This window comes from Cetorhinus maximus, chromosome 21, assembly GCF_964194155.1.
Source record: "Cetorhinus maximus chromosome 21, sCetMax3.hap1.1, whole genome shotgun sequence".
NCBI classification, from domain to species: domain Eukaryota; kingdom Metazoa; phylum Chordata; class Chondrichthyes; order Lamniformes; family Cetorhinidae; genus Cetorhinus; species Cetorhinus maximus.
In genome coordinates this window covers 19,302,649-19,370,425 of record NC_135899.1, presented here as the reverse complement: position 1 = coordinate 19,370,425, position 67,777 = coordinate 19,302,649, and the positions used below count along the sequence as shown (strand labels likewise).

General features: G+C 44.1%; 1 protein-coding gene and 1 non-coding gene across 2 annotated transcripts; one reads left to right on the top strand and one right to left on the bottom strand.

Annotated features, from left to right (window-relative positions):
* The first annotated feature begins 9,960 nt into the window (after nt 1-9,960).
* LOC144695725 (zinc-binding protein A33-like) lies at nt 9,961-30,978 on the top strand. The gene is made up of 6 exons (XM_078566682.1): nt 9,961-10,419; nt 10,510-10,605; nt 12,211-12,444; nt 13,527-13,549; nt 14,578-14,696; nt 30,069-30,978. The coding sequence occupies exons 1-6, from the start codon at nt 10,009-10,011 to the stop codon at nt 30,617-30,619; spliced, it is 1,434 nt and encodes a 477-aa protein (XP_078422808.1). The 5' UTR covers nt 9,961-10,008; the 3' UTR covers nt 30,620-30,978.
* A 9,644-nt stretch (nt 30,979-40,622) lies between these two features.
* On the bottom strand, nt 40,623-40,784 carry LOC144696209 (U1 spliceosomal RNA). Its single transcript, XR_013580121.1, has one exon. It is a non-coding gene; the product is annotated as a U1 spliceosomal RNA (small nuclear RNA).
* Between the last annotated feature and the right edge of the window lie 26,993 nt (nt 40,785-67,777).

Here is a 67,777-nt window from a genome sequence, read left to right as displayed (position 1 = left end):
AGAATACTGAAAGGCCTGGATAGAGTGTACATGGGGAAGATGTTTCCATTAGTTGGTGAGACTAGGGCCCGAGGGCACAGCCTCATAGTAAAGGGAAGACCTTTTAGAACAGAGATGAGGAGAAACTTCTTTAGCCAGAGAGTGGTAAATCTATGGAATTCATTGCCACAGAAGGCTGTGGAGGCCAGGTCGTTGAGTGTATTTAAGACCGAGATAGATAGATTCTTGATTGGTAAGGGGATCAAAGGGGAGAAGGCGGGAGAATGGGTTTGAGAAACGTATCAGTCATGAGTGAATGGTGCAGCAGACCCGATGGGCCAAATGGCCTAATTTCTGCTCCTATGTCTTATGGTATTATGGTCTTATGGATATGCGCACTTATTACCTAGCCTGACATAGTTCAAATTAATAATGTTGCCTTATCTCTTCATTCATTATCTCCCATTGAACCAGTCTCAAAACTTGAACAAAATCCAAAAGTGTCCTAACCTCAAGAACATTTCCCTTGCATGAAAACAGGTTTTGTAACTTATGGCGTAAAGAAACATCTTCACTTGGAAGCATATACTTACGCAAAGATGTGTGGCAGGTCAGAAGATTGGAAACAATATAAAGAACAGCAAAGAATGACAAAAGATTAATAAGGAGGGAAAAATTAGAGTATGATGGAGAGCTAGCTAGTAATACAAAGACAGATAGTTAGAATTTCTATTGATATTTAAATAAAAGTGTTAACAACGTCTGGTCCTGTAGAGAATGAGTCTGGGGAACTGATAATGGAAAGTAGTATGATGGCAGTGAATTAAACAGCTATTTTGCTTCAGTCTTCACTATACAGGAAACAATTAAAATCCTGGAAATAGCTGTAAATCAGGAAATGGAAGGGAGGGAGGGACTTGGGAAAATTACAATCACCAGGAGCTAAGGTGAGTAAATGGAGTTGAGGTACTGATCAGTCATGATTGGATCATGAAGTCCCAGAGTAAATTCAATCCTGTTTCAAAGCAACTGAATTCCTTCTATTATCGCATTGATATTTCTACCACAGCACCTGTCACTCAGAGTGAGGGAGACGCTCTGGGTTTCCAGAGATTGGGGAAACAGATTGGCTGGTTCAGCTGTCAATCAGAGTGAGGGAGGCGAGAGAAGAAGGTGAAGGCTGTGACCAACACCAGTCCAGAGAACCCTGGATGTGGAGGAATGTACAGGATTGGATAAGGACAAGAAGGGAAGCTTATGGTTGATACCTTGGGCTCAAAATGGCAGAAGCCCTAGAGGAGTATAGAAAGTGCAGGGGTTTTCTTAAAAGAGGAATTAAGAGAGAGAAGCAGGGGCATGAAAAAAACACTGGCACAAAAATAAAGGAAAATGCAAAGGGAGTTTATAAGTATATTAGGGGCAAGCGGATAACCAGGTAAAGAGTTGGGCCCATTGGGGACCAAACTGGCAATCTGTGTGAAGAGCCGGAAGACGTAGCTGAGGTTTTAAATGAGTGCTTTGCATCTGTATTCACTATAGAGAAGGATGATGTAGGTACAAAAATCAGAGAGGGGGACTGTGATATACTTGAACAATAATAACATTCAGAGGGAGCAGGTATTGGCGGTTTTAGCGGGCTTAAAAGTGGATAAAGCCTCAAGCCCAGTTGAGATGTATCCCAGGCTGCTGTGGGAGGCAAGGAAGGAGATTGCAGGAGCCCTGACATTAGTTTGTAAATCCTCTCTGGAGGTCAATTAATGTGGCACCATTGTTCATGAAGGGTCGTAGGGATAAACCAGGGCACTATAGGCCAGTGAGTCTAACATCAGTGGCAAGGAAAATTTTGAAAAAAGCTCTGAGAGACAGAATTAATCTCCACTTGGAGAGGCAAGGATCAATCAGGATAGTCTAATGGCTTTATCAGGGGGAGATCATGTCTCACAAATTTGATTGAATTTTTCGAGGAGGTGACTTGGTGTGTAGATGATGGTCATGCAGTTGATGTAGTCTACATGGACTTTAGTAAGGTTATTGACAAGGCTTCGCATGGGAGACTGGTCAAGAAGGTTACAGCCCATGGGATGCAGGGCAAATTGGATCCAAAATTGGCTTAGTGGCAGGGGGAGACAGAGGGTCATTGTCAAAGGTTGTTTTTGTGACTGGAAACCTTTGTCTAGTGGCATACCGCAAGGTTTGGTACTGGTTCCCTTGCTGTTCGTAGTGTGTATTAATGATCTAGACATGAATGTAAAGGTACGATTAGTAGGTTCGCAGAAGATGCAAAAATTGGTGCGGTAAACAGTGAGGAGGCCTTAGACTACAGGACAATATGGACGGGCTGGTCAGATGGGCAGCACAGTGGCAAATGGAAATTAATCCTGAAATGTGTCAGGTGATGCGTTTTGGGAGGACTAACAAGGCAAGGGAGCGCATGAGCAATTGCAGGACCCAAGGAAGTACAGAGGACCAGAGGGACCTTGGTGTATATGTCCAGAAACCTTGAAGGCAGCAGGACAGGTAGATAAGGTGGTTAAGAAGGCATATGGGTCGCGTGCCTCTATTAATCGAGACATTGAATACAATAGCAGGGAGGTTATGATGGAGCTGTATAAAGTGTTTTTTAGGCCACATCTGGAGTACTGTGTGCAGTTCTGGTTGCCACACTACAAGAAGGATGTGAATGCACTGGAGAGGGTGCTGAGGAGATTAACCACCATGTTGCCTGGGCTGGAGCATTTCAGCTATTAAGAGAGACTAGATAGGTTAGTGTTGCTTTCCTTAGATCAGAGACGGCTGAGGGGATGGGGACCTGATTGAGGTGTACAAAACTATGAAGGGCATAGCTAGGGTAGATTGGAAGAAACGTTCCCCTGGGGTGGAGGAAATAACCAGTAGGCATGGATTTAAGGTGAGAGACAGCAGGTTTCGAGGGAATTTGAGGGGGAAAAAATTTCACCCAGAGGGTCGGGGGGCATCTGGAACTCACAACCGAAAGGGTGATAGAGGCGGAAACCCTCACAACATTTAAAAAGTATTTAGATGAACACTTCAAACGCCAGAGCGGGCAGGGCTACGGGCCAAGTGCTGGAGAATGGGATTAGAGTAGATAAGTGCTTGATGACTAGAGAAAACACGATGGCCTGAAGGGAATCTTTCCCTGTTGTAAAACTCTGAGTTTCCGGTGAAAGGGAAGTGGACTATTCACAGTCCCTGTCACTCAAAGTGAGGGGGGGCTCCCGGGACATGGAGATCCCGATTGGCCGGCAGGCCTGTCACGCAGAGTGAGGGCGGAGAGCTCCCGGGAAATGGAGGTCCCGATTGGCCGGCAGGCCTGTCACGCAGAGTGAGGGCGGAGAGCTCCCGGGAAATGGAGGTCCCGATTGGCCGGCAGGCCTGTCACGCAAGTGAGGGCGGAGAGCTACCGGGAAGTGGAGGACCCGATTGGCCAAATTACCTGTCATTCAGAGTGAGGATAGAGAGCTCCCGGGTCATGGAGGAGCCGATTGGCCGGCAGCCCTGTCACGCAGAGTGAGGGCGGAGAGCCTCCGGAAATGGAGGACTCGATTGGGCGGAAGGCCTGTCACTCAGAGTGAGGGTGGCGAGCTCCCGGGAAATCTTGGCGCCCATTGGCTGGTAGGACTGTCACTTAGACTAACGAAGGCAGGTTTTCCTGGAATGGGAAGGTCGAACGGCGGAAGCGCCTGTCACTCAGGGTGAGGGAGGCGGGTTTTCCGGGGAATCTGGAAGCGGATTGGCCGCAGTTGCAGAAGGCGTTTTATTATTCACTTGGCGGAAGGGCGAACGTCATGGCAACGGATTTGGTGAGCGAGCTGGAGAGTCGTTTCTTCTTCGAGAACCTGCTGAGCAGCGAAGACTGAGGCAAGGAGGAAGCGGGATAAGGAGGATAGGCGTAAGGAGGAAAGGGGGAGTTAGGAGGAAGGGGGAATGGGGGTAAAGAGGTCGGGGAATGGGGTCAGGAGTAGGGGGAATGGGGTAAGGAGGAATGGGGATGGGGTAAAGAAGAAGAGGGCATGGAGGGTAAGGAGCAGGAGGGGGATGGGGTGAAGAGGAGGAGGTATGAAGGTGGGGAGTTGGAGTGGGGGTGAGGAGGAGTGGGATGGGGTTGAGGAGGAGGGTGAATGTGGAGGTGGGAGAATGGGTGGGTGAGGACGAAAGGGAATGAGTGGGTAAGAAGGAAGGGAATGGGAGATGAAGAGGAAGGGGCATGGTGAGGGTAAGGAGGATGTTGCGATGGGGAGCTGAAGAGGAGGGGGAATCTGGGGGCTGAGGAGGGGGAAATGGGGAAAAGGGGGATGGGTTGAGGTGGAGGGAGAATGGCGTAAGTAGGAGGGGGATGGAGAAAGGAGGAGGGGCAAATGGTGGCTTAGGAGGAGGGTTATGGGGCTGAGGAGCAGTTGAGTTTGGGTGTTGAGACAAATGCAGAGAAATCTGCAAGAAATACAAGTCAATTGACAAAAAATTATTTTGTATATAATAAGTTGGACTTGGTTATAAAAATTACGCTTTTAAAATTTGCAGATGATACAAAACTTGGCTGCAGGCTAAATAGTGAAGTGAAGAGTAGCTGACTTCAGGAACATATGGACTGGTGAAATGGACAGGCTCAAGGCAAATGAGATTTAATGTGGATAAGTGTGAAGTGATGCACTTCCATCGTGGAAAGTTGTAGAGACATCATAACCTAAATGGACTTATTTAGACAGGGCCGGTCTTAATGTTGGTTGACTGCCTGGGGAGAGCCTGATAATACTGAAATTAATCTCTGCAAAGAATTTGGCTAACTCCAAAATCTGCTTCCAATTAACACTAGTGCCAGTTACACAGAACAAACTTCAGGTTTCTGAACACATGGATAACACTCAAGACCCTGTTAGCTCACATCAGTGGTGAGCAGTCAACAGTTGTAGCTTAGAAAATCACATTAGTGATCAACTATGGGTGTGGACAGTCTATCTTCATTTTCGATAGACAGGATCACAAGTGATATGATTCAAAATATCTTGGGTTTTTGTAAATCGCTATTATTATTTATTAGTTCAGTGATAAATGTGTAGATTATTTGCCACTTAAATGCAATTTAATTCTTATAATTTAAATAATAAACAATCGTAGAGAAACTTTCGAGATTGCAGTTTTCTTTCTGAAACTTTCACTAAGTACTACTACGTACAACTCAGAGGGCATCAAAATACACATTTGTCCAGACCATCATTTTCCTAAAGGAACATAGGAACAGCAGAGGGGGTATTTAGCCCCTTGAAGCTGTTCTGTCATTCAGTGAGATCATAGCTGAGCTTCGATCTAACTCCATATACCTGCCTTTTCCCTTATCCCTTTGCTGACAAATATCTATCTATCTCTGACTTGAAATTCAAAATTGATCTAGCATCGACTGCCATTTGGGGAAGAGAGTTGCAGACTTGTACCACTCTTTTTATCTTGAAATATTTCCTAATTTCAATCCTGTAAGGACTGGCTCTATTTTCCAGAATAACTTCCATCATTTCTTACTTTGTTATTTAGTCCTTCCCGCTCCTCTAGTACCATTTCTCATTTATCCTCAATGTACACATATCTGTCTCTAGATACTCAACTCATCATCATTCCCACAATCATCGCTACTCGCAGCCAGAATCGCCCTGCACCTTCCCAACAGCATGTTTGTCCTAGCCACGTTCTCTGGCTTCTGCACTACTACCTCTTCCGTGACTGGATCTTCTGTATTAGGCATTAGTGTGTGATTTAATGAAATGGGGGGGGAGATTCAAGAGGCTTAAAGGCCGACTCCTGTTTCTGTAGCTTCCCATTGTTTTGGCTTTATCAGTGTCTTTACAAGTGTTGTCCCTGTCGTCAGTGCATCCTCTATTATTTTATGTGTTTGGTTTCCCGCTGCACTTATTTCTGTTTCCCGCTGACTCTGTCTGTTGGTAAAAATCAATATTGAATACCAGCCCGTCCACTGAACTTTTACACAATTAGTCCTGTATTATTCACTCTCCTTTTCTAATTAGCTTTTCAATTGCTTCCTTCCATTAGTTTACGTCCACTCCTGCCCAAGACCCAAAGCTCTCCCTTCAGGTTCTTTGCAGCTGAGATCAACAATTTGCCCCTCATTTTATTATTGACTCATGTGCTCTTTCATGCTGGAAAATCAAAGTTTTTTAGTCTATTTTTGGACTTTCATCAGTCTACAGTGTGTTAACAATTGAATTCTGTATATTCCAGGATGTACTATCTGATGACATGTTCTCAAAAAATTACTGAGCAACATTATGAAGTGTTTGTTTCAGTTTCTGCTATTAAATATGTCATATTTACATAATTAGTGAAAAAGTCTTTCAGCCAATCAAAGCAGAAGGCCATCTGTCTCTGGGAGCATTTAATGGATGCAGCCAGTATGGGGAATGGAGTGCAGTAATAGACCTTCCCAAAACTGGTGCGGAGATATTTTGCTATTTACTTATTTAATGCACAAACTCCTCAAGTGTGCACATCTACCAAATACCAGATATAGGTGAGGTGAGAAGACTGCCCTTGACATCGAGGCGGCATTTGACTGAGTGAAGCATCAAGGATAGCTAGCAAAACTGGAGCCAATGGGAGTCAGGGGGAAAACTCTCTACTGGTTGTAGTCACAAAACTCTCTACTGGTTGTAGTCACACCTAGCACAAAGGAAGATAGTTGTGGTTGTTGGGAGGCCAGTCATCTCAGCTCCAGGGCATCATTGCAGGAGTTCCTTAGGACAGTGTCCTAGGCCAAAACATCTTCAGCTGCTTCATCAATCTACATCCTTACATCATAATGTCAGAAGTGGGGATGTTCGCTGATGATTGCACAATGTTCAGCACCATTTGTGACTTCTCAGACACTGGAGAAGTCCATGTCCAAGCGGCATCCAAAATATCCAGGCTTGGGCTGACAACTGGCAAGTAATATTTGCACCACACAAATGTCAGGCAATGACCATCTCCAGCAAGAGAGAATCTAATCATCACCCCTTGGCGCTCAATGGCATTACCATCACTGAATTCCCCACTATCAACACCCTGGGGGTTACCATTAACCAGAAACTTAATTGGACCAGCCATATAAATACTGTGGCTAGAAGAGCAGTTAAGAGATTAGGAATCCTGCAATGAGTAACTCACCTCCTGACTCCCCAAAGCCTCTCCACCATCTTTAAGGCACAAGTCAAGAGTTTGACGGAGTGCAACCCACAACACTGAAGAAGCTAGATACATTCCAGGACAATGTGGCCTGCTTGATCTGCCGCACAATTTAGGACTGAGATGAGGATAAATTTCTTCACTCAGAGAGTGGTGAGCCTGTGGAATTCGCTACCACAGAAAGTAGTTGAGGCCAAAACATTGTATGATTTCAAGAAGGAATTAGATATAGGTCAATGCGCAAAATGGATCCAAGGATATGGGGAGAAAGCGGGTGCAGACTATTGAGTTGGATGACCAGTCATGATCATAATTACTGGCGGAGGAGGATCGAAGGGCCGAATGGCCAACTCCTGCTCCTAGTTTCCATGTTTCTTTGGCTCTTCTTCGGAATTGATATTCTGTCAGCAGGTGGCAGTGCTGCACTTTGTATAAATAAAAGAGACGTTCACATAGAGTCTGAACCCATCCCAGAAACTGACTGCACCCGAAATTCATTACTCAAAAGTGCAGTAACCGCCGTTTTGCGGGAAATGAATGAGTCATATTACACCCAGCACGACCCTACAGAAAGGAAATTAGATGAATTACGGGGTAATCTGTCCTTGGTGGTGTTGGTTGAGAGAGGAATGTTGTCCAGGACACCGGGAGAACTCCGCTGCTCCACTTTACCGTGGGATCTGAAATTTCCACTTGAGGCCTTGGTTGAATATCTCATTGGAAGGTCTCAGTCTGTCGGAGGGGGACAGGAAAAGGATTGGAACGTTCAGCCGCCTGAATCCCTTCCACCTTTCGATTAGATATGACTGACATGTACCTCAACTCCATTTATCCGCCTCAGCTCCGTATGTTTTGATACCCTGGAAAATTACATTATTCCTAGTATTCCCCCTTAAAGGAGAGACAATTCCACATTTCTCCGACTCTTGGAGGTGAAAATTTGCTTCGAGATTTCACTCCTGAATGTCCTCGGTGAAATTTTAACGCTGATGACCGAACTCTCCTCATGTTGATAGTATTCTCCAAAATCGAGTCGAATTCCGACCGGTGGGGAGGAATGTCTCCAATGACAGGAACTTCCCAGGTTTTCCCTCCATTGAAATGCATGTCAGTAAATTCTGCTGGTCTGTGAAAGGTTTGTTCATGTCCCCCAGGCCAGATTGTCCTTTCTGTGCCCCACACAGGAGCTGTTTAACACCCAGACAGTGACATCAAAATCCAATGTTCAATACTGTCAAATATATGGAACATTTTGCACGAGAATATCAGACAATATCTCTGCAATAAAACAAGACATTTTTTTTCCAATCGACATTGATCTCTCCACACCCCTCTGCCGCCTTAACTCTTTAGCATGAATTTTTCTGTCGGCGAGTTGGGGGCGGGTCCCGCTCGCCCAACGAGGGCTAAATTCTGCTCTATATTTTTCCAACTTTACTGAATTGTCGGTTTATAATCCTGATGTATCTCAAAACTTCAATGGCCTGTGGTTTTCCTTGCTGCCGTAGCACGAATGTCGGGAGAAACTCTTCAAGTTTAATCCCAATTGGATGCCGTTTGAGCCCCTCCCATTTTCCATTGGCCTGTCCCACAGCCCTGCCCCCACACCCTGTGATGTCCTTCCTCTTTATCAGGGACTGGGAGGGCAGCACTGCCTGAGACATGAATGCACAGAGTTCAAAATCCCCGAGGCGGAGTTTGAATATCTCTGGATTTTTTTTCTATTTCCGAACCTAAATCTTATTTTCTCAAGCACTTACAAAGAAAAGCCAAACTCATTCTGCATAAAAAATATCTTGGATTTCAAGCCTCCTTGTCAGTGCATTAATGCTCTCGACCTCAGCCACATCATGTGGCAGCGAGTTCCACATTGTGACCAATCGCCAGATGGAGAAATTCTTCCTAATATTGGGGGAAATATGTCACCCCAAAGCTTTCCTGCATCAGTTGAGGTGTCCCTGGGAAGGATCCATGAAGCACAGAGGCCTGTGCTACAGAGTTACCTTTGAGGAGACGCCATCGCCAGTAAATCCGCTGCTTCATCTCTCCACATTCCAGAAACAGGTGAACAAATGTCTCGTTTTAGTGCCATCTGTCAGCTGTGGCTCGTTGGTTTTTTTTACCTCTAAATCAGAAAGTGGTGGGATCGAGTCTCACTCCAGATACTTCGGTATAGAACTCAGACTTGTTCTCATGTTGACTGATGTATTTTCCAACGTGAAACCAGTGACTCCCCTTCTAAAGTACTTCCTCTGCTTCAAAGCGCGTTGGGACGTCCAGCGGCTGCGAAAGGCGCTATTAAAACGCAAGATTTTATTTTAGAAAATATAAAGGAACCTGACAGGTCGAACCCTCTAAATTCTTTGTATCTATCACTCGAAATGCTTTCTTGAAGTTATGGTACTTTTTGCCTTAGTGTGAGCGACTGCAATCAGGAACGCCTTTTAAGGATCTGGATCTCACATCTTGTTTCACCAGAGGGTTTGTAATCGGCAGCGAGTTCAGACTGGAGAAAAGTGCAATAGAATCTCGATCTCGCCGATCTCCCCCTCCCTCTCCCTCCCTCTCTCTCTCTCTCCACTGTCAACATTCCCTGGGGCCCAACCCGCCCTCGACAGGTTTCAATTATTCCCCCCCGTGCTTCAAATCTGCTTTTCCCCCTTTAGACTGGGCGTGTTATTTTTACTGTCCTGTGTGGAAGTCGCGAGGACAAAGATCACGATGGAATAATGATTCCCTGAGGATCGCAGTGAACTTTATAAGGAAAAAGCTGAACTGAGGGTGTGCGGCAGCAACATCGAAACTGAAAGTGGTTTGAATCAGGAAGTGCTGAGTGTGAACATGGCTTCCAGAGAACAGGTCCAGAGTTTGACCGAGGAGGCAATTTGTTCCATTTGTCTTGATTTCTTCACTGATCCGGTAACACTGGAGTGTGGACACAACTTCTGCCGCTCCTGTATCACTCAGTGTTGGGAAAAGAAGGAGAAAAACTCCTGCCCGGAATGTAGAGAGGAGTTTCCGGAAAGAAACCTCAGGGTAAATCGGGCCTTAGCGAATCTGGCCGAGAAAACTCGAAAATTAAAGCTGGATCCGAAGGAGAAGGAAAGTAAACTTCACTGTGAGGAACATCAGGAAGAACTGAAGCTGTTTTGTGAAACTGACAAGAAATTGATCTGTTTCACTTGTGTAGTTTCGCGGGAACACAGAGAGCACCGCTTCCTGCCGATTAAAGAAGCTGTTGAAATCTACAAGGTAAAAGGGGAAATATTTTCTAAGCTGATAGTTTTATCACATTTTCATGGTCTAACACTTCAATTCTGTGACTTTCTCTCCCAATCCCAGGATCAGCTGAAATCTTCCTTAGATTCTCTCACACAGAAGAAATCTGCGGTTCTAGAAACGGAACAGAAACAGAAGCGTAAGATTTCCGAAGTCAGGGTAAGGTCTCCCTGTCAAAAACAAAAACAGAATTACCTGGAAAACTCAGCCGGTCTGGCAGCATCGGCGGAGAAGAAAAGAGTTGACGTGTCCAGTCCTCATGACCCTTCAGCAGAACTGAGTAAAGTTAGGAGAGGGGTGAAATATAAGCTGGTTTAAGGTTGGTGGGGGGGGGGGGGGTAGAGAAGTTGGGGGGTGGGGGTGGTTGGAGGGACAAGCAAGCAGTGATAGGAGCAGATAATCAAAAGATGTCACAGACAAAAGAAACAAAGAGGAGATGAAGGTGGTGATATTATCTAAGAAAATGTGCTAATTAAGAATGGATGGCAGGACTTTCAAGGTACAGCTCTAGTGGGAGTGGGGTGGAAAGACTGATAGGGTATTACAGTTATAGATTTAAAAATAATGGAAATAGGTGGGAAAAGAAAAATCTAAATAAATTATTGGAAAAAATCAAAAGGGAGAGGGAAGAAACGGAAAGGGGGTGGGGATTGGGGAGGGAGTTTAAGATCTAAAGTTGTTGAATTCAATATTCCGCCCGGAAGGCTGTAAAGTGGCTAGTCAGAAGTGCCTACTCCTCAACCCCCACCTATGGCACCTCTCCGTGCCCACGCCGAAGATGCAACACCTGCCCCTTCACTTCCTCTCTCCTCACCGTCCAAGGGCCCAAACACTCCTTTCAAGTGAAGCAGCATTTCAATTGCATTTTCCCTAACTTAGTCTACTGCATTCATTGCTCCCAATGCAGTCTCCTCTACATTGGAGAGACCAAACGCAAACTGGGCGACCGCTTTGCAGAACACCTGCGGTCAGTCTGCAAGAAAGACCCAAACCTCCCTGTCGCTTGCCATTTTAACACTCCACCCTGCTCTCTTGCCGACATGTCCTTGGCTTGCTGCATTGTTCCAGTGAAGCCCAACGCAAACTGGAGGAACAGCACCTCATCTTCCGACTAGGCACTTTACAGCCTTCCGGACTGAATATTGAATTCAACAACTTTAGATCTTGAACTCCCTCCTCCATCCCCACCCCCTTTCCGTTTCTTCCCCCTCCCTTTTGTTTTTTCCAATAATTTATATAGATTTTTCTTTTCCCACCTCTTGCCATTATTTTAAAATCTATACCTGTAATACCCTGTCAGTCTTTCCACCCCACCCCCACTAGAGCTGTACCTTGAGTGTCCTGCCATCCATTCTTAATTAGCACATTTTCTTAGATAATATCACCACCTTCAACACCTCTTTGTTCCTTTTCTCTGTCACATCTTTGGATTATCTGCTCCTATCACTGCTTGCTTGTCCCTACAACCACAACCCCCCCAACTTCTCCCCCACCTTAAACCAGCTTATATTTCACCCCTCTCCTAACTTTAATCAGTTCTGCTGAATGGTCACGAGGACTCGAAACGTCAACTCTTTTCTTCTCCGTCGATGCTGCCAGACGTGCTGAGTATTTCCAGGTAATTCTGCTTTTGTTTTGGATTTCCAGCATCCGCAGTAGTTTTTGTTGTTTTTAAGGTTTCCCTGTTCTGGTTTTCTGGGATCTCGATCAGTTTTGCTCCCTTTTTCGCGGGACATTAATTATGTTTCACATTTCATTTGGTAGGAACAGTCGAGCAGTCTGCAGACCCACATCACATCCGAGTTCACTAAAATTCATCAGATTCTCACTGAGAAAGAGCAGCGACTACTCAGAGATCTCAGGGGAGAAGAGGAGAGGATTCGAGAAAGAATGGAGAAAAACCTTCGAGAGATTGAGGAGAATTTAAATTCTATTGAGGAGAAGCTCTCAAAGTTGCAGAAACAGATGGAGCAAAAGGACGAGTTGATATTTTTAAAGGTGAGGGAATATATTGCGGGTCAGTTCAATGAAACTTCACACAGTGACAAAATGACTGATAGCTATTGAATAAATATAGAATTTACTGAATAAATAAAAACTGAGTTAAACAAATTTCTGTCTGTTTCGTGGCAGTTCTGCGGTCTCCCCGAAATAAACGGCTTCCACATTGTCTGCAGATTCTCAGGAATACCAGTAACCTCCAGAGAATGAGTTTTCTTGATCTTCACACTTGCTTTGTGATTATTTCCGTGTTGCCAAGTTTAATTTTCTCCTGGACCGCCCATTGTAATCCAGTTCCAGTTCATGTTGTGAGTGTGTGGGTGTGTATGGTACGGTGTATGAGAGTCACTGTGTCTGTGAGCGGGACTGATGTTGAGTTCCAGTTTATTTGACTCTCCACAACCTTCCTTCCAAAATGCATCACTTTACACTTCCGTCTTAAATCTAATATGCTCTGAGTCTGCTCATTTCACCAGCCGCCCTGTTTATGTCCTCCTGAAATGTGTGCAGTTCTGGTTAGCTCATTACAGAAAGGGTGTAATTGAATTAGAGAGGGTACAGAGGAGATTTACAAGGATGTTACCAGGGCTAGAAAATTGCAGCTATGAGGAAAGATTGGAAAGGCTGGGGCTGTTTCTCCCTGGGACAGAGGAGGCTGAGGGGAGATTTGAGATATACAGAATTGTGAGGGGCCTGATAGAGTGGGTGGGGAAGGGCCTATTTACTTACCAGGGAGGCCAGTGACGAGGGGGCACAGATTTAAAGTGCATAGAAAGATGAGAGGGAAGATGAGGGAAAATTTTTACACCCAGACGGTTGTGGGATCTGGAACTCACTGCCTGTAAGAGTAGTGGAGGCAGAAACCCTCAACTCATTTAGAAGCTATCTGTATATTGACATCAAGTGCTGTAACCTGCAGGGCTGTGGATCAAATGATGCAAGGTGCGATTAGGCTGGCTGGCTTGTTTTTCATCTGGCGCAGACACGATGGGCCAAGTGGCCTCTTTCTGTGCCGTAAACTTTCTATGATTCTAAATCTGTTACTGTGCTCCTCACTGTTCGTTATTTATTTCTTTCAGGAGGAAGCTTGTTGGAAGAGAAGGTAGGACATGTTTTCTGCTGAAACTCTGCACAATTTGGTAAAATAACTCAGAAAGGTTTTGTTATGAATTTCTTTTTTCTGCTTATGGTTTAAGCACTAGTCTTTTGTTATGATGACATGCTTTATTGCAGATATTAAATTAGATTTCATATAACTGGTCTACATGATTGTATTAAATTACAAGATGCCATGCAGTCCTGAAGTGCTCACTTGCAGGCTGCAGACTGCTGTTAGTGCGGCTGTGGCCTTCCAACTGACCCTGAGAGAGCCACACTGTCCATGTTTCCATGGTGTCGACCATCCACGTCCATGCAAGTCTCCTGACCAAACCGAGACAGTCACATGTTAAAGTGGGAACGGGTTTTGTTTTTATTCCAATATAGAACCTTGATCTGTATCCTTAACACCAACAAGACAAACCCAGCAGAGGTGGTGGCACTGTGGTTTAAAGTTTGAAGGGAATTGCCCTGGGAGTACTTAACATCGACTCGGGACCCGATGAAGTTTCATGGCATTGGGTGAAATATGGGCAAGGAAACATCCTGCTGATGACCACGTTCCCACCCATTTGCCAACCGCCCCACCCACTCCTCAGCTGATGAATCAGTACTCCTCTGTGTTGAATGCCACTTGGAGGAAGCACTGAGAGTGGCAAGGGTGCAGAATATAGACTGGATGGGGCACTTCAATGACCATCACCAAGAGTGAATCATTAATGCAACTCCCTCCCTAACAGCCCTGTGGGTGTTCCTACACCACATGGACTGCAGCAGTTCAAGAAGGCAGCTCACCACCAACGTTTTAAGGGCAATGGGCGTTTTTCAGGACATGACTGTTTCCATCCTCTGCCCTTGCATTTCAAAGTTATCTTTTGCTCAGTTGCAGAGAGAAATTTCACTTTCTATCACATTTGTTCTAATATGAAAATTGCTGAAGGATATGAATGTTGGGGTATCTTCACCATTTCAGTCATGTCTAAAATGCTCAAATGGGATGAATTTATACCATCAATTCTTTAATATTTACAGGATTAGTGATAACAATAAGCAACTCTCAGTGGCAGATGCTGCGGCCCTGTCTATCGGAAAGTTCAAAGAACCTTTACAGTACACAGCTTGGAGGGAAATGATCAATTCCATTAACCCTGGTAAAACTTTTATATTAATTTTCCTAACTATAATTCCAGTTGTGAAGGAACTAAATGGGTTCCAAAGTTCCAGGGGTGTGGGGGGAACAGAAAATCCAACGTTCCTCCAGTGAGGGGTTGTGGTCGTATGATCATCATAAAATCATAAGAAATAGGAGCAGCAGGAAGCCATTTGGCCCATTAAACCTGTTCCACCATTCGATAAGATCATGGCTCATCTAACTGTGGCTTTAACTGCCCTTTTTTGCAGTTCCCTATAGCCCTTAACTCCACTGTCGATCAAAAATCTGTCTCATTCAGCCCTGAGTATATTACAACAGCCTCGTCTCCATTCCTATCTGTGGAACAGCATTCCAAAGGCTGACATCCCTAAAAGAGATGAAATTCCTTCTCATCTCTGTCTTAAAAGGGAGACAGACCCCTGATCTATAAACTACGTCCACTGTTTCTAGATGCTCCCACAAGAGGAATATTCCTCCCACTATCGACCCTATCAAGCTCCTCAGAATCACATATGTTTCAATAAGATCACCTCTAATTTTTCTAAACTTCAAGAGTATAGGCCTAAACTGTTCAACCTTTCTTCATCAGACAACTCCTTCATCCCAGGAATCAGCCTAGCGAACATTCCCTGACCTGCTTCGAAGACATAAATATGACTCCCTCATGTAAGGAAATGAAAACTGTGAAGTGAAAGTCACTATAGTCCCAGAGGACCATCGGCTACGCTCTCCTTAGTGAGAGACGACTGGTGATGAGTTTAACCTGAGGGTCACCACACCTCACGTGTGGGTTGAGGATGAGAAGGCAGGACCTTCATGGATGACCACAGCCAGTACAGGAATTATACTGTTGTATCACTCTGCATCACAAACCAGCTGTCCAGCCAGCTGAGCTAACCGACACCCAAACTGTACTGTTACTCTCAGCAATGACCTGTACAGCTATAGCAAGAGTTCCCCACTATTATACTCCATCTCCCTTTCAATTAAGGCCAACATTCCATCTGCTTCCTAATTACTTTCTGTACCTGCATGGGGAGGTAGAAGGAAAGTGGAACTGATGCCACAATCAGATCAACCACAATCTTATTGAATGGTGGAGCAGGCTCGCGGGCCCAAATGGCCTACTCCTGCTCCTAATACTTTTGTTCTTGTGCTCACCTTTGTAATTAATATATGCAGTTCCCTATACTCCTGTATTCTGCAATTTCTCTCCATTTAAATAATATTCTATTTTTTAATTCTTACTGACAAAGTGGTCTACCTCACATTTTCCCCACATTATACTCCAGCTGCCAATTTTTCCTGCTTAAATCATCTATCCATATCCCTTTGCAGACAATTTTAATCCCTCCTCACAACTAGCATTCTTACCTATTGCATCATCAGCAAATTTGGCTCCAATATAGTCAGTCCTTTTAATATGTCCTGTCTATAAACTGTAATTAGTTGAGGCCCAAGCACTGATCCTAGGGTCACTCCACCAGTTACAGTTTGCCAAACTGAAAATGACCCATTTATCCTGAATCTCTATTCCTGCTCGTTAGCCAATCCTCTATCAATGCCATTGTATCACCCCTAACAATTATCTTCTGCAGTAAACTTTTATTGACACTTTATCTAATGCCATTTGGAAATCAAAATACTGGTTCCCCATTATCCATCCTGCTTGTTACTCAAAGAGCGCTAATAAGTTTGTCAAACATGATTTCCCTTTCACAAAACTATATTGACTCTGCCTGATAATGTCATGATTTCTAAATGTCCTGCTACTACCTTTAAAGAATGGTTTCCTGCATGTTCCCAATGACAGATATTAGACTAACTAGCCTATAGTTCAGTGATTTCTGTCTCCCTCCTTTCTTGAACAGTGGTGTTAAACTCATGGCCTGCCAGACCATCGTGACCTTCCGAGAGCCTAGAGAATTTTGGCAGATAGCAAACAGTGAATCCATTATCTCTGCAGTCACTTCCTCACAGACCCAACTATGCAAGTCATCAGGTCCAAGTTTCTTGTCAGCCTTTAGTCCCATTATTTTCTTCCCACTTATTCTCTGGTGATCTTGATCGTTTCAAATTCCTCTCTCCCTTTTGCCTTTGTTTTTCTACTATTCTTGGTATGCATCTTGTGCCTTCTACTATGAAGAATACTTGTTTAATGTCTTTGCCATTTCCTGGTTTCCCATTATTGATTCTCACCCTCTAAGAGGCCCACACTCACTATCACTCCTTTTTATGTGTGTGTAGAAGCTTTTACTGACTGTTTTTAGGTTTTTTGCAAGTTGCCTCTCATACTCCAATTTCTCCCTCATTTTTTTAATTCAATCTTTGCTGGTTTCTAAGATTTTCCAAATTTTATGGCCTACCACTAATCATTGCAACATTGTACATCTTTTATCTTAATTTGATGGCACCATTAACTTCCTAAGTCAGCCACAGATGGTACCCTCTGTTCATTGAGCCTTTCTTTCTCAATGGAATGTATTTTTGTTGAGAGTTATGAAATATCCCCTTAAATGTCTGCCACTACTTCTCTACCAATTTGACTTTAATCTATTTTCCCTGCCCATTTTAGGCAACACTGTCTTCTAACCCTTGTAATTGCCTGCATTTAAGTTTAAGGCATGAGTTTCAGACATAAAATGGCTATCCTCAAACTGAATGTGAAATTCTATCTTATTGTGATCTCTCTTAACTAGAGGATCTTTTACCATGAGTTCATTTATTAATCGTGTCTCGGTAGATATTACCAGGTGTAAAATAGCCTGTTCCCTGGTTGGTTCAGGAGCATATTGTTCAAAGAATCTGTCCCAAATACAATCTACGAACTCATCCTCAGTCACCTTTTCCAATTTGATTCAGCCAAACTGTATGAAGATTACAACCGCCTACAGTTATTGCAGTATCCTTCTTACAAGCTCCCATTATTTTTTGATTTACACTCTGTCCAACAGCTTAGCTACTTTCAGGAGGCATATAAACCACTTCCATTAATGATTTCTTTCCCTTGGTGTTTCTTATCTCCACCCAAATTGTTACAACCTTTTGATCCTCGGAAACAAAATAATTTCTCACAACTGTACTGATCACGTTCCTGATTAACAGAGCTACCTGATCTCTTTTTCCTTTCCTCCTGTCCTTCCAAAATATCACATACCCTTGAATATTCAGGTCCCAGATGTGGACACTCTGCACCATTTCTCTGTTAAGGCCATCATATAATAATTGATTTCTATTTGTGCTATCAATTCATCCATCTTGATACGAATTCTGTGTGCATTCTGATAAGGAGCTGTTATTTTTGTCTTTGGACAGTTTTTCCCTACCCTCACCTTATTGGCTAGTATACTCTTATGTTTGTAAGCTCTATCGCTTCCTGTTACACTCTGGTTATCATCATCTGCAATGCTATCCTACACTATTGCCTTGTCCTTTTACTTCAATGTTCAAAATCTCGCTGCACATGAACACTTCATCCCCGTCCCCCACTCTTTAGCTTAAAGTGCTCTCCACAGCACTTGTTATACAATTTGCCAGGACACTGGTTCCAGCGTGGTTCAAGTGAAGGCCATTCTAATAGTATCGCTCCCTTTTTCCCCAGCATTGCTGCCAGTGCCCCATGAATTGAAACACATTTTTCCAACACCAATCTTTGAGCCACACATTCAATTCTCTGATCGTATTCACTCCATGCCAATGAGCTGATGCCTCAGGCAGAGATTATTACCTTTGAATTTAGTGCCTAGCTGCACATACTCTCTCAGTAGAACCTCTTTCTTAGTCCTACCAATATGGATATCCACGGGGACTATAAGAACTGGATGCTTTTCCTCCCACTCCAAGTTCCTCGCCAGCCCTGAGAGGATTACTTTGACTCCGGCACAGGACATGCAACACAGCCTTTGGAATGCATGCACTTGCCTGAAGTGAAGAGTTTCTATCCCCCTAACTAACCTGTCCCCTACTACAATTACATTCCTTTATGCATTTGGATAGCTTCCTGCACCACTGTGCTATAATCAGTTTTCCCATCCTCCTTGCATTCATGCTGTCGTCCACATAAGGTGCAAGGGCTATGAATCTGTTGGGCAATTGCAAAGGCTGGACTTTCTTACCTGACTTTCTTCCCTTTCCCTGACCACTAAACAAATCGGAATACCTAAGGGTGTCACTGCCTCCTGGAACAAAATGTGCTGGTAACTTTTCTCCTCTCCAATGCATTGCACTGTCCAAATCACGGATTCCAGCGGATCAGCTCGGAGCTGAGGTTCCTCAAGCTGCAGACACTTACTGCAGATGTGGTTGCCGCGAATCAGACGGGTAGCATCCGGTCCCCACCTGCTGCAACTGCAACACATCACCTGCCCATCTTTATTTCATTTTTATCGAACTAATTCGATTTCAAGTGGCTCTGGTGGAACACAAACAGATGATTATAAGCACTTCCCTTCCCTTCCTTGACCTCTCTGTCTCAGTTTCTGGTGATAGACTGTCCACCAATATCCATTACAAGCCTACCGACTCCCACAGCTACCTCGACAACAGCTCCTCACACCCCGCCTCCTGTAAGGACTACATCCCATTCTCTCAGTTCCTTCGCCTCCGTCGCATCTGTTCTGATGATGCTACCTTCAAAAACAGTTCCTCTGACATGTCCTCCTTATTCCTTAATCGAGGTTTTCCACCCACGGTCGTTGACAGGGCCCTCAACCGTGTCCGGCCCATCTCCCGCGCATCTGCCCTCACGCCTTCTCCTCCCTCCCAGAAACATGATAGGGTCCCCCTTGTCCTCACTTATCACCCCACCAGCCTCCACATTCAAAGGATCATCCTCCGCCATTTCTGCCAACTCCAGCATGATGCTACCACCAAACACATCTTCCCTTCACCCCACCCCGGCGGCATTCCGTAGGGATCGTTCCCTCTGGGACACCCTGGTCCACTCCTCCATCAACCCCTACTCCTCAACCCCCACTTATGGCATCTCCCCATGCCCACGCAGAAGATGCAACACCTGCCCCTTCACTTCCTCTCTCCTCAACGTCCAAGGGCCCAAACACTCCTTTCAAGTGAAGCAGCATTTCACTTGCATTTCCCCTAACTTAGTCTACTGTATTCGTTGCTCCCAATGCGGTCTCCTCTACATTGGAGAGACCAAACGCAAACTGGGCGACCGCTTTGCAGAACACCTGCGGTCTGTCCGCAAGAAAGACCCAAACCTCCCTGTCGCTTGCCATTTTAACACTCCGCCCTGCTCTCTTGCCCACATGTCTGTCCTTGGCTTGCTGCATTGTTCCAGTGAAGCCCAACGCAAACTGGAGGAACAGCACCTCATCTTCCGACTAGGCACTTTACAGACTTCCGGACTGAATATTGAATTCAACAACTTTAGATCTTGAACTCCCTCCTCCATCCCCACCCCCTTTCCGTTTCTTCCCCCTCCCTTTTGTTTTTTCCAATAATTTATGTAGATTTTTCTTTTCCCACCTATTTCCATTATTTTAAAATCTATACCTGTAATGCCCTGTCAGTCTTTCCACCCCACCCCTACTAGAGCTGTACCTTGAGTGTCCTGCCATCCATTCTTAATTAGCACATTCTCTTAGATAATATCTCCACCTTTAACACGTCTTTGTTCCTTTATCTGTGACATCTTTTGATTATCTGCTCCTATCACTGCTTGCTTGTCCCTACTACCAACCCCCCCTCCAACTTCTCTCCCCCCACCCCACCCCCCCACCTTAAACCAGCTTATATTTCACCCCTCTCCTAACTTTACTCAGTTCTGCTGAAGGGTCATGAGGACTCGAAACTTCAACTCTTTACTTCTCTGCCGATGCTGCCAGACCTGCTGAGATTTTCCAGGTAATTCTGTTTTTGTTTTAGATTTCCAGCATCCGCAGTAGTTTTTTGTTTTTATCTCTGTGATTATAAGGATTTTATTGCTGTGCGAGTGCCACTTGATGGCATTGTCAACATCACATTCTACCACTTGCCTGAAGATTGAGAGTAGGCTGTTGGATCAGTGATTGTCCGCATTGCATTTGTCCTGCTTTATGTGGACAGGATATACTTGGGCAATTTCCCACATTGTCGGGCAGATGCCTGTACTGGAACTCTACTGGAACAACTTGGCTATGGGTGTCACTAATTTTGGAGTTAAAATTTTCAGTACTACAGCTGGGATGTTGTTAGTGCCCATTGCCTTTGCTGTATCCAGTAAGTTCACCCATTACTTGTGATCATGTGGAGTCAGTTGCATCGGCTGAAGACTGGCATCTGTGACATCGGTGAAGTTGGAAGGAGACCAAGATGGATCATCTGGGTCATTGTTTCTCCTGCAGCTGTTGCCCAGATGTGAGATGTGGTGGTTGCCACGAATACTCAGTCAGAGTGAAATCTGCTATGTGAGTGGCACGGTTGCAGTTTCAAGGCTAAGAGACTGATGCTCTACGCTGTCTTCTTAACAGTAGAAAACCAGAGGCTGCACATTATTCTTGACTGCAAGAGGGGTTTGGGTGTAATATTAAAGGAATGTTTGTGAATTTGCCTAATCCCTTTGTCAGACCGCACATGGAGATTTTGGTGGCCTGATCATCTACTTTATCTCCATTATCAAGGGTGGCAGTAGGCCTCACATAATAGGTTTGCAAGCATAGAATGATAGAAACGTTACGGCGCAGTAAGAGGCCATTCAGCCCATTGTGCCTGCGCCAGCCAAAGAAAAAATAAACTAGCCGCTTATTTTAATCCCAATTTCCAGCTCCTGATACGTAGCTGTGCAGGATACAACACTTCAGGTGCAGATCCAGGTACCTTTCAAATGAGTTGAGCATTTCAGCCTAAATCACCAACCAGGCCAAGGCTTCCAGATGCCCATCACCCTCTGGGTGAAAAATATTTTCCTCATTTCCCCTCTAACCCTTCTACCAATCACCTTAAATCTGTGCCCTGTGGTAATTGACCCCTCAGCTTGGGAAACAAGTCTTTCCTACCCTATTTCGGCCCCTCATAATTTTGTACACTTGAATTCGGTAACCTCTCAGCCTCCTCTGCTGTAAGTAAAACAACTCTAGCTTATCCAATCTTTCCTCATAGCTGCAATTTTGAAGCCCTGGTGGCATTCTTGTAAATCTCTTCTGTCCTCTCTCCAGAGCAATTATGTCCTTCCTGTAACGTGGTGACCAGAATTGTACTCAAAATTCCAGCTGTAGACTAACCAGCATTATATACAGTTCCATCACAACGTCCTTGCCTTGGACTTCAATACCTTGTCCAATAAAGGAAAGCATTCCATATGCTTTCTTGACCACTGTACCCACCTGTACTGCTACCTTCCAGGACATGCAGCATGCACGCCAACGTCTCTCACTTCCTCAACCCATCCCCAAATGCATTCCTCACACTTATCCGGATTGAATTCAATTTGCCCACTCAACAAAACAATTGATATCATTCTGGAGAAAAGAGCTACCCTCTTCACTTCCAACCACACTGAAAATGTTTGTGTCATCGGCAAATTTCCCAATCATACCTCCCACATTGACGTCTAAACCATTAATATATGCACCAAGCAGCAAGGGCTCCAACACTGAGCCCTGTCAAACACCTCTGGAAACCATTTTCCATTTGCAAAAATATCTATCGACCATGACCTTTTGTTCCCTGTGGCTGAGCTAATCTTGAATGCAACTCGCCACCTCCCCTGTGACCCAGGGAACTCACTTTCCTGACTAGTCTGCCATGTGGGACCTTGTCAAATGCCTCACTAAAATCCATGTAGACAACATCCACTCAACTACCCTCATCAATCCTCCTTGTTGGTTCCTCAAAAAATTAGATTAAGTTAGTAAGACGTGATCTTCCCCTCCAAAACCATGCTGGCTATCCCCGATCAATCAATGCCTTTCTAAGTGACACTTTATCCTGCCTCTCAGAAGTGATTCCAATAATTTGCCCACAACTGAACTCAGGCTGACCAGCTTATCATTTTCTGGCCAATCCCTCACAACTTTTTTAAATAATGGTACAACGTTCGCAGACATCCAATCATCTGGTACCTCACCTGTCTCTAGTGAGGATTGGAAAATGATCCTCAGGGTATCTGTTATTTCCTCCCTGGCTTCTTTTAACAACCTGGGATACAGTCCATGTGGTCCTGGTTATATATCCACCTTCAAGGATGTCAGTTCTTCCATTACTTCCTCACTCACTATACTTATTTTATCTAATATTTCACACTCCTCCTCTTGAACTAGAATGTCTGCATCATCCCTCTCTTTAGTGAAGACTGAGACAAAGTACGCATTGAGACCCTGCACACATCCTCAGCATCAACGCACAGGTTACCATGTACATCTCTGATAGGCCCTACCCTTCCTTTAGTTATTCTTTTGCTCTTAATGCACTGGCAAAATACCTTAGGCTTTTATGTGATTTTACCTGCCAATATTTTTGCAAATCCTTGCTTTGCTTTCCTAATTTACATATTTACTTCACCCCTGTACTTTCTATACTCCTCTAGACTTGCTACAATATTAGGCTTTTTGTGACTGCCATGAGCCTTCTATTTTTGCTTTATTTGACCTTTCTGCTTCTGGGTAACCAGGGGGCTCTTGATTTGTCAGTATCACCATTTTTTTTATGTGGACATGTCTACACTGTGCCCGTAGAATACTGTTTTCGAATAACTCCCAGTGATTTGACAACATTTTCCCCTCTAATAACTCTATCCAGTCCACTTTTGCCAGTTAACCTCTCAACTTTGTAAAATTTCCCTTCCCCCAATTTAGAACTTATCTTCCTGCTTTCTATTTGTCCTTTTCCCTAATGGTGTTAAATCTAACTATCTTATGGTCAGTATCTCCAAAATGGTCACCACTGCTATTTCATCCACTTGCCCGGGTTCATTTCCTAAGACTAAATCTAGAATTGCGCCCCCTCTCATTGGGCTTGTTACATGCTGGCTAAGAAAGTTCTCTTGAATGCAGTTCAAGAATTTTGTGCCCTTGTGCCCTTCACATTGGTCGCATCCAAATTCATATTAGGGTAGCTAAAGCCTCCAAATATTGCTGTCCTATTGTTTTTGCACTCAGAAATTTGCCTACATATTTGCCCCATTCCACCATTTGGGGGCCTGAGTACACTCCTAGTAGTGTGCCTGCCCCTTTTGTATTTCTGAGCTCCACCCATATGGCCTCATTTGATGCTTCATTTTGGATGTCATCCCTCCTTTCAGCTGTCATTGATTCTTCAACCGATAATGCTACACCCCCACCTTTTTTATTCCCCTCTCTACCCTGCCTGAAAACTCTATATCCAAGAATGGTAATCTGCAATTTTTGCCCCTCCGTAAGCCAAGTTTCTGTTATGGCGATGATATCATGCTGCCATGTGTCTAACCAAAGTGCATTGGATATCATTGAAGGACCATTGCTTGTTTAGAACATGAGGAGAGGCAGTGTAGATTGGACCTGTGCTGAGGACTGTGAGGAGATCCATGTGAACGATCAGCAGCTCTAACTTTCCTGTGCAGGGTCCATGCAGGAAAGAAGTTTACCTTGGCTTTGGGTGCCACAATGACAGATCACGGTATTCCACTAAAGCTAAGGCCCATCTGAGGCTGAAACTTGTAGGGGCCTCTGTGACTGGAGGGTCAGGGGCCTTGCACCTCAGCAAAGCATAGTACAGGTGAGGCACTCAGTGAATGGACGACAAAGTAACCTCTAAACTGATTGGCGTGATAAAGATGTCAAGGGATATACGATTATGATGTGTATGTGGTGATCAGGGGGGCGCAGGAACAAGATAATCTCTCATCAATATGCATGGATCAGCAATTTATATGGGTCAAACGTTCTCATGTTAGTCCTCCCCAGCTGGTTCAGCTTGAAAGAGCTCTCTGCAAGGTCGGCTCCCCTTTGAGAGCAGGTGTCAGTGTTAGCAAGAGCCGACCTCAGGGAAGTCAAGATGGCGGCCATTGGCCCAACCATAGGTTTATCAGAGGCGGTGCTCTTATCTACAAATGGGTGAAAGGCAATGCTGGAGGCAGCTTCGTAGATCCCAGGATCTATCTGCCAGCTTCTCCACAATGAGCTGCGGCCACAAGGGCTTGGAGGGAATCCAATGCTGGTGGGGTTGAAGGTCACCCCCGCCTTGAACTTCTTTAATAATGGACCCTTCTAGGGCTTCACTTGGGACCAATGCGTCATCTTTTAGTCAGTGACACACAAGTGTATTCAGAATGCCCAATCAGGATAGTGCATCTCTGGAAAGTTTAGATTTGACATTCCTTCCAATCTGTCGTGTTCAGGACTTTGTCAGTGCATTGCTGAAATCACAATTCTACTTACAGGTGCCTGAGGTTGCAGGAGATGGTGCAGATCCTAATAAGTGCATTTGGCGCCAGGGTTCTGAATTTTATTATAGTTGGGCAAATGCAAGGCTCAAACCAACAGCAGGGAAGATGTCACCACTGTAATTTAATTCTGCTCTCAAAAATAAAGGTACATTTGAGAAACTTAAGGCCAGTAAACAAGAAGGTCCTGGGGCCTTCCAGAATCCAAAGGATAGAAAACCAAAAAGTTCAACAAATGTCCCGGCAGCTTACTCTGCCTGGAATCTGGTAACTATCAGATTGGTATGGGCCTGTCTACCACATCATATTCCAGCTATAGCCTCTGCATGTGGTTTGGCCACATCCTGGCCCTCCCATCCCCTTCATTGTCCTTCTTATTGGAGCAGACATCTTGCTTCCCCATGTCTCGCTCAGGCAACACATCCCCCTTTTGTATCACGAGGCTGTGCAGGGTGCAGCAGACAATGATGTTCTGAGACATTCTCAGTATGGGAAAGCACTGCCTGAGCCATCCAAACATCTGAACCTCATCTTTAGGAGCTCAATCACCTGCTCAGTCAGGGACCTGGTGGGGGTGTAGCCATCATTGTATCTCCTCAGCAGTACTCTGCGGGTGGTAAACTGGCATCATCAGCCATTTTTGCTGGGGGATTCCTTGTCCCTCAGAATCGTTCCCGTCAATCGCCGAGATAGTTCCTTTAATACACTCTACTTCCCTCAAGACCCTACAGAGAGACCATTGCCTTGGTAACATGGAAAGACTAAACACATGAGCCCTTGTCAGGCATGACCATTCAGTTGGGGGGATGGAGTTTTAGAGTCATGAGTTGGCCACCACCTGTGCCCCTTGGAGGCATCCACCACTCTCTCTCCATTCATCCCTGTCTCTGACTGCAGGTGACGGTGAATGGCACAGAATGAGAGGAAGCTCCAGACCTTGCTGGGATCTCGATGTGATGAGACCCATGTGTCGGGCATAAACTTGCTGCTGTGTGGGCTTCACCATAGAGAGGAGAACACGACTGAGCATGGATGACATCCAGTTACCTCATAATTATTAGGGTGTCCCTTTAGTTGGCCATTTGTGCTGACCTTGAGCACCACCCCCCGAAAAGACCTTCCTCCCACTTCGAGGCATCTTACTTACTGACTAACTGCGTGGTCAACGTCAAATTTGAAAAATGGTGTGCGTCACCTTCCAAACTTCATCTGCCAAATTCTACCCTCCCCCCTGCCGCCCACCAACTTCCCCCATCACCTTGACACACCCAAAATCAACTTTCCTCTCCCCTCTGTCACCCTTGAACCTCCCCTCGTTCCCCTGCACCTTATTCTTATCCACCCCCACGTGCCCTCCTGTCCCTGAGATCTGATGAGTACAGGCCCAACCTACTCAACCCCTCAAAACCTTTCTTAACCCACCAAGAAATAATATACACATAACAACACTAGTTTTTCAGTAATATCCGCTTGTTGGAGCCCGTTCCTATGTGGTCAGTCGGCTGAATGACTTCTGCACGACTTCCTGTGACTGACCATGTCACGCTTTCTTGGCTGCAACAACACTGTCCTTGTGTCTGTGGCTTTATATCCCTTTCTGATCCTGGTCCCTTGATATATAAGTTAATACCTCGATTCATGTCATCTAATTGGGTTTCATGCCTTATCAATCCCTCTGTGGCTGTGCAAGCCCATTTGAATGTGGTCATTTCCTGCTCTCAGCAGGGGATATCTCCAGGTGTATGCCAGCTATGGATGTAATATTTGTATCTTGATAAGGCATGAAGAAAGCTATTCACACATATCCAGAGACGCCATTGTCTATGAAAGTTGCTGTAGACAGAGTGTCTGTTGGTGAGCCACCACCTCAATGACATGTCCTGAAATGTCTGTGTGTGCCCCTGTTTAATTAAAACTGTCTTTATTTTTAAACAGTTCAATAAAAGTTTCAGAAAGAGTAAACCTTGTTTGGATGGTAATGCAATATGTGAAAATCAGACAGTAAATCAGTAACGCAGTTTACATCGTGCTCAATATCAATCTCCATTTGAGTTAATGGAAACATATATTGAGTGGAATGTGTTCCGAACTTCAGTGTTGTCCGTGTCACACATCCTTCCATGACAACCTCCCCCTGTGTCTCCATGTCACCTTGGAACATCAGTTGGTGACTCTTGATCGCCTTCTGGATTAGGAAATCAGGATAGCAAACTTCTCCCTCGTGTACATGTGCACAGGTATAGAGAGGAGCAGTTTCAGGTGCAGTGTTTGTACCAATGAGCACTTCAAACAGGCCTCTGGAGGAGTAATTTCTGCATTTCTGGACACCATGCTTTAGGAAGGATGTCAAGTCATTGGAGAGGGTAGAGGGGAGATTTACCAGCACAATAGCATTGATGAGGAACTTCAGTTTACAGGGTAGTTGGTTAAGCTGGCAATGCTCTCCCTATAACAGAGAAGTTTAAAGGGAGATTTAATGCAGGAATTTGAATTATGAGGGTTTTATTGAACAGATCAGGAGAATCTGTTTACTCTGGTAAGTGTGTCGGTAACTAAAGGCTAAGATTTAAAATAATCACCACAAGAATTAGAGGGGAAATGAGCAAAAATGAAATCTCACAGACTATGTTCATGATCTGCAATTCATTGTCTGAAAATGTGGATTTCATAGGAACTTTCAAAAATGAATTGAACATGTTCTCAAATGGACTAATATGCAGGGATCCGGGCAAAAAGCTGGACTAGAAGATTAAATTGGACAGCCTGCACAAGTACGATGGGCTGAATGGCCTCCTGCGCGAGAAGATTCCGTTATCTAGTCCAACTCATAATTGGGCTGGGATGTTTTTAAGGGACTAGGGCAGTCCCGAAAACAGGCGTTAGGCGCCATCCATCTGCTAATGTTGGTGCTGTTTTGGACTCTATCCAAAAATTGGGATGTCCTGAGACTCAAGCCCTGAGCCTTGGGTTTCCTGGACATGGATGTGGGCGGCAGTGAAAAGCTGAGCACATTTATTTTCCTGTTTACAATATGGAGATGAGGGAGGAAGCAGTGTTTTTCTCAGCTCCTCAATGCTCCTGTCCACGCTGGATGACACAATGCCCACCCCCCTCCCACTGCTGCCTGGCCCCTTCACACTCTACGCTCACCCACCCACTGTCTCCCCAATATCACCCACCCAAATCTGCACTTGCTCCTCCCGCATCTCTGCTCTCTCCCCTCCTCCACCCTCTATACTCGCCACTTACTCCCTCTTCTCTCCCATTCCTCTCTTCTTCGATTTCTTGCTCCAATGCTCCATCTGCCTCCCCCAACCCTGCACATTTTCCTCACAACCCTCCTTCCTCACCTGCTTTCTCTCTCATCTCACTTTCCTGGTCCCCTGCTTCCCTCCACCTCCCTTCCCGTATCCTCTGTTCTCTCTCTCCACCCGTTCCTACACATACTCCACTCCCGGTCCATCCTCTCTCTCACTCACTTCCCTGCAGTCTGTCTTCCCTCCCCATTCCGCTCTTCCTCCCCTGCCTCGGTCCCATACTCTCCCTGTCCTCCCCGTCCCGCACACTGTCACTCGCAACCCCTGCACCTTTCCCTCCAGCTTTCTTTCTCCCCTCCCTTTCCCATGCTCTCTCTCCACTCCACCTCCTAACCTCTGGCCCCTCCCCCTTCCACCATCTCAGCCATCCCCTTCCAGCATTGTCACTGTCCCCTCCAGCTAACTCTGGTTCCACTCTCCACTCACTCACCGCACCCCCACCCCTCCCAATCTCTCACTTCTCCATCGCCCTTTCTCCCTCTCCTCCCCTCTCTATATTCACACATTCTCTATCTCTGTCTCTCTCCCGCTCCTGTGTTTGGGTTGCTGAGCCGTAACTAGTGGATTAACACAGAGATGAGTGCTGGGGCCTCAACTATTTACAATCTTTATCAATGACTTGGATGAAGGGACTGAATGTATGGTAGTTAAATTTGTTGTTGACACAAAGATAATTAGGAATTTAACTTGTTAAGAGCACATGAAGAGTCTACAAAAGGATTTAGATAGGTTAATTGATAGTTAACTTAGTGGGTGGATTATAATGTCCGGAAACATGAACTTGTCGACTTGGCAGGAAGAATATCAAGGCAATGTATTATTTTAATGATTAATGAGGATGATTAAACCTATATTGTTGGAGTTCTGACTGTGTATTTTCGGTGTGGAGCGATTGTAAGTTCACACCTATGGGAATAACCTTTGTGTTGACTGGAGATTGTAACATTTAAGGTTCAGAATGTCCCAAGGGTTGTTACATTCAGATGCTGTCTCAGGGCAGGGGGCTGAACCCTGCTGGGAGATCACATGTTAACAGGTGAATTCAAGGGTTAGTGAACAAACGTTTGTGTTCGGTTAATTAACATTATCACACTCTCCCTGCAACCTTGCGTTCTATAACCCTCCATCTTGTTCTCCCTCTCATACCATCACACTCTCCCTGCCCCCCTGCACTCTCTACCCCCTCCATCTCGTTTTCCCTCTCATAACATCACACTCGACCTGCCCCCCTGTAGTCTTTACCCTTCCACCTCGCTCTGTCACATCTACCCTCTCTCCCTGCCCCCCTGCACTCTCGACCCCTTCATCTCACTTTCACATCCCCACACACTTCCTTCCACCCCCTGATCTCTTTACTGAACCCTCTCTTCCTTACCCATTCTCCCAATCTCTGTCATGCTGGTCTCTCTCTCTCTCTGCTGCTTCCATGTTCTCAAACCCTCCTGCTCTCACTCTCTCCCACCTCTTCCTCTCCATCAGTCCACCCACACTCTCCCTCTCCACGTTCCTGCTCCCTCCTCTGCTGCCATTTTCTCTCCTCAACTTCACCTCCCCGCCTCCCTCCATCATTTTCCAGCTCCCTCTCTCTCCCTCTCCCCCACTTCCTCTCCCCCTCCGGGCTCCTTCCTCACACTCTCTCCCCCTCCCCAGCCCCTCTCTCTAAATCACTGACTGTGTTATTTTAACTTTCCCCCAGCTCCAGCCTCTCTGACTCTGGATCTGAACACAGCGAATCCCCGGCTCATCCTGTCTGAGGACCGGACCAGTGTGAGACTCGGAGACAAACGGCAGCCGCTCCCTGACACCCCGGAGAGGTTTGATCCCTGGGTCTGTGTCCTGGGATCAGAGGGATTCACATCAGGGAGACATTACTGGGAGGTGGGGGTGGGGGAGAAGACTCGGTGGGGGCTCGGAGTGGCCCGAGAGTCTGTGAACAGGAAAGGGGGAATCTCCCTGATCCCCGAGTCCGGATTGTGGGTTGTGAAGCTGGATCCCGGAAGAGGTTATTTTGCCGCCACCTCCCCCTCACTGACCCCCCTCACCCCGAGTGTGAATCCCCGGAAGATCGGGGTTTTCCTGGACTATGAGGGTGGACAGGTGTCATTTTACAATGCGGACAACATGTCCCATCTCCACACTTTCACCCACACTTTCACTGGGAGAATCTTTCCCATCTTCAGTCCGGGACCGAATGACGACGGGAAAAACTCGGCCCCGCTGAGAATCTGCGGGATTCAAGGTCACTAACAGATCCATCCCATAATTTCACACCGTCTCCCTGCCTCCTGCCAGCTGTAAACTGATGGGTGTGGGTCTCAGTCACAGGTGGAGAGAGAAGCCAGGTTAACATTCCGGGTATAAACCCTGTATGGGAACTGGGAACTGAAAGATCAGCGAGGACCTCTGTAGGGCTGGGGGAAAGAAGGAGGGGGAGAGAAGAAACAAATAGAAGCTCAATTGTAGAGAGGAACTTACTGGGTAGAATGAGCTGTGAACTGCAGGAACCCGGTGACCTTCCTGCCTGTAATGTTGCTCCACAGGCGGAAGGTGGTGGGACATCAGCTTGTTTGAGATGAATCAGTTCAGTGATTCTCAAACTGGGGTCCGGGGAGTCTTTCCCGGGGGGTCCAGGAAATAATTTCTCCAGAGGGTGGGAGAGAGAGAGAGAAAAGCACAAGAGGGGGAGGAAGTGAAGTGGGGGAAATAACAAGCTCCCCGCTTTGTATAAATTCCCAGGAGTTAGTGTTATTCCTGCATGAGCAGCTTTCAAGATTTCCACCCCCAAACCTCCCGAATTCTCTCCCTTCTTCACGGTGATGGACATTTCGGCTGTCATGGTTTTCAGCGGTGAGTCTGATATTTCCTTTCGGTAGGAGGGGAGGTGGAAGACCAGCTGCTGCTGTGATACTCGTCTGTCTTCAATTTGGGCTCAGACAGTGAGCAAGTGCCGTTATCATGCTGCCTGGCTTGCTGAGTATTTCCATTATTTTCTGTTTATATTAATCTCTAATTGGTTTGTTTCTTGTAATCGCGATAAAACTGTCATCTTGACTTTCTTCAAACTCTCACCATGTTTCAATAATACTGAGTAACTGGACTGGGTTGGTACACGCCTGTAAATATTTCCCAGACTGTCATATCCAAGTGGGTACTCTGTAATAAAATTGGAGGGGTGTTTCCGGTTTCGTTTACGTTAAAATGTGAACGTGCTTCGAGACTGTTTGAGCATGTAAATGATGTGACACTGTTGTGAATACTGATGTGATTGTCTGTATTGAACGTGATGTGTGAACTGATCGGGTATGTATGCCATTAACAGGCAGTGTTAACCATGTGAAAAGTAGTTCAGTTGCTGCATTAGAATGTTTGTCATGGGCTTTCTCTTGTACTGAAGCTCCTCCGAGTGCAACATGATCATTTGAATATCATTGCAATTTCTGTGATGGTCATTTTGAAATGTTCTTTTAGATATTTTAGGAATAAAGTATATTTTGCAAAAAAAATGTGGAGTCACAGTTATCATTTATCTCTGGTTTGTCTGCTCTGTCTCATCACTTTCCTGTCAGTGAAATAGTCCTTAAATCACTAGTATGTAGTTACCTATTTTATTAAAAATATGTAACTCTGTACATGTAACCTGTTCATATTATCATTTTTATATAGCATTATAATTTACATTGGGGTTCCATGATTACATTTGTAAATTGGTTCTTTAACGAAAAGAATCTGAAAACGAGTGGAATAGAAGCAGTTTTCTCAAAAAGGACACAGTTCATCATTAAATCTAAGAAACAGAAACTAAACATGCTATTTGTTTTATTTACAAATTGCTCCAGAGTCTGGGTTACCTGGATGATTTTAAGAGCTTCTGGATGGAGTAAATGGAGTGACAGATGCCTGTAAATTGTCCTGAAGTTTACTCTGGTACTTCAGCCATCACTCCCGCGGATAGGGACCTGAGATGGGCAGTGGGAATGCCAGCCTGCTTCAGGTAGGAAGCAATGCAAAATCGTAAAATCACAATGCACCGACTGTGGTCAATCAGCCCCCTCTGTCTGGAGAGGCACCTTGATAGAGCTATTCAACTGGTCCCAGTCCAGTTCCTTTACCCCCACAGCCAATCCCTTTTTGAAAGTTAGTTTTGAATATTGTTTCCACCACACTGGCAGGCAGTACATTCCAGATAATAATGGGCTGCGGGAAAATCCGTATTCATCTCACTCTGGATTTTTTTTAAACAATACCTTACACCTGTATCCTTTGGTTGCTGAACCCTCTGCCACTGGAAACAGTTTCTCCCTATTTTCTCAAAACCTTTCATGATTTTGTACTTCTCTATTAAATTTTCCATTAAACTTCCCTGCAGAAGCACTGGTCATAATCTTCCAATCCCCTTAGGTACAGGAGAGGAGCCAGAGGACTGGAGAATTGTAAATGTTTCATCCTTGTTCAGAAACGGTCTAAGAATAAATCCAGCAGCTCCAGGTAAGACAGTTTAACCTCTGTTCTGGGAAAGCTTTTAGAAGTGATAACCTTGGGCACAGTTAAAAAACACGTAGACAATTGTGTGGAGTACTTAAGGAAAGCCAGCCCGGATTTTTCAAAAGAAATGTGTCCAACCAACTTGATTGAGTTTTCTAATGTGGTAACAGGTAGGATTGATAGGGTAATATGGCTAATGTGGTATTTATAGAATTCCAAAAAGGCATTTGAAAAAAGTCATATAATAGGCTAACATGAAAATTTGAAGCCCACGGGATGAAATGGGCAGTGACAGTATGAATATGAATTTGCCTCAGCAGCAGAAACAGGTATGGTGAATGGTTATTTTTCAGACTGGAGTAGTTTTACAGTGTTGTTCCCAAGAGGTCGGTGTTATGACATGGCAGATGATATGTGCTGGGCGGACCACATCCCCGCGGGAAATTTGGTCGCTCTATCACAATGGTTTTACAATTTGTATTTATTATGAGAAGATGTGTGCACTAAATTCAGAAATAATGAGTCCACTAAGACTTTAGAGATCTTAAAAATTAAGTTAGAGTACTTATGAACAAAAAAAAAGATTTCAAACACATAATTCAGACTATAAATTACTTACTCCTATACCAACACCTAACATTCCTAATATTAACCTGATTCCCAGCTACACATCCCCTATTAAGGCAACAGAACAAAATAGATTTTAGAATTTAAAAAAAACCAGCAAGTTAACACAGTACCCACTTGACAGTGGAATTCCAAATGGCCTCCCCAACATCAGTTACTTTACATAGCAGACTTATGGACAAATGGCTGGTGGATTCTTGAAGACAGGAATGTGAGCGGGGAGTAGGATGTTAAGAGGCCTCAAGGCAATTTAGACGAGTTGAGTGAGTGGGAGAATACATGTCAGATGTAGTACAACGTGGATAAGTGTGAAGTTATTCACTTCCCAAGGAAAAACAGAATATTATTTAAATGGTGTCAGATTGGGAATTGTTGATGTACAAAGGGATCTGGGTGTCCTTGCATACCAATCACTGAAAGCAAGCATGCAAGTGCAGCAAGCAGTTGCAAGAGGACTTGAGTACAGGGGTAAGTATGTCTTCCTGCAGCTATACAGGTCCTTGGTGAGACCACACCTGGAGTATTGTGTGCAGTTTTGATCTCCTGAGCGGAGAAAGAAAACTTGCCATACAGGCAGTGCAGCGAAGGTTTACCAGACTGATTCCTGGGATTGTCGTATGAAAAGACATTGGGTCGATTAGGCCTGTATTCACACGAGTTTAGAAGAATGAGAGGGGATCTCATTGAAACATGTAAAATTCTGACTGGGCTGGACAGACTGGATACAGGAATGATGTTTCCTCTGGCTGCAGGGTCTAGAACAAGGGGTCTCAATCTTAGGATACAGAGTAGGCCTCCAGTACTGAAAGGAGGAGAATCCTCTTTGCTCAGAGGGTGGTTAATTCTCTGCCACCGAGGGCTGTGAAGGCCAATTCACTGAATATGTTGAAGAAGGAATTAGGTAGATATCTGGACACTAAAGTCGTCAAAGGGGCTGGGGAGAGATCGAGACTATGGCGCTGAGATTGAGGATCAGGCATGATCATATTGAATGGTGGAGGAGGCTCGAAGGGCGAATGAGCTACTCCTGCTTCTATTTTTCTATGTTTTTCCACTCCTGTTAGATCTTACATGGCCCTCTCCTCACATAGCTTTTCATTCTCCTTTAATTTTCCCTTTAATATGTAAATTCAACTGTTTGATATGACTCTGAAACATCAAACTCTGAAAAGGAAGGTAAAAAATAAAATATTTTTCAGGCACATAAATAAAAATAGGAAGGCTGGGATGGAAATAGGACCATTAAGGGATAGATAGGATAATGCCACAGATAAGGATAGAGATAGGGCAGAAATATTAAATGATTACTCGACCCCTCTGGCTGTACGGCTCACAATGAATGTATGTAGTTAATACTAAATGTATCATTATTGTATTGAAGCACCTCAGAGTGCAACATGATGTAGGTTGATAACTCCAATACCATTGCACTGTCTGACTGTCATGTACAGATTGAAATGATTGTAATATTCATTAATTGTATTGATGCACCTCATGATCCCTGTTTAAAAGTTTAATCTGATTGCACCTTTTGTGATGGCAATTTAGAAATGTTTTGTAATGTCCTTTTAGATATTTTATGAATAAAGTATATTTTTCTAAATAAATTAATTGATTACTTAATTACAGTGTTTAACAGGGAGCTAGAACAGGTAGATATGATATTGAATGATGATCTAACTTTTCAGGTAAGTGCAATTAAAATAAGAGAAAAGGGATCGAATCAAACTCAAAGAGGATAAAGCCCTGGCCCAGAAGTTTCACACCCACACATTTAAAATAAATCTAGGGAATAGATAGCAGAGGTATTACTGCAGATTTGAAATATGTTTTTGAGGAAAAGGTGTAGTGCTAGAGGACTGGCAGAGAGCAAATGTAATTCATGTTCTTAAAAAGGCAGAACAGAATGTACCCAGGGAATAGTAGATCAGTCAACTAATGTTGGTGCTAGAAGAAATAATGCAATCCCTACTAGAGAGAGGAAGAACTTCTAACAAAAAGAAACAAATCATTAGCATGGATTTCAAAAAGGAAAATCTCTCTTGACCAAAGTTATGATTTTTTTGGAAGAGGTAACAGCGACAGTAGACAATGGTAATGTAGTAGATGCAAGTTACCTGGATTTTCAAAAGGCCTTTGACAATGCCTCTTACAATAGGCTACTGAATAAAGTCAGAGAATATGGAGTCAGCGGAGAAGGGAAGAATGGATTGCTAGCAGGTAGAAAGCAGAGGGTAGTTATTCAGAGTGGCAGAAAGTGGGAAATAGTATTTGACAAGGATCAGTACTGGGCCCACTGTTGTTGATAATTTGCATTAATGGTTTGAACTTCAGAATCAGAAACACAATTTATAAATGGATGACATGTGTCTATATATGTGCATGTGTGCTTGCGTGTGTGTGTGTGTGTGTGTGCGTGTGTGTGTGTGTGTGTGTGTGTGAGAGAGAGAGAAACAGTCAGTCAGTCAATACTGGGTAGGGAAAGGCTGAAGAGAAACAAACCAAGCAGGAGGGCTTCTTTTTGAAGGGATCAAATTGAAAATTAGGGAAGTTAAGCTAAATTTATTTCAAACATTGGTTAGATCATACTTACAGTACTGCACGTGGCTCTGGTCAATTTATTATTAAAAAGGATAGAGGAACTGGGGAGGCTGCAGAGAGGATTTAAAAAATTCTGCCATTTCCACAAACTCCAGCATGATGCCATCCCCCAAACGCATCCTCACTCCATCTCCCACCCCTGTCGGCATTCCGTAGGGACTGTTCCCTCTGGGACACCTTGGTCCAGTCCTCCATCATTCCCAACACCTCAGCCCCCTCCCATGGCACCTTCGCATACAATCACAGAAGGTGCAATGCCTGTCCCTTTAGCCCCCCCTACTCCTCACGGTCCAAGGGCCCAAATACTCCTTTCAAGTGAAGAAGTGCTTCACTTGCACTCCCTCAATTTGGTCTACTGCATTTGCTGCTCCCAATGATGTCACATCTACATTGGAGATACCAAACTTAGACTGGGTGATCGCTTTGCAGAACATCTTCGGTCTGTCTGCAGGCATGACCCAGACTGAGGTAAACGTCAATTCCTGTTCGACAGGTACTAGAAACTGTAATACTATTGTTTTCAAAATATAAACTTTATTCATAAAGTTAAGGTAAATTACACGACAGTTCCAATTTGACATCACATAAAGTGCAACACAGTTCTATGATGTTTAATGCCTGGCTATGACATTCTGAGGCAATTCAGTATGCTCACAAACAGTTTACAAATAGATTTACAATTCTCATTTCATATCAAACATTCCCTGGTACGTTGTCTGGGGAAAAGAAAATTAAATGATAAAACAGAAAATAATTGAGGGGAAAATGCACAAATATTGAAGAAAACCAGATACTGAGTTGCTGCACTGAGGCTCACTCACCTGTACATTATCTTACACAGTGCTCTCTCCCCCTCATTCACTGTGTGAACCACCTAGGGACACCGGGGAGCCTTGCTCGCCTGTACAGGTACATTATCTTGCACTCCATGTTGGTGATTTTACAATGATATAAAGGCATCAATTGCACATAAGTGATTGTGTAAACATGCTGTGGGTTCATTTATTGAGATGAGGAACATGGGAACAGATATACATGGATAGAAAGCTTGAAGGCATCAGCAGCAGAACTGACTGTTGTGTGCTCTGCTCAATATCAAAAGTGAAACTAAAGCTAGGTAGCATGACACATTTCCCTTCTAGTGATGATAGGCAGCTATCTCTTAAAGGCATATTACAGCATTCCTCCTTTTTAAAGATACTTTAACCCCTTCCAAAGAAGTGTAACTAATTACAATACATGTTCATGTTTAGTTACCATTACATCAGCGTATAGAACAGATGAATCTATGAGTCCCTGAAGGGTAAAGGCAATCTGCTGGTACACCCAGATCCTATGATGGTAACTTTATCTGGAGGTGTATTTAATTGCTCACAGTGACCTGCCCGATTCTGAGACTTGGATAATGTTTCTGGTTTCATTAGGGATCTTGTCCTAAAGTCAATAGGAATGTCCAGTGGTTGAGGAGCTGGAATAGATCTGATTTCTCCTCAGTTACGTCTCACCATTGTGCCTTTTTGTGTCATTACTTCATAGGACCCTGGTTCTGAACCAATCTTTGATGCCTCGGCTGGTTGCCACGTACCCTTCTGTGGGCCCCTGGATGTGAACTTGTCCCAACTGTAAACTTGGCAGCTCTGTACCCACATTTTTATCAAGACATTGGCCGTCTTCTCGTGCAGTTTTAAAACTTGCTCTCTAGTCTTTGAGACAGTAGAATGGGTAAGAATCCGTAAATTGGTATGCATTGGTCGACCTAACAAGATCTGTGCCAGTTATAGAATAATTCCACTTAAAGGTATCACTCTTGGATGTAACATTGCAATGGGTAGATCTTGCTTGGTCTGTCTACATTTGAGAATTAGGGATTTCACTGTGCAAGTCATTCATTCATCTGGGCCATTAGATCAAGCTAATATCAGGTCATAAAGATTCCAGTTTGATCGGCTGCCTGCCTTTAGAAATGACTTACCGGGAGGTGCCTGACTTGTCCCAATATGGCCAAAATGATCTTATGTGCTCGTGGAGATACTGAATTGAATCAGGCCATCCGTTTTCCACAGTTTCTGTAGTGTCACCTTTCACCATTTCTTCTTGTAGCTGCTAGCATTTGTTTTGCACAAAATGTTCTGGATAAATTGACAGACTTGCATTCTCCTGCAAGCGTAATGTTGCAGCTCACTTTTAATTGACAATTATGTCTAAAGATCCTGGATATTTCGCTTTTAGTTCATGATCTGAGGTGACAGGCGTCATTTATGAGTTTGATCTGCCTTGTGAGGTCTGATTGATTCCATGGATTGTTGCTCGTGTGAGGTCATGGCATGCTGATACACCTAGAGACTCTGGGCTGGAGTCTCCATGATGTAGAACATCTGTGTCACCAGGAGGATTGACTGTACTTACAGTCCAGGAGTATGATCCTGCACATGGAATTTGTGAGCTGTTGTATGCTGAGTGTTTCACAGCAGTGGGTTTTGCCATGTCTGCAGATATGTGTCTTTTAGAATTAGTAGGGGTAGCATGTTGGCACTTGCCCCTGTGTCAATCTTGACCAATAATGAATCCTTACCAACTTTCTTAGGGCAGCTAATTCGAATCTTGGCAAACACTTCAGATGGTGAGATGGCATCAATGCTTTCCATAAGATTGACGGTGTGAAATAGGTGCTCTTCACACTCCATCTCATTGTGCACATCGTCATTTTCTTGTTTGTCAATTGCTTCGTGTATATGTTTCTGGCGGGATACCAGCTGGCCATCCTCATTGCTGAAAACTACCTGTTGCAAGCGGGTTGTTTGGATCAGCACACGGCTCTTTGTAGCTGCATCAGCCTTTGCTCAAGTGCACAGCCTCTGCCAAAGGCCCTTTCTGCCACATGCCTTACAGAATCGATGAAAAGCTGGGAATTTCCTTGGTGCATGCAAAAGGCCACACCCTCCACATGTCCTGCTAGGTTTGGGTTTCCTAGTGAGTGCTTCAACAACTGGGTTGTACCTTGGACCTGTAAGTTTAATCAAACTGTGAGGATCGCTTTGTACTTACAACCATCCTCTTCAGCCGCTCTTGAATGCTACACCTTTTCAGCTTGTCTAACAGATCTTCCTGGAATCCTTCCATGGGAGTGGATGTGATCACCAACTCAGCAATTCTGCCTGCTAGCTCTGCATTTGAAAAATCACAGAACGTCCCCTTTTCTCTGCACCTGATGATGAAGTGGTCTATGGATTCTGTAAAAAAAACCAAAAATAGCTGGAAAAACTTAGCAGGTCGGACAGCATCTGCGAAGATGAATATGGTTGTAGTGTCGAGTCCGTATGACTCTTCATCAGAACTAAAGAAAAATAGAAATGAGGTGAAATATAAGCTGGTTGATGGGGCTGGGACAGGTGAAGCTGGATAGAGGGCCAGTGACAGGTGGAGGCAAAGAAGAGATTGCCAAACATGTCATAGACAAAGGGACAAAGGATTTTTATGGTAATGATATTATCTAAGGAATGTGCTAATGGTGGCATTAAGGGTAGAAAGCAAGACGAAGAAGTGACAAATGGCCCGAGTGGGTGTGGGGTGAGGGGAAGGGATCGAAATAGGCTAAAAACTGGAGATAAAACAATGGATGGAATAAATTTAACATTAATAGAAATTGGTGGGAAAAGGAAAATATATTTTAAAAATATATATTTTAAAAATGACAAATTATTAGAAAAAAGGGGGATCGGAAAGGGGCTAAGGATGGGGGAGAGAGGTCATGCGCTAAAGTTGTTGAACTCAATGTTAAGCCCGGAAGGTTGATAAGTGCCTAATCGGAAGATGAGGTGCTGTTCCTCCAGTTTGCGTTGAGCTTCACTGGAACATTGCAGCAGGCCAGGGACGGATATTTAGGCATGGAGGGTGTTGTCGAAATGACATGAACTCTAATTGATGAAGACAGAAGTTGAACCTGATTCTGCACCAGTCGCCCAATATCTTTTGGGAATCCTTTAGCTCTTCTGCTGTTGATCCTGACGTGTTCAGCCTGTGTAGACGACAATGATATTATCTTGCCCCCTCACATTCTGTGAACCAGATGCTGTTCAAAAGGGAATTGAATAAATAATAAAAGAAAAATGAAAAAGATCATTTCAGGAGCCGATTTGGCATTGGGAGTTAAAAGCCTAAAGACATTTTAGAAGCAGCTCGCTGCTGCAATGGGGGAATCATTTGTTTCTGGGTGAATGAATTTAAAAAGCGTCTCTTCCTCAAAACCGTTTCTCTTGCTTATGCCACCCTTTGCTGGCCGATGAACGTTAGTACACAAGCAGAGAGGAAATCATGATAAATGCAGTGAGTGCAGAGCGACCTCAAATGCCAACGTTAAAATAAAAGCAAAACACTGCGGATGTTGGCGATCTTGGACCTCGAAACGTTAACACTATTTGCTTCTCCATATACATGTGTCCTTTATGTGTTAATTTTTCGAGTACTTTGTAGTACATGCAACAACGGTCTCTGTTGGTGAAGAAATATGTTACAGTAAAATCTGACATTAATTAGTTAATCAGAGGAGAGCGCAAATGCAGTCCTCCCGCTCCCACAAATTTTACAGTCGAGAATCCCGCATTTGGGGACATCGCAGGTGTCAGCACACTCGAAGTGCAATGGGCTGACCTCGTCCTGGGAGAACAATATTTTTTTGGACAAATATACTTTATTCATTAAATATCTGGAAGAACATTACAAAACATTTCTAAATCGCCATCACAAAAAGTGCAATCAAATTCAACTTTTAGACATGGATCAAGAGCTGCTTCAATACAATCAATGAATATTACAGTTATTTCAATATGGTCATTACAGACAGTCGGAAAGTGCAATGGTATTGGAGTTATCAACATACATCCTGTTGCACTCTGAGGGTGCTTCAATACAATTATGATACATTTAGTATTCACTGCATACATTCAATGTGAGCCGGACAGCCCGAGGGGTCGATACAATTCCCAGTCTCTCGGTGCACTATGACAGAAAGGTCTTAGACAGCGACCTTTCCCTATTGCGCCTTTGCGGCGGCTGCTCCAAGCTTTAGTGTGTCTCTCAGCACATAGTCCTGGACCTTGGAATGTGCCAGTCAGCAACACTCGGTCAGGGACAACTCTTTGCACTGGAAGACCAACAAGTTTCGTGCAGACCAAAGAGCGTTGTTCACTGAGTTGATGATCCTCCAGCTGGAGTTGGTGTTTGTCTCGGTGTGTGTCCCTGGGAACAGCCCTTAGAGCACAGAGTCCTGTGACACAGCTCTGCTCGGGATGAACCTCGACAGAAACCACTGCATCTCTCTCCAGACCTTCTTTGTAAAGGCACTATCCACAAGGAGGTGAACAAAAGTCTCTTGCCACCCCCGTACCACACACAGCCACCTCGAGGGCAAGGTGCAGGGAGGGTGAGACTCCTGGCGTGTAGGAAGGATCTGATTGGGAGGCACCTTGGTGCCTTTTGGAAAGTTCTGGCGATGAACTATTCTGCCACATGACTTTGACAGTCTGCTTGGAGAACCATTGGACAGGATCCAACATCTCCTTTTCCTGCAGGGCCTCTAAAACATTACGTGCCGACTACTGCCTGATGGACTTGTGGTCAAAGGAGTTTCTCTGCATAAATTTTTCCACAAGGGACAGGTGGTACGGCACGGTCCAACTACTTGGAGCATTCCGCGGCAGCGTAGCCAGACCCATCCTTCGCAACACCGGGGACAGGTAGAACCTCAGCACGTAGTGACACTTGGTGTTTGCGTACCCAGGATCTACACACAGCTTGATGCAGCCGCACACAAAGGTGGCCATCATGATAAGGGCGATGTTGGGCACGTTTTCTCCCCATTATCTAGAGGCATCCCTGTGGACATGATTCATTTTCGAACTCCAGATAAAGCGAAAGATGGCTCAGGTGATCGCCATCGCTCAGGAGTCTGGAATGGGCCAGGCCTGCGCCACGTACAGCAACAGCGAGAGTGTCTCACACCTGTTGACCAGATTCTTACCCACAATGGAGAGGGAGAGTCGCTGCCACATGCCCAGTTTTCTTTCCACCATAGACACTCGCTCCTTCCAGTTTCTAACGCATGCCCCGGTCCCTCCGAACCATATCCCCAGCACCTTCAGGCCATCTGACCTGACGGTGAAGGGGACAAAGGATCAGTCAGCCCAGTTCCCAAAGAACATGGCCTCACTATTCCCATGATTTACCTTGGCTCCCCAGGCCAGTTCAAACTGGTCGCAGATGTTTATCAGTCTGCGCACCGACAGCAGAATAGAGCAGAAGACAGTGACATCGTCCATGTACAGGGAATCTTTGACCTGAGTGCCTCCACTGCCTGGGATCGTCACTCCTCTTATGCCCTGATGGACTCAGCAAAGGGTTCTATGCAACACACAAACAGAACAGGGAAGAGAGGGAAGCCCTGCCTGACTCCAGATTTAATTGGAAAACTTTCTGATTCCCACCCATTGATTTGAGACTGCGCTACTGATGTTAGTGTAGAGCAGTTGGATCCAGTTGCGGATTCCCTCCCCAAACCCCACTTTGCAGAGCACATCCACCATGTAGGTGTGCAATATTCTGTCAAAGGCCTTCTCCTGATCCAGGCTGATGAGGCAGGTATCCACACCCCTGTCCTGTACATAGGTAATCGTATCCCTGAGCAGTGCAAGGCTGTCCGAGATCTTCCTGCCGGGCACAGTGCAGGTCTGGTCAGGGTGGATCACCAACTGCAGAGCAGACTTGACCCAATTGGCGATGACCTTGGACAGAATCTTATAGTCCACATTCAACAGTGAGATGAGTCGCCAATTTGTAATTTCCTCTCTTTCCCCCTTGTGCTTGTAGATGAGGGTGATGATGCCTTTCCTCATGGATTCTGACATGCTACCAGCCAGGAGCATACTCTCGTACACTTCTAGCAGGTCTGGGCTGATCCAGTCCCACAGAGGCGAATGCAACTCAGCCGGTAAGCCATTGCTTCCAGGAGTCTTACACTTCTCGAAGGACTCAAGGACCTTAGTCAGTTCGTCAGGCGATAGCAGTTTGTCCAGGCTCTCCCGCTTGGAGCAACAGTTAGAACTTGGTGGTTGGGGTAAGGTTGCTGAGGAAGTTTTTGGAGTCGCAAAGATGTTGTTTATTGTAAAAGCTAAATGCAGCTCTGAAGAAGGGTCATAGAGACTCGAAACATTAACTCTGTCTTTCTCTCCACAGATGCTGCCAGGCTTGCTGAGATTTTCCAGCATTTTCTGTTGTTTCTGATGTTTTTTGTTTTTTGTCTCCAGGAGAGGCGATTAGAGCCCTGGGGAGTATCCGAGGAGAAAATTAAAAGGTCCGTTATTGGGGTTTATGTGGGGGTTATTGGCTTTCAGGATAATGTTAGTTGGGAAACAGGGGTGGTTATTGGGGTTCCGGGTAATGTTAGAGGGGACTGGGGGATTATTGGGGTTCAGGGTAATGTTATTGGGGGCAGGGGTTATTGGGGTTCAGGAAAATGTTTTGGGGGCACTGGTAGGTTATTGGGGTTCAGGGTAATGTTAGTGTGGACGGGGGTTATTGGTGTTTAAGATAATGTTAGTGGGGGCGGGGAATTATTGGGGTTCAGGGTAATGTTGTTGGGATGGGGGGTTATTAGGGTTCAGGATAATGGTATTGGGGGCACCGGGGTATTATTGGGATTCAGGATAATGTTCCTGGGGACACCGGGGTATTATTGGGGTTCAGGATAATGTTAGTGGGGACACGGCAGGGGGTTTATTGGAGGTCACGGTGTGGTCGTGGGGGTGATGGGGTGTGAGGCAGACTCGCTCAGCAGACTTCGCTGAGGAATGCTGCCTGCAGTATGGATATTCCCCATTTGGTGGCGCCACTCCCTCACCTCTCAGGCTGTCTCCTCATTTTGCTTTCTCCAAAACTCAGCCATCCTCACTGCAAAACAGTCCCGGCCTGTTCCCAAGGCATTCTCAACGCTTCACTCAGTTTGTCTCCTTCAATATTTTTTTTAAAAGAGAAGTCATTTTCTCCCTTCCTTTCTGGTCCCACCCCTCTGTGCCGCCCAAATTTCTCTTTGAATTGCTGGGTGGCCCTGGGGTTAACCCCCACTGGTTTTGAGGTTAGGTTGGAGAAGCTAGGCTTGTTCTCCCCGGAGCGAAGGTGGTGGGTCTAATAGAGGTGGACAAGATTATGACAGGTTTAGATAAGATAGGCAAAGGAAGGCCGCTGCCATTAGCTCCCATATACAAGGACTAGTGTCTGTAAGTGTGGCGGGAAGCAGAGACAGAGATTCCGTTTGACTGAGGATCTGACAGGCCACTCGCTTCGTTCCCCTGTAGACTAGTGAGGACGGGGATGATGTGTAACAGGGACTTGGCAAGAGATGGGATATAAGCGGTAGAGTTACAGATGAACTGAAGTTTATGTTGGGCGGTGGGCGGGTTACTGGCGATGAGAACATTGTAATAGTCAGGACTGGAGTCAGAGTGATGGCTGAGTGTGTCAGTCGGGCTGAAGTCTGGGCAAAGCTGGACAATGTTACAGGAATGGAGTTTTTGTGATCACAGGGTCAGCAGTTCATTTCCGGGTTGGAGCATAATCGATATGTGTGAAAGACAGCGCACTGATTAACTAGCCTAATATAGTGCAAATTAATAATGTTGTCTTATCTCTTCGTTCATTATCTTCCATTGAATCAGTGTCAAAACTTGGATAGAATCCAAAAGTGCTGTATCCTCAAGAACATTTCACTTTTGTGAAAACAGGTTTTGTAACTTATGGCGCAAACAATAATTTTCACTTGGAAGCATATACTTACGCAAAGACGTGTGGCAGGTCAGAATATTGGAAAGAATATAAAGAACAGCAAAGAATGACAAGAAGATTAATAAGGAGAGATAATTAGAGTATGAGGGAAAGCTAGCTAGTAATACAAAGACAGGTAGTTAGAATTTCTATAAATATTTAAATAAATTAGTTAACAATGTGAGTGTTGGTCCTCTAGAGAATGAGTGTGGGGATTTGATAATGGAAAGTAGGGAGATGGTGGATGAATTAAACAATTTTGCTTAGGTCTTCACTATAGCGAACACAAGTAACATCCTGGAAATAGCTGTAAATCCGGAAATGGAAGGAAGGGAGGAACTTGGGAAAATTACAATCACCAGGCAAGTGGTATTGAGCAGATTGTTGGGGCTGGGGGCTGACAAATCCCCAGTTCCAGATGGACTTCAACCTAAGGCCTTGAAAGAAGTGGCTAGTGAGATAGTTGATGCATTGGTTTTAATTTTCCAAAATTCCCTAAATTTGGGGAAGGTTCCAGTAGATTGGAAAATAGTGAATTTTACTCCTTTATTCAAAAAGGGAGGGCGACAGAAAGCAGAAAACTATAGGCCAGTTAGCCTAGTATCTGTCATGGGGAAAATATTAGAAGCTATTACTAAAGATGTTATAGGAGGGCACTTAGAAAAATTCAAGGCAATCATACAGAGTCAACATGGTTTTGCAGAAGGGAAATCATGTTTAACCAATCTATTAGAGTTTTTGAAGGAATCACATGTGCTGAGGATAAAGGGGAACCGGTGGATATACTGTACTTAGATTTCCAGAAAGCATTTGCTAAAGTGCCACATCAAAGGTTGTTGCAGAAAATAAAAGCTCATGGTGCAGGTGGTGACATATTGGCAAGGGTAGAAGATTGGCTGGCTAACAGGAAGCAGAGAGTAGGCATAAATGGGTCTTTTTATGGTTGGCAGGATGTGACGGGTAGTGTGCCACAGGGATCAGTGCTGGGGCCTCATCTGTTTACAATTTATATAAATGACTTGGATGAAGGGACCAAAGGAATGGTTGGTAAATTTGCTGATGACACAAAGATAGGTAGGAAATTAAATTGTGAAGAGGATGTAATGAGGCTACAAAGTGAAACAGATAGGTTAAGTGGGCAAAGATCTGGCAAATGGAGTATGATGTGGGAAATTGTGAAATTATTCATTTTGGCAGGAAGAATAAAAAAGAAGCTTATTATCTCAATGGTGAGAGATTGCAGAGCTAAGATTCAGAGGTGTCCTTGTGCATGAATCACAAAATGTTAATATGCAGTTACAGCAGGTAATTAGGAAAGCTAATAGAATGCTATCATTTATTGTGAGGAGAATTGATTACAAAAGTAGGGAGGTTATGCTTCAGTTGTACAGAGCACTGGTGAGACCATATCTGGAGTATTGTGCACAGTACTGGTCTCCTTATTTAAAGAGTGTCGTAAAAGAGTTAGAAGCATTTCAGAGAAGATTTACTAGACTAATGTCAGGAAAGGGAAGGCTGTCTTATGAGGAAAGGCTGGACACGTTAGGCTTGCATCCACTGGAATTTAGAAGAATAAGGGGTGAATTAATTGAAACCTTTAAGATCCTGAGGGGTCTTGACAGGGTGGATGTGGAGAGGATGTTTCCTCTTGTGGGAGAATCTAGAGCTAGGAGTCAATGTTTAAAAATAAGGTGTCTCTCATTTAAGACAGAGGTGAGGAGAAATTTTTTTCTCTCAGAGGGTGGTGAGTCTTTGGAACTCACTGCCTCAAAAGACGGTGGAAGCAGAGTCTTTGAATAGTTTTAAGGCAGAGATGGATTGATTCTTGATTAACAAGGAGGTGAAAGGTTATCGGGGGTCAGGCAGGAATATGGGGTTGAGGTTACATTCAGATCAACCATGATCTTATTGAATGGCAGAACAGGCTCGAGGGGCTGAGTGGCCTACTCCAGCTCCTAATTCGTATGTAGGTTCTAAGAAAATATAAATAAACAAAAGCATGAACAGGAAACTCAAATGTGGAAGATTGGTTATGCATTTCCTTGGAGCCTGTCCTGCAGAAAAGAATTAGCAATTTTAATTCCTTTTATACTTCAGAATTATCGGATTTAAGGTTTTGTTAGAAATGGGAGAGACAACGTGACATTTCTACTATCAACAAATACCGCTTATCCAAAATTAGCTCACCAGTTACTCCAAGTATCCTATCTCCTCTGGACCCAGTTCACACAGACGCTGAACCCCATCTGACTCATCAGCCTTTCACACTGACGTTGAATCCCTTTCTCACCTAAATCTCTGCACAGATCCACATTAAGAGGGACCACGTCAGGTTATTTTGAGCTAGTAACCCGGGACAATTGCCAAAATGATGCTGAATTATAACCAGCATTGCGATGTGAAGCTGGGAGCTGGGTTTTGACTGGCAAACCAGCTTCACATGGGTCCTCAGAGAGAGGAGACTGGGTGGAAAAGGTACTCAGGTCTAAGAGGCTCCTGGCCAGGGTGCTCACCAAATGCACCTTACATTTTTTCTGCAATTTAAAATGCCACCGATGATTCTGCAATGTTTTCTTGCTGAGGATCACAAGTCACCTTGCTCAACAAATGTCAAATATTACAAGTCATGACTTGATCGTTTTTACCCATTAATTCAACAAGATCAGTGTTCAATGTTTTGGGTTTGAATTACTTGGGTGGGGGTGGGGTGATGGTGGTGGAGGAGGTGGAATTATCTATACAGTCAGGCTTTCTTTAAAATCGGAGTGTGCTACTTGGAAGAAATGCATCTCAGTTTCAGAATGTACAGTGGGACAATGATGTGACAAAAATGAAGCATCCTGGGCAAAAGGAAAGGATGTCAAATGCTAGGCCCGTGTTCCCGCGGAGTAGTTTTGTTCAGGGCTACTGACTGTCCCTCAGAGGCGGACTGACTGTGGGGAAATTTCCGCCAGTGCCTCTCGAAACGCTGAATGCCTGTGTCTGAATGTTGCCCCCTCCCGGGCTCTGCATCCATCCACTGCTCCTTCCATCACAGCCTCATCTGTGACTGCTTTCTCTGGCCTCATGTAACCGCACCCTCCCCAATTGTTTCAGTGATCAACACACACCTCTGCTCTGGTGATACACCCCGAGGAAAATGCTAACAGCAGCTGAGGAGACAACCAGCAGTTGTTAAGGGTGCTAAGGACAGGCTGACTGTCCTTGGTTGTGCCAATGCAGCCAGCACATGCAAATGTAAATTGTCTGTAATTGGGAAGAGCAAATGTCCCAGATGCTTCAAAAGGATTCGGACATTACCTGTTCACTATTCTGCCAATGAGGGTAACCAGGGACATGTTTTCTGATTGATTTCACAACCATTTTGTACCAGAGGCATGTTGGGTAGCTGTGAAATCATGTTGCTCCTGGACAATGGTTAAGCACATTCTCCTGCTGAACTCTTGGTGAAGAACAATGTTTTCGCTGTTTACTTTTCCCCCAAAGTAACGTCATTAACTCAGTCAATGGACCAAGGTAATTTTCGGATCATGAAATGTAAATATAAAGACTCCTTCTTGAATAGTATATTTGGCGCTATGACAGAGGCCTGGGGGGTGGAAGGCTTCCAAAAGGAGTTTACAGTTTTTAAAATATTCACTCATGTGACGTAGGCATCACTGATTAGACCAGCCTTTATTGTCCTTGTTCAGAGTCACATGTAGGCCAGGTGAGGACAGCAGATTTGCTCCCCTAAAGGACATTAATGAACCAGATGGGTCTTTACAACAATAAGCAATGGTTCCATGGCTATTATCAGACTTTAAATTCCCCATTTTGATTGAATTTAAATTTCACCATCTGTCTTGGTGGGATTTCAACCTGGGTCCCCAGAGCATGGCCTTGGGTCACTAGAGTATTAGTCCAGTGACAATACCACTATACCACCAGCTCCCCCTGACACCATCTATGTATCTGCTAATGTGTGGTGCCTTGTTGATAAAGACACCGAACCACGGTGGGACAACCTTTGGCCTGCAACAGTGTTCATCGAAACGATAATATTGACAAAGAACTTTGAAGATTTTCATGTGAACAAGGGAAAAAATTCTGGTAAACTAGCTCCTTGAGTATTCTAGATGCATATGAATGGAATGTGTGAATACACTGGAGGCTGAGGATATTGAAGAAGTGTTTAACACCGTTAACAATGCTCTCAATGTGCATTCTTCGACTGACAGGGAGATTGCAGGAATGGTGTTACATCAAGATCAACTTGATAAATACAGTGTTGATGAGTGAACCCAGTAGAGAAAGTGTCCATGGATGATATTCTTAAGATGTGTGACAGGTTGATAGATGCACTCGAAGAATGTGCAATTATAAGTGAGCAAGAAATAATGTCAATCAAAAGACAAACTTATGAAAGAAAAGCCAATGTTGATGATGCAAATGAAGCTGGGGAAAGTATTCAAGAATGCCTCCCAGGAGAGAACATCGACACTCTGAACCCTCTCCTACAAGCAGAATTGCCATGGATGGGTAGTATGACAGGTACCCTGCATTTATTATTCAGTGATACATCTTACTTTCCTGGCCATTTTATTCAATTTAGGCTTGGACTATTGTAATGTAAGTAGGCCCAGTTCCATATGTGGTATCCTGAAAATCAAAATTATCTGAAATCCAAAATGCGATTGGCCCCGAGGATTTCGGATAACAGATACTCAACCTGTAGAATATTGCAGAATGAAATTCTAGCTATGCTAGAGATGAATGATTCAAAATACCACACAGTTGAAAATAAAATGCCTACTGCCCGCCGGCAGCAAAATGTTTCACTTAAAAAGCAGTTTTACTACCATATATGTCTCAGCGATTAGCTGATGGAATCAAACAGCCTGTTCCTTTGGTTGCTCATAATAGGCAGAGTACAAAACCAGCCCACACTTGCAAAACTGTCCGATGTGATCCCGTGATTGGGCAGCACTTACTGAACAACCTTGAATGTGCTAATGACTACACTGATGACCAATTTACGATAACAATCTCAAATATGATGTCAAACTTGAACTGTTTTCTTTTGCAAATTTTTATCAATAAAGTATATTTTTTGGGAAGAAGTTGGTTGGTTCCTGGATCTATTTCAGCTGTTGTGTGAGTGACTTACCATACACCGTATGTTAATCCCAGATCTACGAGCTAGAGGTTCTGTCAAAGACTGCAGCAGGTTTGAGACATGAGGTTTAGTGATATTTGTAATGTTGGGTAGCCAAATGAAGAATGAATGCTTCAGCTAAGGAATGGTTCGATTGCACAGAAGTGTGGGACTCACATCACTTAGAATAACAGTCCCAGCTTCTCTAATCTATCCACCTCAAGTTCCTCAGCCCTGGAATCATGGTCGTGAATCTTTTTTGCACCTTCTCTAAAGCATTCGTCATGGCTGGGCATCCTTCTAAACATGTAAGATGATAGCCATGCAGCACATCCATTGGAGGTGGCTGTAGTGCAATTGGAAATGTACTATATGACCAGACACTCCTATGTTGAATGTCAGGAATCCAGCAACTGACTGGGAAAAAAAGGGAAGCTGCAGACACAACATCCTGGAAAACTCCTGCCCTGGCCACTCTGAGTCAACCTGCATGCTCCAGATGGCCTGCAACTGATCATGGACAAGATAAAATCAATTGCAAACCCTCATCCTTCTCATTTGACTGCAGACTCCAGAAGGAATTGCATTACTCCAGTATGACATGATCACCATGTGCAAGTGCGCGCACATATACACTCAAACAATGTAGCAAAATGCTGGGAATCTGAAAAAAAACTGAAAGCTCTTGGAAACACTTAGTCAGCATCTGTGGAAAGGGAAGCAAAACTGAATGGTTCAGGTCAATGTAACTTGAGGAAGACGAGGAAATAAAATATATTTGAATGTGTAAGTGGAGACTATAATTGCTATTACCTTATTGTGATTTAGAGCAGAGAGAAGATTAAAGAGTGAGTCCGAGCCAGAAAACAGCTAGAAGGGAGGGCTGTGTGTGTGTTTGTGTTGGATACATTGCAACAGAAAAGAGTGGGCCTGGTTTCTAAACCAAACATTGCTCTATCTTCATTAATGTCCCTTCTTTTCATTTATAATTCTGACTCTTTCCACACTCTGTTCACAGCCATTTCTCAGAATAAGATTTGGGCATTGCTGTTGTGACAATCCTTGGCCAGACCCTGGGATGTGGGGGAGATCTGGTTAGGGACTAATAACGTTTTGTAGATAAAGGTTGAGATTCAAGACACTTTCTTTTGGAATAAAGCCACGAGATTCCTTGGATTTTGAACAAACAAAAACAAATATTACTACACAAGTTCAGAAAGATAAAACATTTTCAAATCTGTCTTACACTCTAACATTCAGGGTAAGTATGCGGTACATGTGAATTAACAGATGAACTGTGGTCGAACACACCACACTACAGAGTAAATGGCAGAGGCAACCAAGACACAGCCCATGGATTTCTCAAGAACCCACCCAGACATCAGTAAACACCAGTCAAACAATCTCATTAAAACTCTGCCCCATGAGGGATTCCCAGCTCCACCTTTGAAGAACTCTCCTTGGAATTCTCTCCAAAAGTCACTCCCACTTGGGCACTTCAACAATAGCCCACCTTACAGGGTTTCAATCTCACCTTCTGAGATTCATTCTCCCTGGATTCCCCAGTACAGTCCAACACTAGCTCACAAGCATACTTTCAGATCTATGGCCATGCCAAGCAGAGTACCACTGCCTACAGCCCACTTAAGGTCTGCTCCCCACAGCTTTCTTTAAATTGACTGAGACCTGTTCCTGTCCCTGTGTCTGTGACACTTGCAAGCTGACTTCTTGAAACTGACTGCTTCAAGACGAGCTGTGTACTGAGCCTTGAACTTAGCTGGGGACCTATCAAAACACTCCCAATAGGGTCCCACCCTTGTTACTCAGCAGGAATCATTGTAACAGGCATTGGAACATCCTGCACCTTTTAAATATTACAATCTACACAGACTGCAAATTTAGCCCCCAGGGAGACAAAAGATCAATGCATTTCATGACACTGTGCAGCATGTTGTCCAGAGGTGGTGTGACTTCCATGCTGCTTGCTTGCACCATACCATCTATTCTTGTTTCCCTTTTTCCATGTACAGCTTTGTTTTTACATACCTGTGAAATGGGTTGGTTAGTTTTATTACAGTCTTTTATTGTATTTGAAATGTTGTACAAATATGATTGTGTTAGACATTGGAAAGGCTGGTATTGGTGTTTTCCTTCTTGCAATGGTCACTTATTTAACACATGGTGGAATATCGATAATAACTTCATGGTGAACTGTTTTGTGGAACGTTGTAAGCCTGCTCAATTAACTCGAGTAACTGCACCTCATCGTTCAACTTGTACGTTACAGCCTTCTGGGATCAACATTGAGTTCAATAACCTTAGATTCAGCATCTGCAATATTTGGCTTTGATATTATTGGTTTCAACAATCTTAGATCATAACCTCTGCCTCCATCTTGTTCTAGTTTTTGCTTTGCTGGATTAGTCTTGTCTCTTTATACCTTCTTTGCATTCAGGTGGTTGTTACATAGTCTCGTCTGGACAGTTTTGCTCCTCCTAACTATACCCATTTACCACTCTCTTTGGCTGTTGCATCATGAAATCTTGTAGTATTTAATCTCCCCTGTCCTGCATAGACCTTCCCTTTTGTTCTTCCTGCCCTTTCCACTGACTTAATAGCTCCTCCATTTCTATCTTTCAACAGTTCTGATGAAATCCCACCTCGATCTGAAACGTTAACTCGACCTATTTTGTTGTGTGTGTGTGTGTGTGTTACGGTTTCTGTTGACGTTTCCCTGTCCTTACACACTGCGCCATTATCAGACATCAAGCCTTTGCTTAACTTGAGAAACGTCATTTTTTGCCCCATTCGACAATGTTTTTTGCAAATCCGATTTTCCAGCCCTTCTGCAATGTAACCGCGGCTCTGCCGCTTCATGATTGAAATGTTCACCAAAACATTTTTTTTGTGTGCAGGAGTTGGAGATATTGTTGAAATAAAATTGCGCTTTGTCTGGGCTGAAGCTCCGACTTTCGTTTCTACTCTTGTTCTGTTTGCTGCCTTTTTGCTCCAGAGTCTGGACGGTGGCCCAGAGTTTATTATATCCCCAAAGGAGCAACAGAGCAAATCGTGTTCCAACTGGAGGGGATTCCTGCAGCTTTTAGGTCTGATCGTGTGCCATTTGAAAATGTTACTGTATTTACCTTGGGATTAGTTTTTCCCCCTCCCTCATTGGTCAGCATTTTTAAAATCTCTGCCCCCCCCTCCCCCCTCTCTCATTGTTCAGTAGTTTTTTTTTGTGTCTCTAGCTGAGTGTCAACATCTGTTTGTGGAGGAGCTTCCACCAAGTGGGGAAATCAAGGGTGGGGTAGAGAGGAATCCAAAGGCCAGGAGATCAATGTGCAATTTGACAGCCTGGGCCACTCTGTCACTCCCAACACCTCATCCCCTTCCCACAGCACCTTCACATGAAATTGCAGGAGGTGTAACATCTGCCCCTTCACCACCACTCTCCGCAATCACCTCTTCCAGGTGAAGCAGCATTTCTCTTGCACTTGATTCACTTTAGTCTATTGCATTCGCTGCTTACATTGGGGAGACCAAAAACAGAATGGATGACTGGTGTGCGGAACACCTTTTCTCAGTCCACAAGCAGAAACCCCAACCTTTCTGTCGCTTGCCGTATCAATTCACCATCTTGCTGTCATTCTCTGTCCTCGGCCTGCACAATGTTCCAGTGAAGGTCAAGCAAACTGGAGGAAAAGCACCTCATCTTCCGATTTAGGCACTTCACAGCCTTCTGGACTGATCATTGAGTTCAACAACTTCAGACCACGAACTCTGTCCTCCATTTGGATTTTTTTTGCCGACGCCACCCACCCAACCCCAAATGCCAGTCTGTATCTTTTTGTTAAGTTTTGCTTTCAGGAAGTGCTGACCGTTGTTCTGCTATTAATGCATCATCTTGCTTCAGACAGGGCTGATCATTCTGCTGCTCCCAACATCGGCTTTGGTCTCTAATACTATCATTACTACTCTCTTTGTCATTTAATCTCTCCTCATCTGCTACTTTGCTCCACCTGCTGCACACCATCTTCCACCAAATCTTTCCAACAGCATAAAACCCATCACATTTTTACCTCTCCAGCTCTGTAGAAGTCTCATGGATTCAAACGTTAACTCTGTTTCCCTCTCGTTGTTGTCAGACCTGCTGTGTATTTTCAGCATTTTCTGTTTTGATTTCAGATTTCTAGCATGTGAAGTTTTTTGTTTTTATATTAGTCTGGTGAACCTCTGTTGCCTCCAGCTATGGCAAGTATATCCTTCCTTCGATAAGGAGACTAAAACTGTGCACAGTATTCCAGATGCAGTCTTGCCAAGGCTCTCTACAGTTGCAGCAAGTTATCCTTCCTACATGTAGATTACATGATTATTGCAGTCCTTTTCTTACACACGCCATTTATTTTTTTTACCATGTACTCTGTCCTATAGTGTAACAACTGTTAGTGGGCTTTTAAACTACTCCCACAAGTGACCTCTTAGTTCTCCTATTTCTTATCTCTACACAAATTGATTTTGCATCATATTTATTGAGCTAAGGTCGTGTCTCTCTCTATTGTAGGAATATCATCCATATTTAACAGAGCTACCTCACCACCTGTCCCCAGCTTCCTGTCTTTCTGAAGGGTCAAATCCCCTTTCATAATCAGGTCCAGGCCTTGGGCACCCTGCAATCAACTACTGGCCATCAGGTCATACAGATTTACTTCTGTTTGTGCTCACAATTCCTCAATTTTGTTCTGAATCTTGCGCACATTCAGATGCAGAGCTTTTAATTTGTCTTTTCTACCATTTTTGTAATCTCTGGCCTTATCTGCTGGTACACCCTTGTCCCTTCCTGCCACACTGGTTACCATTACTCAAATTGCGACCCTGCTCTATTACCCTGTCGTTTCCCTTTAATTTACCACATGTCCTCTCACATGTCCCCTCCCCCCGCCCACTATACAGTGTAGAGGCCTCTCTACTGCCTTAATTATACAACTTGTCAGAACACTGGGCTTAGCATGGTTCAATTGAAAACAGTTGGATACTTATCATTAGATTTCCACTTACAAATCCTCGGATTTGAAGAAGCTGAAACCATGTGCACATTTCATTTCTGAATAGATTAATTTCAGTTTTTCTGAACCTGTTGACATGTTGTCCCTCAGCCTCCTTTAGCTTCACCCCATGATTGGGTGTAGTAAGAGGGAACCAAAGGAAGTTCATGGGGGTGAAAGACACGAGATATGAAGGTTAAATGCTGCCTTAATCTCATATCTTTCCATTAATAAGTATTCCTTGACGTGTTTGAGAGTGATATAATTATTAGCAAGCTGGCTAACAGGAAACATTGCAGGAGTTAAAGATAGTTACTCTGGCAAAAGATGGGATTGGTGTTGTTACCATTACATTTTGGGTTGGTAATTAAAAGTAATGCATTCCGCAAATTTTGAAATTGTAAGGGATGCAAGGGATGCAGTTAATACAGTGCAGCACCTCAACAAAACACAGGAAGACATTAATGAACTTTCAAGATGCGCATGTAAGTGCCAGATAATAGATGAGTGTGAAGCGTACATTTTAGTGTGAAGAATAAGAAGGCCACATGCTCGTTGGAAGGTCAGTGTCTAAGTGAGGTTCCATAACAGGAGATCTGGGAGAAGAGATAAATCACAGAATTGTTACAGCACAAAAGGAGGCCATTTGGCTTATTGTGTCTGCACCAGCTCTGTGAATGAGCATTTCACATAGTGCCATTCTCCGACCTTCTCCCTGTAACCATGCACATTTGTTTTTTTTTCAAATAATCAATAATCCCTCTTGAATGCCTTGATTGAACCTGCCTCCACCACACTCTCAGGCAGTGCATTCCAGACCCTAACCACTCATTGTGTGATTTTTTTTTTCTCATATAGCATTTCTTCTTTTCCCAGTTACTTTAAATCTGTGTCCCCTCATTCTCAATCTTTCCACCACTGGGAATAGTTTCTCCCTATCTGCTCTGTCCAGGCCCCTCTTGATTTAGAATACTTAAATGAGATCTCCCCTCAGCCACCTATTCTCCAAAAGAGAAAAGAGTCCCAACAACTCCAATCTACCTTCATAACTAAAGTCTCTCATCCTTGAAATAATTCTCGTAAACCTCTTCTGCACTCTCTCCAATGCCTTCACATCCTTTGTAAAATGCGGTGCCCAGAGCTGTATGCTGTACTCCAGTTGAGGTCTAACTAGTGTCTTATACAAGATAACCTCCTTGCTCTTGTAGTCTGTGCCCCTATCAAGAAAGCACAGGATACTGTTTGCTTTATTAACTGCTCTCTCAGCTTGTCCTGCCACTTTTAATGACGTGTGTACATGTACACCCAGGTACCTGTGCTCCTGCATCCCCTTTAGAGTCACTGACTACAAGTCCTGCAAGTAATGATCATAGGGGTAATGAGAGCATAAGAAAAAACAAACCCCACACTAGGATTTATTTGTAGAAGGATAGAATTGAACAACAGAAATTCTGGTAAACTTGTAGAATCTTGGTTAGTCCATGCTTGAGCATTTCTGATCTCCACAATATTCAAATGATTATCAAGAGCCTAAGGAAGGTGTGAAAAATATTTACAAGGACAAATGAAAAGGACATTAAGTATGGTGGAGGTATGCACTCAGTGTTAAACTAGATTATTACATTTATTCAATTATTCATTATAACATTTTATTCAATAGAATTTTGAAATCAGGTGTTCTTCAATATTCCAGAGACATTTCAAATTTTGTGTATTTTTGATGGCAACGATCTGGATCTTTATGGACTTCAAAGCAAAGACTATTGTGAGATAAGACAGAATCAAAGGATTCTTCAAAAATTCATGGATTGTAAACTGCCTATATTGATCTCAATCAAAAACTGATCAATGTTTCTTCGGCATGGCTTATCTGTGTACAAATGTTTGTCCAAATCCATTTATTTTAAGTGCTGCAGCTAGCAAGACAGAAACTGCATGAAAAAAAAACAATCCCTATCATCGGGAATATCAATTTTGTTATAGTTGTGGCTCCTTGCTAAAGGCCACAAACCGTGATAATCGTTTGACACAGTTCATGACGATTGTAAATAACTGCAATGGTATTTGGTGGTCCATCTGTGCGTTGTACATCATCTGGTTGAATTGTAGCTATAATTTCGGATGGACAATGAGTTATTGCTTTCTATAGGTCAGCATTTTCCCAATGGCTCTCCCAATCCATACAGGTTATTGTATCCTTGTACAATGTGTTGTTTTGTTTGAGCCATCTGAGAGCCTCCATGACTTTGGTCTCCTGTACTGGTGCATACACTGTCTTTTTTAAAAACAAGCTTTCATTTCAATTTGAGTGGTACAACATTAGCATTTTGTGGCAGTTTCAGTAAACGGATTTCATTCACTGTTGATGGTACATTGACAGTACTACAGTAACTTGCCTTCTGACCTTTTTGTAAAGAGTATCATAAAAGGGGATGCATTGGCTAATCAATCTGATTTGAGGGGGTCTGAGATTTTCTAACTCGGGAGGCACCACGTCCAGTGATGATTCATTTACCTATGTGTAGTTGTGTAGGTATCTATCGTGTCTTAAGAGCAGTGTGACATGCGTTACAGATCCTTGATGTTCCATGTGTTTGCAGGTTCACAGTTTGAGGTTACGTTCAATGGACACTTTGTATGTCTACTTATGCTCCTTCATCTCATTGTTCAACAAATGCTGTCCAATCGCAGAATCAAATCTAACGTTAGTCATTATGTTCTGAGTTATTGTTACCAAAACTACAGATTGTGTAAGAAAAAACAATGTTTGACTTTCTATTTTTTAAAAAAGGACAGTACAAAGGATAGGAGAATGTTTCAGTCATTGATGAGTGAGTTAGATACTGAAGCAGTCCATGTCCAGATGCAGCAAGACCTGGACAATATGCAGGCTTGGGTTGACAAGTGGCACATAATAAATTGCACCGCAGAAGTGCTAGGCCATGACCACCTCCAACAAGAGAGAATCTAACCATCGCCCCTTGACATTCAATGGCATTACCATCAGTGAATGCCCATACTATCAACATCCTGGCGGTTACCATTGACCAGAAACTGAACTGGGCTAGCCATATAACTACCGTGACTATAAGAGCAGGTCAGAGGCTAGGAATTATGCAGCGAGTAACTCAACTCCTGACTCCCCCAACTCACTAAGACTGCTCAGACAGCACCTTCCTAACCAACAACCACTACCATCTAGAATGACAAGGGCAGCAAACACATGGGAACATCGCCACCTACAAGTTCCCCTCCAAGCCACCCACCATCCTGACTTGGAAATATATGGCCCTTCCTTCACTGTCACTGGGTCAAAATCCTGGAATCCCCTCCCTAACAGCACTGTGGATGTACTTGCACCACAGGGACTGCAGTGGTTCAAGATGGAAGCTCACAACTACATTCTCGAGGGCAATTCAGGATTGGCAATAAATGCTGGCCCAGCCAGTGACACCCACATCCCAAGAATGAATAAAATAATTTGCCTGGGTTTGTATATACACTGTATAACTCCTGCCAACGCAAGGTGGGTTCCAATCGCGCTTCACTGCATCTATACTCGTCTACGTGCAGAAATCCACCCTCATAAATAGTGATAGCTTAATTTCCGTGTATCCCCAATATGGCAACACATTTCTTGGGTTTGTGAGGTCCAGGGCTTTACGTCTAAACCTACTTGGTTTTGACTTCAACCTTTTGTGGTCTGTCAGGCTCTGATTTTTAGCAAAGTTTGTGGAGATTAGTGTTCGCTATTAAAGCAAAGGTGCAATTGTAAGGAGCATTTTAGATTTGTGAAAGAAATTATGATTCAAGGTTGGGTGAGTTGTTTTCATGGGGCCGTTGTTTAACCTGTGAGCATTAATGAGCGCGCATGCGCTCTACTGTGCAGTGCTCCCTATAAAGACTGGCGGCGCCACTGAAGCTGTGAGAGGAGCAGGGGCTTGGTGGCGGCACAGGGACCGGGAGAGGAGCAGGGGCTTGGTGGCGGTGCAGAGACTGGGAGAGGAGCAGGGACTTGGTGGCGGTGCAGAGACTGGGAGAGGAGCAGGGGCTTGGTGGCGGTGCAGAGACCGGGAGAGGAGCAGGGGCTTGGTGGCGGTGCAGAGACTGGGAGAGGAGCAGGGGCTTGGTGGCGGTGCAGAGACCGGGAGAGGAGCAGGGGCTTGGTGGCGGTGCAGAGACCGGGAGAGGAGCAGGGGCTTGGTGGCGGTGCAGAGACTGGGAGAGGAGCAGGGGCTTGGTGGCGGTGCAGAGACTGGGAGAGGAGCAGGGGCTTGGTGGCGGTGCAGAGACTGGGAGAGGAGCAGGGGCTTGGTGTCGGTGCAGAGACCGGGAGAGGAGCCGGGGCTTGGTGGCGGTGCAGAGACCGGGAGAGGAGCAGGGGCTTGGTGGCCGAGCAGAGACCGGGAGACACTCCCGGATGGGAGACCTCAGCCTCTCCATTAGGCTGATGGACGCAGGAGGTTAGGATGTAAAATGTCGATGGGAAGCCGAGGATCCGGGTGGGAGGCCCCGCTAACCGGGAGTTGGAAATGTGGAAATGTTGTTTTGAGACCGCAAGTTGAGCCTTGGCGACAATTCCGGGCCCCGCCCCCGATTTTCGGGCCCCGCCCCCGATTTTCGGGCCCCGCCCCCGAATTCCGGGCCCCGCCCCTTGCCCAATCAGAGGTTTTAATTGAGAGAGACACAGTTAACGCATCGAGTCAGAAATGATGAGGAGTCGTTCGGAGTCCAAGTGTTAACTGTGTCTCTCTCTCTCCGCAGATGCTGTCGGGCCTGCTGAGTTTTTACAGCTATTGTTGTTTTTCTTCTAGATTTCCAGCATCCGCAGTATTTTGCTTTTATCTTAGAGGTTTTAATGGACGCGCTTGAGGTTTCAATCAGATCAGCCATGATCTTCACCTGAAGGGTGACCCATTAGAGCTTTTTAAAATTGAGAAGTTTTAATGGATACAGAGATAACATTTCCTATAGTGAGGAAGGGCTGATTCAGTGAGCCATTGCCAGGTCTGGCCAGACCACCCAAGGCTGTATTGAGTCCTGCTCTCCATTGTTAAAATAACTATTGAATCATAGCCAGAGAATCACTATTCAAAGACCATCCAAGAATGCAAAAGGAGCAGCAATGACATCTTGGACTAAATAGCCATTCGTGTTGTCAATGTAAGAGGGGAAACGTTTTATGCTGGATACATCCTAACATATGACTTGCATCTCACTATCTGAATTCATTTCCATCTTATTCAATTTTTAAAATCTGCTTCTTTCCACATTGTGTTCACAACTGGCTCTCAATCTCAGAATAACATCTGCACGTTGCTGTACAGCATCATTGTCCGTACATGGTATGGCAACCATTATGCAGGCTATCTTTTTGTTTGCCTTTTCCATGTTTCTTTCACCAAGTCACTTCACAGGGATATAGTTTTTTCTGAGGAATAATTCCAGTCTTTTGTGCTATTTGGTATATAGTGGTTTGGATGTGATTGTGTGTAACATTGGAGAGGCTGGTGTTGGTGTTTTTACTCTTGCAGTGGGTTACTTGTTTTAACACATGATGGGCTATCAACAGTAACTTCATGATGAACTGCTTTGTAGAACAGTATAAGCCTACTTGGCTGTCTTCATTGTCATGTAGGCCTCTCCAGAGATTTAATCATAGACATAACACTGCATATCCCAGCACAGTCATTGAAGATGAGCAGTTCTGTCAACCTATTTCCAGTTTGTTTCCAAGGTAGATTTGGTAGGTGCCCCAGACTGTTGCTGCATCTCCAATTTGAGATGGGACCAAAGCCTTATAAGCAGAAATCTTGACATTTGTGCTGTACTTAGTTAGATTTCTCCTCAGAAATGCTAGGATTTTCCTGTATGGTTTTATGAGGCAACTTCAGGAATAACAGTAAGATAAAGCCAAAAACTGCAGATGCTGGAAATCCAAAACAAAACCAAAAACAAAAATACCTGGAAAAACTCAGCATGTCTGACAGCATCTGTGGAGAGGAATACAGTTAGACAAGGGCAGCAAACACATGGGAACATCACCACCTGCAAGTTCCCCTCCAAGCCACCCACTATCCTGACTTGGAAATATATTGCCGTTCCTTCACTGTCACTGGGTCAAAACGGACTCTAAACGTTAACCGTATTCCTCTCCGCAGGTGCTGTCAGACCTGAGTTTTTCCAGGTATTTTTGTTTTTATTGAGGAATAGCACCCCATCATTCAACTTGGTGCTCTCCAGCCTTGTGAACTCAACACTGACATCAACAACTTTTGATCATAACTTCAGCCCCCACTTTGTTCTGTTTTCTGTTTTGCTGGGTTGATCGTGTCTTTTCCTTTATCGCTTCATTGGTTGCTATATAGCAGGCTACTCCAACTCCTAGCTCACTATCAGGCCTGCCATGCATCTCTATCTGGCTCATGGAGCCAGTTTTCAAAATACCATAAGTGAAGTGAAAGATTCAAAAGGAGCTGATCATCCATTCACAGGCCATTTCTGTCAGCAGCAGAATGTAATAGTTCACACTTATGCATTAAATTTCATCAGTCACATGTCTGCCCATTTTACTATCCTGTATGTCCTCATGAAGTTCCTCTTCTGAAGGTTCACTTTACGTTTAACGCCCCTGTTCAAATTTTCCTGATACTTTGATCTGATTTGGTTGATTTTTCCCAGATTACACCGGTATTGCTAACGGAAATGAGTGGAAACTCTACCCCCAGAAATCCAGGTCCTGAACTCCCAATCAATAACTGAATATTTACTGATATAACATGTGCTGTCATTTACTGTAGTTTTTCTTGGCATTTCACTGTTTCATTGCCAGAGTTTAACTTATAATTTTTTGTCTATCAGTTGGACAGGAAGAAGTATTTGGTGTCGATGGTTCATCACCTTTACTGGATCCTAAAATTGGAGCTGATCTGAGCAGAAGTGATGTTGTATGGGAGTTCACTGGTAGTAAAAAAAGGCCTCTTACTATCTTGGATTATGTTGCTAATTACTCTAAACTGGAGCCAAATGAACAGTTCAAATTACATTTACGTTTTAATGTGTCCACTGGCTCTCTGAGAATAATTAATGCAACATCTAGAGACCAAGGAGTTTATAAAATCACTGTAGATGGAAAAATGAGAGGAAGTCGAGTTTTGAAACTCATTGGCAAGTAAGTCCATTACTTTGAAAGTGATGCAGCTTGTGAATTATTGACTACCAAACTTAAGAAACATGACATAGGATTTGTGCTTGTTGTTGTTGTTGAAGACAAAACTAGATTCCTTATCTTTAAAGGAAGACAAAAATGAAATGTGAAAAAATTGATTGTAGCCCTTCAGACCCTGTCCATTGCTGCGATATGTCTCTTATCCTGTGGAGTAGGGGAAATAGATGAAGAAAGGATTGAGGGTAAGGTGGGAAGGGGAGAGAGGATGGAAGATGAAGGGGAGAGTATCATGGAGGTGATAAGGTTGGTGTGAGGATGGTGCAGAGAGAGCCTGGCAGGAACAGGAGCTTGGTATAGAGTAAAATCTTCAGTTCAATCCACAACTGCCAAATTGCCCCCAAAACATTTGTATTTGACATGATCATTTTTTTGTACTGCTTGCAATGCCTTGTCTTGAGCATTAACTTTTTTTCTCTTGGTTGCTCAGTGCTGACAGGCAGCTGGAAACCGGGGAGGCAGCTGAGGAGGATGACGTGCAACTGGTACTTATACATTTTTTTTTTGGAAGTCCGCAGCCTCTGACAACTGAGTAAACTCAATTCTTGAATCTTTCCCCAGAGCTTTAACATCAAAATGTGGACTTTTGAGAACTTTTGTCCACACAGCTCTCATCGGTATTCTGCCTGTTGTAACTTCCCTGCTCTCGTCTGATCCCAGTCACCTCTTTTATGGTCAACACTTCAGGTGCTACCAAACATTTTGAAACTCCTTACATTTTGAAACTTCTAACATAATCACTGGTGAGGCTCAGGGTGATTTCTGCAATAATATGAGCAGAGATACATTTAAAAGACTGAGGCATCAAAGCCCTATGACCCCAGCCTAAAAGCTCACATGGATTCCTGTAGAACAGAACCCGAGATGGAGCAAAGATATGAAAGCTTAAATGACCATTTTAATTATACACCCAACCAATTCTCAGGTCTGCATCTAATTGCTTCCATTGCAGTACCTAACTCGATCAGATCTCAAGAACGAATGAATAAAGGAACGCAGCCATACTGCACGTATCCACCTCTGTTACTACATCAATGAACTGAGTTATTCAACTCAGTTTACCTTTAACCAATCTGTGCTTACTTTGAATTATTTTTCAAGTGCCAACCAATTTTTGTCCTGGATTATTGTTTCTAAAAGCTTTCCCACCACTGCCATTAGGCTGCCTGACCTGTAGTTGCTGGGTTTATCCCTCTCTCATTTTTAAAGAAATAATTGAATGGTTCACTCTACATGCAATGGGGAAGTGGCTCAGCACATGAGGCACAGCAAACATACCGGAGGAAGTGCAGAAGACCCACTCGGAGCTTGTTGCTCCCAGAGCCAAGCTGCTCCAGTGTAGTGATGACTGTCACTTACGCAGAAAAAAAAGATAATCCTAATGTGGCCATGTACAGTCCACCTGTTGACCAAAGCAGAAAATGCTGGACAAGCTCAGCAAGTTGAACTGCATCTGTGAAGAAAGAAGCAGAGAAAACATTTCAGGCTGATGACCTTTTGGAATGTGGAAAATGTTAACTGTTTCTCTCTCCTTAAATGCTGCCTGATTAATTGAGGGTTTTGAGCATTTTGTATCCAGCATGTGCAGGACTTTGTGTTTTAAAGAAGTGGAGTGATAGTGGGAATCGGCAGCAGTGCCATCGTGCAGCACCTAGACGATGCTGACAGTTTTTGTGATAGGGTTATGGCATTGGAAGTTCAGTTCCGGACTGATGTAGTGAGGCACGTGTGAAGGGCAGAGATCTTTTTAGTTAACTACCTTAACTTAATGTGAAGCGGTGGTGTCCTTATGATCAGTCCTATTTAGCTGTTCATTCATTGTCTCCGGCAGGACCACTGTCTGAACCTCCGATCAATGATTTCCATGTGAATACCACCATTGAACTGACTTGTCAAGTTTCTTCGGGTAAAGTGAGTTCCATTCAGTGGTGGAAGGATGGTGAAATGATAGTGAATGGCCAACATTATCAGTTGGTGCAAAATAACAGCACATTGATTATTTCTGAAGCCAACAAATCAGCCTGTGGAAACTACACTTGCAGCATGGAGAACCCTGTTAGCAAGAGTTCACACTCTCTTTCTGTGAATGGTGAGTCAAGCCAGTCAGTCAATTCCATTTAATAGTTGAAATCAATATTCCACTGATGTGCATTGAACTCCACCTTGCTAAAGTGGTTAATATAAGAATTTGTATCTTTCCATGACGAGGGAAAGGAGTAGGATGGGAAATCACAGATCGGTAGTGTAAAATGTCCTGTTGCGCACACCCAGCACCAGAATAAAAAATCTCGCAGTTTTCTTCAGAGTAAACAGGCTCCCAATGCAGGAAATGGAATATTGCTGCAGTGTTGAACACCCTTCTGACTAAAGGAGCCCTGATAGATTGTTGGGCAGAATGGAGAGGACTTGGAACCATAGAAAAGTTATGGTGCCGAAAGAGGCAATTCAGCCTATTGCGTCTTCGCCAGACAAAAAAGTGAAATAAGAAAACTAGCCGCTCATTTTAAGCCCACTTTCCAGTACCTGGTCTGTAGCCTTGCAGATTACAGCATTTCAAATGCAGATCTAGGTACCTTTCAAATGAGTTGAGCATTTCAGCCTCAACCACCAACATAGGCAGTGAATTCCAAATGCCCACCACCCTCTGGGTGGAGTTTTTTCTCATGCTCTTTCTAATCCTTGTACCAATCACCTAAAATCTATGCTCCTGGTAATTCACCCCCCAGCTAGGGGAAAGAAGTCTTTCCAGTCTACCCTATCTAGGCCCTTCATAGTGTTATATGCCTCAATTTGGTCACCCCTTAGCCTCCTGTTCAAAGGAAAACAACTCTACCTATCCAATCACTCATAGCTGCAATTTTGAAGCCCTGGCAATGTTTTTGTAAGTCTCCCTCTCTGCACTCTTTCCAGAGCAATTATATCCTTCCTGTAATATTGTGACCAGAGCAGTGTACACAATTCTAGCTGTGGCCTAACTAGCATTTTGCACGGTTCCATCATTACATCCCTGCTTTTGTATTCAATACCTCGTCCAATAAAGGAAAGCATTCTATATGCTTTCTTGACCACCATGCCCACCTGTCCTGCCACCTTCAAGGACCTGTGGACATGCACTGCAAGGTCTCTCGCTCCCTCAACTCTCCTCAATAACTTCCTGTTTAATGAGTATTCCCTTGCTTTGTTTGCCCTCCCCAAGGGCATCACATCACACTTTTCCTAACTATTACATTTGCCATTTCTCTTCCTACTCAACCAAACCATTGATTCATTCTGGAGTTGACATCTATGCTCTTCACTATCAACTACATGGCTGATTTTTGTGTCCTCTGCAAACTTCCCAATCGTGCCAACAACATTAAAGTCCAAATCATTAATATATATGACAGACAACAAAGGCCCCAATACTGGCCCTTGTGGAACACCACTGGAAATCATTTTCCATTTGCAAAAACATCCATTGACCATTACCCTTTGTTTCCTGTCAGAGTCAAATTTGAATCCAACCTGCCACCTTCCCCTGTCTCCCCTGAGATCTTACTTTCCTGGCTGGTCTGCTCAGTAGGACCTTGTCAAATGCCTTACTGAAATGGACAACATCCACTGCAATACCGTCATCGATCCTCTTGACTATCTTTGATCAATCTGTGCCCCTCTAAATGACAGTTTATCCTGTCTCTCTCTCTCTCTCCGAATTGTTTCCAATAACTTGCCCACCAATGAAGTCAGGCTGACTGGCCTCCCAAATTTCTGGCTTATCCCTCGCGCCCTTTTTAAATAATGGTACAACGTTCTCAGGCCTCCAATTCTCTGGGACCTCGCCTCTATCTAGTGAGGATTGGAAAATTATCCTCTGAGCATCCGCTATTCCCTCCCTGTGGCTTCAACAGCCTGGTATACAATCCATCCGGCCCTGGTGATTTATCCACCTTCAAGGATGCCAGCCCCTCTCTTACTTTCTCTCTCACTATGCTTATTGTATCTAATCTTTCGCGCTCCTCCTCTTTAACTAGAATGTCTCACCCCTCTCCTTAGTGAAGACGGAGACCAAGAACTCATTGAGAACACTACCCACATATGCTGCATCCACCCACAAGTTACCATGTAAATCTGATAGGCCCTACCTTTTCCTTAGTTATTCTGTTACTCTTAATGTACTTGTGAAACATATTAGGATTTTCTTTGATTTTACCTGCCAAAATATTTTTTGTATCCCCTCTTTTTGCTTTCCTAATTTCCATTTTAACTTCACCCCTGTAATTTCTATACTCCTTTAGGCTTTCTACTGTATGAAGTCTTTTGTGTCTGTCATAAGCTTTGAGTTTCTGCTTTATCTTGACCTGTATGCGTCTGGATAACCAGGGGGCACAGATTTGGCAGTATTAACCTTTTTTCTTTGTGGGGACATGTCTACACTGTGCCCATAGAATCTCACCTTTGCCTCCCACTGATTTCACGCAGATCTTCTTTCTAAAAGCTGTATCCAGTCCACTCTCGCCAGCTCACCTCTCAGCTTTGTAAAATGTGTCTTGTCCCAATTTAAGAACTTTTAACTCCTGTTCTATCTTTGTCCTTTTTCCATAATGCTAAATCTAACTGTATTTTATGGTCACTATCTCCAAAATGGTCCCACACTGCTACTTCTTCCACTTGTCCAGCTTCATTTCTTGAATCTAGAATTGTGCTCCCTCTCGTTGGGCATCTTAAGTGATGGCTAAAAAAATTCTCTTGAATGCAGCTCAAAATTTTGCACCCTCTTTGCCCTTCACAATGTTCGTATGCCAATTGATTTTAGGATAGTTGATGTCGCCAACGATTACTGCCCTATTGTTTTTGCACCCATAAATCTGTCTACATATTTGCTTTTCTAACCCCCTTCCACTATTTGGGGGTCTATAGCCTCTAAGGACAGAATTTTAACAATGGAAGGAAGATTTCAGAAGAGGCAGGAGATTAAATACACAAATTGTCAGTCCTATAATGCTTGTATTCCTTGGGTTCCTTGTATTGTTTGGGGGATTCCATAGTCACCCATGTGGGAGACATGGCAGATCCATCGAAGCTGAATTTTCTGCAGGGGGTGGTCTCCGTGCTGTTGAGATCAGCATAATGCAGGACCTCACTATGTGATTTTTTTTTTTGTCCTGCTGTAACATTTTCATGCTGGACCTCAGGTGTCTGGTGGAAGCCCCAAGCACACTGTTATGAAGCACCAGACCTAAACATTGATGGCATCAGTCTTGAGGTTGTAGAAAAATTCTCACACCTTAGTGAGCTCTTTAGGGATGATTATATTGGAAATATAAGTGGACGCATCCAGAAAGCAAGTTCTGCCTACAGCTGGCTTCAGGATCATGTCTGGAAGCAGAATGGCATTAAGCTGAAGACTAAAATCAAACTCTACCTCACCTTTATCCTCAGCAGCCTGCTGTATGGCACAGAATCCTGGCTCTGCCATAGGCACCGATCAAAGCTCTGGAAGG

Excerpts from the sequence above, each read along its gene's own strand:
- LOC144695725 (XM_078566682.1), top strand. The coding sequence starts at position 10,009 with ATGGCTTCCAGAGAACAGGTCCAGAGTTTGACCGAGGAGGCAATTTGT. Across the intron at positions 10,606-12,210 it reads GTAAGATTTCCGAAGTCAGG|GAACAGTCGAGCAGTCTGCA; the intron begins GTAAGGTCTCCC and ends TTCATTTGGTAG. Across the intron at positions 12,445-13,526 it reads ACGAGTTGATATTTTTAAAG|GAGGAAGCTTGTTGGAAGAG; the intron begins GTGAGGGAATAT and ends TATTTCTTTCAG.